At 39.9% G+C, this 71,652-nt stretch overlaps 4 protein-coding genes and 2 pseudogenes across 7 annotated transcripts; all 6 read right to left on the bottom strand.

The window, feature by feature from the left end:
• LOC115828328 (E3 ubiquitin-protein ligase TRIM39-like) overlaps positions 1-5,479 on the bottom strand; it is a 10,592-nt pseudogene extending 5,113 nt beyond the window's left edge.
• Positions 5,480-10,452: 4,973 nt separating this feature from the next.
• Positions 10,453-18,129, bottom strand: LOC115828326 (uncharacterized). The gene is made up of 11 exons (XM_030792288.1): positions 17,725-18,129; positions 17,116-17,211; positions 16,750-16,993; positions 16,437-16,571; positions 15,179-15,715; positions 12,728-13,143; positions 12,204-12,299; positions 11,858-12,088; positions 11,740-11,762; positions 11,541-11,659; positions 10,453-10,994 (listed from the first exon to the last, which is right to left on the bottom strand). Exons 1-11 carry the CDS (start codon positions 18,127-18,129, stop codon positions 10,453-10,455), a joined length of 2,844 nt encoding a protein of 947 aa, XP_030648148.1.
• A 7,952-nt stretch (positions 18,130-26,081) lies between these two features.
• Positions 26,082-29,300, bottom strand: LOC115828497 (zinc-binding protein A33-like). 3 transcript variants are annotated; one of them, XM_030792503.1, is made up of 6 exons: positions 28,896-29,300; positions 28,371-28,466; positions 28,033-28,263; positions 27,922-27,944; positions 27,723-27,841; positions 26,082-26,623 (listed from the first exon to the last, which is right to left on the bottom strand). In XM_030792503.1, the coding sequence occupies exons 1-6, from the start codon at positions 29,298-29,300 to the stop codon at positions 26,082-26,084; spliced, it is 1,416 nt and encodes a 471-aa protein (XP_030648363.1). The 3 variants fall into 3 exon arrangements, with proteins under 3 accessions (XP_030648363.1, XP_030648362.1, XP_030648361.1); XM_030792502.1 differs by lacking the exon at positions 27,922-27,944 and adding an exon at positions 27,896-27,921; XM_030792501.1 differs by lacking the exon at positions 27,922-27,944 and having other exon boundaries at positions 28,013-28,263.
• A 4,216-nt stretch (positions 29,301-33,516) lies between these two features.
• Positions 33,517-36,357, bottom strand: LOC115828500 (zinc-binding protein A33-like). The gene is made up of 6 exons (XM_030792504.1): positions 35,953-36,357; positions 35,465-35,560; positions 35,114-35,344; positions 34,983-35,005; positions 34,784-34,902; positions 33,517-34,058 (listed from the first exon to the last, which is right to left on the bottom strand). The coding sequence occupies exons 1-6, from the start codon at positions 36,355-36,357 to the stop codon at positions 33,517-33,519; spliced, it is 1,416 nt and encodes a 471-aa protein (XP_030648364.1).
• A 3,413-nt stretch (positions 36,358-39,770) lies between these two features.
• On the bottom strand, positions 39,771-56,469 carry LOC115828495 (zinc-binding protein A33-like; annotated as a pseudogene).
• A 4,258-nt stretch (positions 56,470-60,727) lies between these two features.
• Positions 60,728-63,427, bottom strand: LOC115828496 (zinc-binding protein A33-like). Of its 2 annotated transcripts, XM_030792500.1 has the most exons (6): positions 63,026-63,427; positions 62,448-62,543; positions 62,095-62,325; positions 61,965-61,987; positions 61,766-61,884; positions 60,728-61,269 (listed from the first exon to the last, which is right to left on the bottom strand). In XM_030792500.1, the coding sequence occupies exons 1-6, from the start codon at positions 63,425-63,427 to the stop codon at positions 60,728-60,730; spliced, it is 1,413 nt and encodes a 470-aa protein (XP_030648360.1). The 2 variants fall into 2 exon arrangements, with proteins under 2 accessions (XP_030648360.1, XP_030648359.1); XM_030792499.1 differs by lacking the exon at positions 61,965-61,987 and having other exon boundaries at positions 62,075-62,325.
• Positions 63,428-71,652: the final 8,225 nt, after the last annotated feature.

Here is a 71,652-nt window from a genome sequence, read left to right as displayed (position 1 = left end):
GGGTTTTCCCCAGTGATACAGAAATTTTAATACATTAATTTAGACTCTCACACAAGCTGTATCGTTTCACATCCAAGTCTTGTATATTTTGAAAATCTTATAGCAGCACAGTCATACACAAGGATTCAACACTGTGTGTCTGTATAATTGTCACGCTGGTGGTGTGGTGCAGGACCCAAGTGCAGAGACACGATGATTGAAGTGACAAAACGGAAGACTTTACTGACAAACTGAAGATTAAAATACAAACTGATAACAAAAACCGATAACAAAACGGTGCAGCATAACAGTGTGCTCTAAAACACAAACAACGATAGACAAAAGACAAGGCAAACACTAGGGCATAAATAGAAGGAGAACTAAACAGGGCAAAACAGGATTGGTTGAAATTAATAAGGTTAATAAACGAGGCAAACAGGAACAGGTGAGGGGCGGAGACAGACACAGAACACGAGCACAAAGACATACCAAACTAAAAGTCCAAAATGGAGGTGCAGGTTGGGACAATAATCCTGGGCGCCTGTTATAATATCGTAATTAATTAATGAGCTGTTTTTTAAGAAAACCTCTCAAAAACCTCCTGTCAAATTCAGTGTTTCAGTTAGCATACCAAAACACCCCATTCTTCTTTACATTGCATTCTCAGTTCATTTTGAGGATGTGATTGTGGAAAAACATTCAAGTTATAAGCTTTGCTGTTGTGTTTGATGTATCACAGAAAAACAAAGGCTTTTGTCACATTTATGAAGACCTGATGTTGCTGAATGAGTTCATCTTGTCTGTAACTCTAAACTGTGTAAGAGGATGGGGTTGAGATCAAAGAATAGCCTGCATGCTTGTTTCCCTATCTTTAGTGTTGTTGTAACATGAAAATTTATTTTAAAAAAATTAAATTTAAGATTTTATTTTGAAATATAATAGGATAGAATTTACATAACATCTTTTTGTGTGATTATATCCTACAGCTCATAGCTCCAGCCCGTGTGCTGAGACTTGTGTTGCTTCTAATTCTCACCTTGTTAGTTGTTTTCAGACCAGCACAATAACACACTGATCTTTTATTCTCAGAGATAAACGTAGAAGTGACAGCACAAACAGCCTGTATGATCATAACCTTTGTACTAATATATTAGCTGATAAAAACCACATACTATCAGAACAAGATCACCAGCACCACAGACACGAGTAAACTTTTTTTTTTCACACTTTCACCAGTCTCCTCAGTCCTTCTTCAGCACCATCATCCGATTCCCTAACTGCCCAGGACTTTGCCACCTTCTCTGAAGAGAATCCAACACACACACACACACACTCCCAGTCCACTCACACATGCAACATAGCACTATCTAGAGTCTACCTTCTCACTGACACAAATGTCTCCAAACTTCCTCTTACCAACAAACTGACCACCTGCCCCTTAGACCAGACCCTGTACGCTCACATCTCTTACAAGCCATGTTTCCCACACTTAGCCCTTCACTCATTCACATCATCAAGGACAGGACTGGACAGGATCACTTTTAAACAGGCTTGGGTAAGTCCACTGCTCAAGAAACCAACGCTCAATCCATCAAATATTAAGAACTTCAGACCAGGCTCTCTCCTCTCATTTCTGTCAAAAACTCTTCAACAGGTTATCTTAAACCAGATTAACTATTTTTCTGATGCACAATAATCTGAAGGGTTCCATGCATTCTGGCTTCAAGAGTGGTCATTCCACAGAGACTGCCCTGCTCATGGTTGTGGACAACCTGCAGGACACAAGGGCAGCCTCCAGGTTGTCAGTCCCCGTTTCTCCAGATCTGTCTGTCAGCTTTTGACACCACTAATAACCAGATCCACCTGTCTACTCTCTCTGACCTTGCCCTCATGGTGATGTCACTCAGGTGGTTTGAGTCCTACCTCTCAGGGAGATTCAAAGCCAGTCTGTCCATTCATCATACTATTTCCATTCAGCTCGGCTCATCCTCAGTACTACCATCAAAGTCATCTATACCTCTATACAACATCAGGGAAATCAGACCATATCTGTCAGAGTAGCAAGCCCAACTCCTTGTCCAAGCATTCAATTCTGGACAACTGCAACTCTCTCCTGGTAGATCCTGTGGGCACATGTCACACCCCTCTTCATTTCTCTCTTCATCAGCTCTCTGTATCTGCCCATATCAGGTTTAAGTCCCTGGCTTTCAGATCAACCAGTGGAACCCTGCCTACATATTACAGGTCACTGTTTAGGAACTTCATTCCATCCTGCCCACTACTGTCTGTGAAGGAATGTTCTTCTCTTTTTCCCAGGAGGGTTCTTCTGCCACTGGAGATCATCTCAAAATTTATCACTGACAGATAGTCTGCAGTCCGTTACATCACCAAACTCCATATAATTAGTATGCAATTCAAATGAGAGAGACACACTGATCCTTTTTTTCTCAAACGTAAACCCAGAAGTGACAGCATGAATAATCTGTATGATCACAACCTTTGAGCTTATGTGACTTTGATCACTGATTACATACAATGTGACACAAGATCAGCTAAGGACATATTTGAAATGAACAAGACACAGGTGCAGGTAATGACAAACAGGTGAATATTCTGAATTTCACTGTTGTTATGGCAGAAAGAGAAAACATCTCTTTGCAGAAAACTCTTAAAAACTTTTTTAAATTCATACTCAAAATATCCAGTCCGTACACTTACATGCAATGTGTATAAATTCACTTGTTTTTGTTTACACAGACTGATGTACAGCAATGTTCACAACTGTGGTGTTTTTAATATAGACAGAATGAAAATAATAGAGTTTTTTTTGTGGTTGATATATTTGAGAGGAAGGTGCTGCTTTGCTTACACTCATTGTCAGGGTCATTTAGATCAGATCCCAAAACTGGTTAAACTCCTCTGGTCATATGTCCTCCTCCAGCAGCTCTGTGACCCCCACTTTCCTCATTCCCATCAGAAAACAACACAGGTGTAGACACTGAGTTTCTCTTTATTTAAATACTGGGTTTCTCCATCTTATACAGAGTCACTGACCGACCTAGTAACAGGACAGTGGTGATTTGGACAAACTAAAATAAAGAATTTTATCAGTGTAAAACTTTGTTGAGGTAATAAAGTGTTGTTGAACAATGCAACATGTAAATGAAAAGAGAATCTTTAATTCTAAAAGAATCTTTAATATTATAATAGATTTACAGATCACACACAGCTCTGTGAAAATGTATATTAGTATACATTACATTGCATGCATTACATTTACAATAGTATATTCCATTGCAAATACAAATGGTCAAAAAAAACCCCTCCTGCTCTTTTCTTTTGCAGATTTTGACATTCTGCCCCCTGTAGGTGTAATGAGGTATGACACTCATATTTCACAGTCTTTCACTGGGCTCAGAGTACAGTATTTATAGGAGGATATCAGTTCATCAAGTTTTTACTCCACAATCAAAACACAGATTCTTAAAGAATCTGTGTTTGGTATCAGAGATAAACAGAGAGCTCACAGACAGCAGGATTACCTTTTCGTTTTGGCTTCAAAGTTCTGTGAAAAGAGAGAAAATGGCATGATCTCATAGATGTTTATGATATATGGCATGAACAGGAGGTATGTGCCCTTTTTTGATAGTTTTTATGTTTAATTATTGAGAGGAAAAAGAGAGAAAGTAAAGCAGTAACAGAGAGAGAGAGAGAGGGAGGCTCTAAATTTTGTGGTTCTTTACCTTCAGGAATGAGATGTCTCCAGCTTTTATCTCCTCCACTATGGCTCTGATTGTGTCTGAAAGGTGTGTTATCTCTCTGCTCATCTCCTCAATCTTCTCCTTCATCATCTGACTCTTCTGCTCCTCTTCCTCCCTCAGTGCATCTATCCTGGCTGCCTCTTCATCTCGTAAAAACTGATGAAGCTTCTCAAATTCCTCCTTAATCTGTCTCTCTGTATGTTTGGCCTGTATCTGAAATGAGAAACATAAATAAACACAATTATCATGGTATGCTGTACTCATGATGCTAAATAATATCTCACAATTATTGCTTTGTGTTAAATGACTGTATTGTTTTCATTGCTAATTACTGTCACCTTAATATACTCTGCTGTTTGATCATAGGTCAATTTGACTTTTTCAAAGATCTTCAGTTTCTCCCGTAGGGGTTTCAGTGCAGTCTTGAGTTCCTCCTAGAGGGAAGTGATGCATTATAAGAGAGAGTTGTTGGATATCAATGTTTTTAAAAGTGTTGAAAATAATAAACAGGCACAACGATGACTTGAGGTAGCTCTTTTGTCTTTATTGAACAAAAGGTAGAGTATACAGCAAAAGCAGAGAGGAGGTCATCAGAGGCACCCAGACAGAGTCTTGATGGTGGAAGACTAGACCACAAGGTCTCACACACACAGATATACTCATGCAGCCAAGGACTTTTGACCTTGACGCCCATAGATAATGAAAACTTGGGGCAGGTGTGTGAGAGAGGTGAGAGAAGATGAGCGCATGTCTGTAACATAAGATGAAAGAGTATGTCCACACAGCACTTAACAAGATATACTGTGATCATGTTTTACCACTATGCCACTCTGAAAGTCTGGAGATGTCCGGTGATGGTACAGAACATTCAGCTGGGCCCCACAGAGTCCCTGTGTTTTTCACTTACATACAGCACATTGTATGTGTGTGTGTGTCTCATACACTGACCCATCCTCTATAAACTACACAGTTTTAGACTTAACTGAACTGACCTGGTCTGTGTTGATCAGAGACACAGGATGACAGACACACAGAGACTGTATCTGACCTTTCACTGCTACATAAAACAGGTTTACCATAGACTGACCTAATGATTTTAAACTTATGATTATTAATTATTGAACGTCAAACAGCATCTTTAATATATCACATGCAGACACATAATTTATTAATGGAGTATAAACATCATGTCCTAATTTTGATGATTTCATTTTACCATACATACATCAGTATTGTACTTTGATATTTCCACTGCTTTTCATTGAATACTGAATACGTTTTATTTAACAGATATACAAAGGTAAAACAGGGCTTCATTGTTTAATTACCACAGTATTTTTCTTGCCCTGTTATCAAATGCAGCTTCGTCTGTTGGACGGAATTTGTGATGTGTGTGTTTTTCTGAAGCCTGACACACCAAACACACAGGCTGTTTATCATCCAGACAAAAGAGTTTGAGTTTCTCACTGTGCAGACTGCAGAACTCCTCAGACCCTGCTGAATTTCTCTGACTTCTCTCCTGTAAGAAAGACTCACACAGGTTCTTTAACACAAGGTTACGGGGAGGATCATGTTGAGAGTCTTCTACAGACTTGACACTCCTTGGATTCTTTGTTATTCTAGAAGATCTGCAGACAATTTTTACAAACACTGTGACTACATGACAAGACAACAGGATCCTTGAAGATGTCACAGCACACAGGACAGGAGAAATCTTCTTCTGAGAGTTTGGTAGCCATTTTATAAGCGTCTGTCCGCTTCAACAGCTAAAAAAGTTTCAATTATGCTTTCACTTTCAGATGTAAAAACATTTAAACCCACAAGAACTTTAGGAATTTCTGTCTTCTTTCTGACCTCCACTCAGAGGTACAGACTCTAAATCCTTTAATGTTTGTCAGCCCCCAAATAAGTAGACTTTAACCTGCGTTTGATTTACTTTTTACAGTGGGTGTCAGTGCATCAGAACTTGACTGACACTGTGAGTTTTATTTCCTTATTGGCAGGTGTGATGGGGAAAGGGGAAGGGGGTGGTGTTAGGTAAAGGATTCTGATTGGTCTCTGATTTCTTCTTTTATTAAAGATCATTGTCAAAGACAGGTCATTCTTCCCCTAGAGGGCCATATAATTTTTTCCCGCAGTCCAACACAAAATGCCCCCGATAAGCACATCGAGATTCTTAGATTTTTAAATGCAATTTTCATTGCATTTTCATTGCATTTCTGGGTCTAAATTAAAAAAGAAAAAGAAAAAGAACAAAAAGAAATCAAATATAATCATCTAAAAGCTATATCAGTGCTTGTTCACTGACACAGATTAACGAGGACCTCCTACATGTTTTGATTTGAATTTCTCCTGTTAGAGATCAATGACATCATTGTCACAACAACCTAAAGAGTGTTTGGAGGTCATCCTGCAACATTCATCTCAATGACACATTCAATTTTTATAGCAGCTCTCACAATTGACCTTGTCTCAAAACAGCCTGAGACCCCAACAGAGCAAGACTTTGGCTAAAATAGGAAGAAACCTCAAATGGTACCATGACTCAGAAGGCGGAGCCCATCCTCTTCTGACTGGCCCCTGGATAGTTAGAGTGGACTTATGTTATGACTTGAAAGGAGAATGCATATAAATCTATGAGAAATGACAGAAGAGTTTAGAGTGACTGAGATTCATCTGAGGTCATTGCAGAGTCAGTGTGGTTTATGATTATATGGAGTGAGAAAAAAGAACAGACTGTGAGAAATGACAGAAATGTCTAAAAATAATGATACACAGTTTAGGACACTATGGGGTTAGTGTGGGTGAGTGTTTCTCAGAGATAACTCAACAGAAAATCAGTCAAGAGAAGGATGAGAGTCATATATATTAAATATTGACAACTAGAGTTTACAGAATGCACAACAGACGCAGAGTTGTTAAAGTGGTAACAGTGGTTAAAACTGACTCTTTTTCACTTTATTGTTTGGCCACTAGATGGCGAAATTACACCAGCACAGTACCTCACAATGAACATTTCTCCTCAGTCCACTAAACCCAGGAACTCAGAATTATGTAACGGAGTGTGAGATGCACTCATTTAAATGACTAATTAATTATGATCCCAGCTAATCTATGTACCACAAGGAACAGTCAGCTGAACACTATTGAAGTCGAGTTTACAAGTGCAGACATCCATAGACGTAAAGTATAGACTTCTCTTGAAGTCTAACCCTCACTAATGCTTAAATGTTTTGACACATCTCTAATTTCACTTTGAGACCAGTCTCTTTAAGCCTGGTGAGCACAACCTCAAGACTTTCCAAACGCTCCTGGAGTGTAGGTGATTACACTGATATGCCATCAGGGTAAACCAACATGTTCTGTAGTATGAGGTCACTCGTGGTGATCTGTATAAAGCGTTGGGGCACTGAAGGACCACTACAAACTGCAAAAGGCATCTACAAATACTCGTACAAGCCGGGGGTAGTGAATACTGTGTCATGTCTGAACTTTTCCTCACCTGTAAACCTATAGTACCCATGAGCCAAATTAATGGTTGGAAAGAATTTGTCCCCTTCTAGAGCACCAAAGCTTTGGAAGTGGAAAAGCATCACGATGCGTCTTTGCACTCAACTATCAATAGTCCACACACAGCCTACGACTACCATCCATGTTTTTGACCAGTACAATGGGGGAGGCCTATGCACTGCTGTTTTCCTGATTAACAACATTCTTCAGGAGATTACTGATGTGTTACCTGACCTCCCTGCACTGTACTGGTGCTATAATGTGTCTGTACTGTACTGGTGCTATAATGTGTCTGTACTGTACTGGTGCTATAATGTGTCTGTACTGTACTGGTGCTCTGTGTCTGGGAATCCCAGGTCTTCATTCTCAAGACCAAACATATCAGAAACCTGGTCAATAAAGCACTTAACTCTGATTTCAGCTCAGGCATACCACCAGCGTATAACTGCAGAAATACTCTGGAGCTAAGTGAACTTTGGATGTACAGTGACCGGTTCAATACTACCAGAGATCAGCAGAAACTGGACTTCAAAAGGCTCATCAGTGTCTACACAGCCAACAGAAGAGTACAGAGAGTCTAATCTGGATTTGGGTTGTGCCCATAGATCTTCTTAAGAGAAATGAATAACCTGTGCTGGGAAGAGGTTACCTGAGGATGTCACTAGAGAGGGTACCACACAAATGGCTCTAAACACACTGGAGTGCCCGGCTTAGACACCCCTTAATCTTGCCATGATCACAGCTACTGAAGAGACAGTTCAGTAGCTCTCTTCCAACCATCCATGCAAAGGTCACTTTGCCCACCGGATCAGCATCAAGCACCCGTTGGAACACTTCTCTCGACTTTCAGTGTAGTTTTTCCACATAACAGGTTGTCAAAGTCAACATGTACTAACTGCCTGCACCTGCTGAAAATGTTCATACCAGTAAGACTAAGACCAGGTACTGAGTTAGAGCCATGAGGTTCTTTTACCACTAAAAAAATTGATACATTCAGACAGAGTCATGGCCCTACTTTTGACAGTGTGGTCTGGATCTGGGATGTCTAACCCAGCTGTGCAGCTAAGATCTTATGTCAGCTAGATACAGAGAGTATGTCCTCCTCTCCTTCAAAAGGGGTTCCCTAAAGACAACTCAAACACAAAGTATTAAGGATCGAAACCTTCTCTGATATTTAAATGTTTCATATGACACAGACATTCACACACATATGGGTTTTACTCATTGATAATGTGATTTCTTTCACCGAACCTGAACTTAACACAAACACAAACACAAACAAATGGGTAAAAAATAGACAAAGCTCCAAAAGACACAGGGAGAGTTTGAAAAAAACAATGTCCAGACCAATTGTCAAAAAAAAAATACTTGAAATATAAGGAAAAAAAAACAAAAACCAAAAGACGCTTAACAAACGAACGAACAAACAAACAAACAAACAAAACAAAAATGCTTCCACAACTTACTAGTCCAAACTCCAAGACAAAATGAAAATAAAAAGTACCAAATGCAAGACTTAAATATACAAAATAGACAAGACACAGGTGCAGCTAATGACAGACAGGTGCACCTTCTAAAGTCCTACGATACATCATGTCTCCCTCTAGTGGCCAATGGGGGAACCTGCTGAGACGATTACAGGAAGTGGCTGTTTTAATGAAAAATCAGTGAACATTTCAGCAAGAAAAGAAGATATCAGAGCAGGTGATACTTCAGTGTTTTGTCAGGAGAGAGCATCTCTGACAGAAAACTCAAAAGGACTTTTTTTTTTAATTCATACTCAAAATATCCAGTCAATAGACATACATACAACATCTGAAATTCACTTGTTTTATTTATTTGTTATTAAATTAATGAAGCAAAATGTTTATTTGTATTTCACAAATTGTTTATTTTTCGTCCAAGTCTGTTCATTTAACTTTAAACACTTTATTGTTGTCAGACTTTGTGTGCACATTAGAAGGTTTGTGTTATCTGTGTAATATTCATGTGAGTTAATAAAATGCTTTTGTTTGGAGTTCATTATTGATCATGTATGTAAATATATTGTTTTATTCTGTCCTTGAATAGTTATAACTGAAAGTCGTATGATATTATTTTGTCAGTGATTTCATGTTAGTCCTGCAAACCTGTCCTGTTTCGCTAAGTGGTGTGTCGACTTACCACTGGACGGTGTTTAAAACCCTGACTGAAATTACACACTGTTTAAAACAGGATAGTTAAAACTGGGCACTGCTTAAAACTGAACCCCTTTTTAGAACTGGATATAGTTTAAAACTGTAAACTAAGACTGTACATTGTTTACTATCACACCAAAAAAAAAGAAAAAAAAGGAAAAAGTGTAAAAAAAATGAAAAGAACCTGTTTTATTAAGATTTGTCATCTTGTAATAGAAAAAGATCTTACATCACACATATCACTGTTAACATATGCATCAACATTGATACATTTAATTATAAAAAAAACCCCCAAAAAATAATCAAAAAACAAAAAATAAAAAATCATCTTGTTGTTCACTTTTTGCAGAGAGTGACATTCTGCCCTCTGCTGTTAGAATGAGGTATGACACTCATACTTCACATCAGTCTTTCACTGGGCTCAGTTGGAGAATAGTTATAGGAGCACATTACGGTGAAGTTAATCTGATAAAACAACTGGAGATTATCTCACAGTCTACAACTGAAAACTGTCTCAGTGTCCCAGTGCTCCCAGTGAGTAAAATACTGGTGTGTGTGGTGTTTTTTATATTCTAATTTCAGAAATTTCAATCTGCTAAATATGTATAATTTAAAACAAAATTCCAAAACTTAAAAAAGGAATGTTATTCTTATTCTTAACCACTGCGATGTTCAATTCAGCCAGTTTTATCCAGTTCATTCAGAGACATCATAATCTACTTCATTACACTGCATATGTTCATATGTGGGTTTGAATGTAAGAGACACATTCAGCTCTATCACACATAAAACCTGATTCACCCACAAGATTTCAGTCTGTGTGACAGCTAAGATGTAACCTTTTTTCCAAAATGGAGAAATTTTCTTGACATCATGGAAAAACAAACATTACAGCCATGATCATAACTTTGATCAGTAATCAGTTCATCAAGCTTTTACTCCACAAACAAAACACAAATTCTTAGAAAATTAAAAACTAGTTGATAATGATGTATATCTGATTTCATGCATGGACAGTATCAGCTCTAACTGTGCTGTCCCACTCTGACACAACACTGCACTGGTAAGATCCTCAGAGGAGACAGTTTAAAGGCATCAAAGAAGAATGGAAACATTCTCTCAGTAAAAGTGTGTGTGAAAGTGTGTATGTGTATGTTAGTAAGAGGGTCAGAAAATGACACTTTTCCTCTGTCCCAGTCCAGCTGCACTCTGATCCTCCGGAGTTTCTTCTTAAATGTGAGGGTTATGAGTTTCTGTCCTGGGGAGCATGACTGATATCTCCCAGACCCATAACCCACACGCCAGATCCCATCATGCACTCCTCTTCCCTTCCTCTGGTTTGACTCTGTGGCCACACCTACATCCCACTCTGTAGTATTCTCAACATTAACATCCCAGCAGTGTGTCCCTGAGTTAAAACCCTCAGAACCCAGGACACATGGATATTTATCAAATCTCTCTGGATTATTAGGAAGCTGCTGTCTCTCATCACTCAGTCTCACACTGGTCAGATCCTCAGACAGGATGAGTTGTGGATGTGCAGTGTTGGGGTCCAGAATGACAGGAGCTGAAGAGAGAGAACAGAGAGAGTGGGAGAGATGAAACACATTTTTGTTTGAACTGTTTCATAGTTCCAGAAGCTCTAAATCATTACATCCCTTTAGAAAAACATAGTCTCACTGTAACAGAGAGAAGGTGTTTGTATGAAAATGAAGAGTGAACATAAAGAGAAAACATGTTGTCAGTGTAACTGAGGTCTTTCTGTTCTCTCAGTTAAAGAACACCTGGACTGAATATTTCACTCTTTCATCCCACAACATTAAAACACATGACAACTGAAACAATGTGGAGTAACAATATGAGTGCGTACGTGCGTGTGTGTGTGTGTGTGTGTTTGCATAATGATTTCATGCTGATGACATTTGTCTTCTGATATCAGGAGTAATTATTTGTGTAAATAAATGCATAACAATTTATAAAAAAATTAATAGATATGCAGATAAATAAATAAATAGGTTGAATAAATAAATAAACCAGTTATGAACGTAATTGACCGAATGTAAGTAAATAAATACAAATGTTTATTGTGTTTGCGGTTGGTGGCAACACTCACTGTATTGAACAATCTCCCGCATCTTCTCCCACACTCTGAACTTCAGGTTGCCCAGGTGCTTGGCCACATGTATCAGTGCTCCTGAAACTGTCTGTGGATCCCGCAGTGTGCACTGGGCTCTGGAATAACATTCAGGAGTCAGTGATGTTGTTGGTTTGGTATCAGAGATAAACAGAGAGCTAACAGACAGCAGGATTACCTTTTCTTTGTGGCCTCAAAGTTCTGTGAAAGAGATCAAATGGCATGATGTCCTGAATGTTTATGATAAATGGGAAGGTGAGATGGGTGTGGGGGGGCATTATATTACTTTCATTTACCTTCAGGAATGGAATGTCTTCAGATTTGATCTCCTCCTCTATGGCTCTGATTGTGTCTGAAAGACGTGATATCTCTCTATTCATCTTCTCAATCTTCTCCTTCATCATGTGACTCTTCAACCCCTCTTCCCTCCTCAGTGCAGCTATCCTGGCTGCCTCTTCATCTCGTAAAAACTGATGAAGCTTCTCAAACTCCTCATTAATCTGTCTCTCTGTGTGTTTGGCCTGGATCTGAAATATGAAAATACACAATTATTATAGTACATTACATTCATGATACTGAATATTTCAAAATTATTCTTTTGTGTTAAATGACTGTATTGTTTTCATTACTAATTCTTCTCACCTTAATGTGCTCTGCTGTTTGATCACAGGTCAGTTTGACTTTTTCAAAGATCTTCAATTTCTCCTGTAGGGGTTTCAGTGCAGTCTTGAGTCCCTCCTGGAGGGAAGTGATACATTATTAGAGAGAGTCTCTGTGTTTTTCACTTACAAAGAGGACTGTGTGTGTGTTTGTGTGTGTCTCATACAGAGACCTGTCATCTGTAAACTACACAGCCAAGACTTTACTGAACTGACCTGGTCTGTGTTGATCAGAGACACAGGATGACAGACACACAGAGACTGCATCTGACCTTTCACTGCTACATAACACAGATTTAACATAGATTGACCTAATAATCAGATGATTATTAATTATTGAATGTAAAACAGCATCCACTATATATCATATATACAAACATATTTTTAAAAATAAAATTACAAAATTATGTCCACTAGTTTTATTTGAATACAGAATGCATTTTATTTAACAAATAAACAAATGTTAAACAGAACTTAACTGTGTAATTACCACAGCATTTTTCTTACCCTGTTGTCAAGTGCAGCTTCAGCTATTGGACGGAATTTGTGGTTTGAGTGCTTTTTTGAAGCTTGACACACCAAACACATGGGCTGTTTATCATCGAAACAGAAGAGTTTGAGTTTCTCACTGTGCAGACTGCAGAACTCCTCAGACCCTGCTGAAGTTCTCTGACTTCTCTCCTGTAAGAAAGACTCACACAGGTTCTTTAACACAAGGTTACGGGGAGGGTCATCTCTGGATGATCTTCTCCTGCAGACTGGACACTCCTTGGATTCTTTACTATTCCAGAACTTCTGTAGACAAACTTTACAGAAACTGTGACTACACGACAGGAGAACAGGATCCTTGAAAATGTCACAGCACACAGGACAGGAGACATCCTCTTCTAACAGTGAAAGTTTAGTAGCCATTTTGTAGGTGTCTGGTTTCTTCGACAGCTAAAAAAGTTTCAACTGTACTTTCACTTTCAGATGAAAAAACATTGAAACTCACAGGACCTCCACTCTAATCTACAGACTGTAAATCCTTTAGCATGTGTCAGCTTCTAAATAATTAAACTTCAACATGAGTTTGGTTTTACTTCTTACAGTGGAGGTGTCAATGTATAAGAACTGGACTAAGACACTGAACTCTATTTCCTTATTGCCAGGTGTGACAGAAATGGAGTCTTAGATAAAGGATTCTGATTGGTCTCTGGTTTTGTTTTATCAAAGGTCAATGTCAAAGGCAGGTCATTCTTCCTCTAGAGGGTTACAGAACATGTAGTATTTTTCCCACTCCTGTTACAGCACCAGCAAATCACTGTCACAACAACGCAATGAATGTAGTTCATCAAACCACATTCATCTCAATAAGACTGAGATACATCAGCATCCACAGCACAGGTGGAGAACATGCATCCACAACTCACTAGACAAACCTCCAAAAGTCTTCACCAAATGCAAGACTTAAATATGCAAAATGAACAAGACACAGGTGTAGCTAATGACAGACAGGTGCATCTTCTGAAGTCCTGTGGTGTGCCATGTCACCCTCTGGAAGCCATAAGAGGAGTCTACTGAAATCCCCACAGGAAGTGACTATTTTACTGATGTCATGTCAGAGAGAGAAACCATCTCTCTGACAGAAAACTCCAAAGGACTTTTTTATTCAAACTCAGAATACCTGCATTCCAACACATATGTAAAAATTCACTTGTTTCAGACTGATCACAGATTAATGAACCACAATGTTTATTCACCTTCCGATCTTTTTTTCTCAAACGTAAACCCAGAAGTGACAGCATGAATAATCTGTTTGATCACAACCTTTGAGCTTATGTGACTTTGATCACTGTTTACATATAATGTGACACAAAATCAGCTAAGGACATATTTGAAATGAACAAGACACAGGTGCAGGTAATGACAAACAGGTGAATATTCTGAATTTCACTGTTGTTATGGCAGAAAGAGAAAACATCTCTTTGCAGAAAACTCTTAAAGACTTTTTTAAATTCATACTCAAAATATCCAGTCCGTACACTTACATGCAATGTGTATAAATTCGCTTGTTTTTGTTTACACAGACTGATGTACAGCAATGTTCACAACTGTGGTGTTTTTAATAGACAGAATGAAAATAAGAGGCTATTTTGTGGTTGATATATTTGAGAGGAAGGTGCTGTTTTCCTCATCCTCATTGACAGGATCATTTAGAGAAGGACCAGATCCCAAAACTGGTTAAACCCCTCTGCTCATGTGTCAACCTCCAGCTGCTCTGTGACCCCCACTTTCCTCATTCCCATCAGAAAACAACACAGGTGTAGACACTGAGTTTCTCTTTATTTAAATACTGGGTTTCTCCATCACATACAGAGTCACTGACTGACCTAGTAACAGGACAGATGTGTGTAGTTTGACACTGTTTTTCAAGGTCAGTGTGTTTGTGGAGCAAAATAAAGAATTTTATCAGTGTGAAACTTTGCTGAGGTAATAAAGTGTTGTTGAATAATGCAAAATGAAAATGAAAAGAGAATCTTTAATTCTAAAAGAATCTTTGATATTATAATAGATTTACAGATCACACACAGTGTGAAATGTATATTAGTACGCATTACATTGCATGCATTACATTTACAATAGTATATTCCATTACAAATAAAAATGGCCAAAAAAACACCCTCCTGCTCTTTTCTTTTGCAGATTTTGACATTCTGCCCTCTGTTGGTGCAATGTGGCATGACACTCATATTTCACAGACTTTCACTGGGCTCAGAATAAAGTATTTAAAGCAGGATATCAGTTCATCAAGTTTTTACTCCACACTCAAAACACAAATTCTTAAAAAATAAGAATTAATTGAGAACATTTTTTTATGTAATTTTGGCCGAGACGTCAGTAACATACATTATGATTAGTTGAAGATAATGATTTGTATGTGATCTGAGTTCATCCAGAGACAATATCAGCTGTAACTGTGCTGTTCCACTCTGACATGACACTGCACTGGTAAGATCCTCAGAGGAGAGAGATTACAGACATCATAGAAGAATGGAAACATTCTCTCAGTAAAAGTGTGTGTGAAAGTGTGTATGTGTGTGTTAGTAAGAGGGTCAGAAAATGACACTTTTCCTCTGTCCCAGTCCAACTGCACTCTGATCCTCTGGAGTTTCTTATTAAATGTGAGGGTTATGAATTTCTGTCCTGGGGAGCATGACTGATATCTCCCAGACCAATAACATACAGACCAGATTCCATTATGAACTCCTGTTCCCTTCCTCTGGTTCGACTCTGTGGCCACACCCACATCCCAGCATGTATTATTCTCCACATCAACATCCCAGTAGTGTGTCCCTGAGTTAAAACCCTCAGAGCCCAGGACAAATACATGTGTATCAAATCTCTCTGGATTATCAGGAAGCTGCTGTTTCTCATCACTGAATCTCACACTGGTCAGATCCTCAGACAGGATGAGTTGTGGATGTGCAGTGTTGGGGTCCAGAATGACAGGAGCTGAAGAGAGAGAACAGAGAGAGTGGGAGAGATGAAACACATTTTCATTTCATCATTTCAGAAATTCTAAATCATTACATCCCTTTAGAAAAAGCCAGTCTCACTGTAACAGAGAGAAGGTGTTTGTATGAAAATGAGGAGTGAACATAAAGAGAAAACATGTTGTCAGTGTAACTGAGGTCATTCTGTTCTATCAGTTAAAGAACAGCTGTACTGGACATTTCACTCTTTCATCTCACAAAACTAAAAACTGAAACAATGTAGAGTGTGCACGTGTGTGTGTGTGTGTGTGTGTGTGTGTGTGTGTGTGTGTGTGTGTATGTGTGTGTGTGTGTACGTGCGTGCGTATGTGCTTGTGCGTGTGTTTGTGTGTGTTTAGCTGATTATTGTGCATAATGATTTTATGCTGATGAGTTGTGTCTCCTGACATCAGGAGTAATTATTCGTGTAAATAAATCTATAAGTAAAGTTAAATATAAATCGGTAAATTAATTCAAAAGAAACAAATGAAAAGTTCTACTAATTTTTTTATCTATTCATAATGAATAAATAAACAAATAGATAGTTAGGTAGATAGACTGATGATGTTCATGGTTGGTCACAAGTTAACACAGAGCAGACTGTATCATTTTAAAATAAACTGTGTATTACATATGACCACATTACATAAACCAGTTCAAATTTTGTTGGTTTTGTTCTGTTGTCCAGACACAACACTCACTGTATTGAACAATCTCCTGCATCTTCTCCCACACTCTGAACTTCAGGTTGCCCAGGTGCTTGGCCTCATGGATCAGTGCTCCTGAAAGCATCTGTGGATCCTGCAGTGTGCACTGGGCTCTGGAATAACATTCAGGAGTCAGTGCTGTTGTTGGTTTGGTATCAGAGATAAACAGAGAGCTCACGGACAGCAGGATTACCTTTTCTTTGTGGCCTCAAAGTTCTGTGAAAGAGATCAAATGGCATGACCTCATAAATCTTTATGAAAAATGGGAGAGAGAGATGGGGAGTGGGGGGGGGGGGGGGCAGTATATTATCTTCATTTACCTTCAGGAATAAGATGTCTTCAGATTTGATCTCCTCCTCTATGGCTCTGATCGTGTCTGAAAAACGTGATATCTCTCTACTCATCTCCTCAATCTTTTCCTTCATCATGTGACTCTTCTGCTCCTCTTCCTCCCTCAGTACAGCTATCCTGGCTGCCTCTTCATCTCGTAAAAACTGATGAAGCTTCTCAAACTCCTCATTAATCTGTCTCTCTGTGTGTTTGGCCTGGATCTGAAATTAAAAATAAAAAAATACACAATTAGCAGAGTACTCTATATTTATGAAACTGAATATTTTACAACTATTGCTCTGACTTAAATGACTAGATGGTTTTCATTACTAATTCTTCTCACCTTAATGTGTTGTGCTGTTTGATCACAAGTCAATTTGACTTTTTCAAAGATCTTCAGTTTCTCCTGTAAGGTTTTCAGTGCAGTCTTGAGTTCCTCCTGGAGGGAAGTGATGCATCATTAGAGATAATCTCTATTTTCCACTTACATACTGCACAGTGTCTGTGTTTGTGTGTGTGTGTGTGTGTGTGTGTGTATGTGTGTGTCTGATACACTGATCCTCTATAAACTACACAGCCAAGACTTTACTGAACTGATCTCATCTGTGTTGATCAGAGACACAGGATGACAGACACTCAGAGACTGTATCTGACCTTTCACTGCTACATAAAAAAGGTTTAACATAGACTGACCTTATAATCTTCAAGTTATGATGATTAATTATTGAATTTCAGTCAACACCCACAATATATCATATGTAAAAGCATATATTTTTTAAATAAAATGACAACATTATGTCCTAATTTTGATAATTTCATTTTACCATACATACATTAATATTGTATGTAGATATTTCTACCAGTTTTAATCGAATGCTGAACACATTTCTTAAAGAAATATACAAAGCTTAAGCAGAACTTAACTGCTTAATTACCACAGTACTTTTCTTACCCTCTTATCCAGTGCAGCTTCATCTATTGGATGGAATTTGTGGTGTGTGTGTTTCTTTGAAGCCTGACACACCACACACACAGGCTGTTTATCATCCAGACAGAAGAGTTTGAGTTTCTCACTGTGCAGACTGCAGAACTCCTCAGACCCTGCTGAAGTTCTCTGACTTCTCTCCTGTAAGAAAGTCTCACACAGGTTCTTTAGAGCTAAGTTTAAAGGAGGTTGCCATTTTGAGGATCTTCTCCTGCAGACTGGACATTCATTAGAATCCTTTTGTTCCCAGAACTGCTGCAGACAAACTTTACAGAAACTGTGACTACACGACAGGAGAACAGGATCCTTGAAGATGTCACAGCACACAGGACAGGAGACATCCTCTTCTGATATTGAGAGTTTGGTAGCCATTTTGTTGGTGTCTGTCCTCTTTGGCAGCTAAAAATGTTTCAGCTGTACTTTCACTTTCAGATGAAAAAACATTGAAACTCACAGGAACTTCAAGATTATCTGTTTTCTTCCTGACCTCCACTCTGACGTACAGGCTGTAAATCCTTTGGTGTTTGTCAGCTTCCAAATCATTAAACTTTAACCTGAATTTGGTTTTACTTTTTACAGCGGAGGCGTTGGTGTGTAAGAACTGGACTGAGACACTGAACTCTATGTCCTTATTGCCAGGTGTGACAGAAATGGAGTCTTAGATAAAGGATTCTGATTGGTCTCTGATTTTTTTTTATCAAAGGTTAATGTCAAAGGCAGGTCATTCTCCCTCTAGAGGGCTACAGAACACATAGGGTTCTATTTTCATTATTTAAGCGCATGGTCTAAACTGCATGGCAGAAGTGCTTTTACGGTGTGTCCAAATCCATGTTTGCTAGTTTAACGGCGGATAATTTAAGCGCTAAGTAATTATATAATTCTATTAGGAGGTTTACTACTTGCTCTGAGTTAAATAACTCAGAGTTTTCACTAAACCTGCTTCCTGGAATACTCCCCAGATTTTTGTTGGTCTAAGTACAGAGGCTTTCAGTTGCATTCAAAATAGCCACGACCCAGCAATGCACCTGAGCACAACTCATTTTAAGACCAACTGCCCAGATGGATGTAAGTTCATTTGCTATTTAAACAACGTGGGCACTGGACAGGAAAATGACCGCTGTGTCGATCTGCAACTAGCAAAGACGCCAGGTGTAAGATAGAGCCCATAGTTTTTATTCCCATTGTCTAACAGAAAATGCCCCTGATTTAGTCCATCAAGACCTTTTTAGATTGTTCATTTAATCATCATGGTGTTCAGTTAGCAGCTGGGTCAAACATTAAAAACCCAAAAATCCAATATTTTTTTTATCCAGAGCCCTATCAATGCTTTACATGTTCACTGACACATATTAATTGGGAACAATATGTTTTGACTCAGATTTCTCCTCTTACAGGACATTCACATCCCTGTCACAACATGGTACCACTTTACAATAAGACTACCCTTATAAAGGACTCATAAATGGCTTGCAATTAGGTTATTAATTAGATTGTAAACACTTTATAAATAATTAATAAACACTTATAAACAAGATATAACACAGTTTTCATACATCAAGTTACTGCTGCATTTTTTATCTGTCTATTCTGTTAAATCTCAGATCTTGCTAGTTGCTTACCTTACTTTATGTTGTGCCTTTATCAGTCAGCATGTTAAACTGTCAGCTGCATCTCATTTCTATGACCATTTATTTATTAGTTCCTAACATTTATAACTGCTGAAAGGGAACCTTATTGCAACGTATGAATCACATCACCATTTACTAATGAGTTACTAACATTTATAACTGGAAAAAGGGAGCCTTATTGTGAAGTGTAAAATGCATGACCATCTATTGATGAATTACTAACATTTATAACTGGAGAAGGGAGCCTTATTGTGAAGTGTAAAATGCATGACCATCTATTGATGAATTACTAACATTTATAACTGGAGGAGGGAGCCTTATTCTTAAGAGTGAAACACATCACTAATTACTAATGAGTTACTGACATTTATAACTGGAGAAGGGAGCCTTATTCTTAAGGGTGAAACATCATTAATTACTAATGAGTTACTGAGTTCCCACTAGAGTGATTGCACTAGTTTTTATTTTACACCAGCACACACTAAGAAGTTACATACTTAAAAAGCTGAGATGGTAGGAGGGAACTACATCATTCATGCACACAATTACATTTATGGTACACCATTAACAATAAACTACCACAAGAATTAACAACACAACACAAAGACTACATGATGAACAATACACGTACACTTCTACTAGACACAACGGGAACCGTAAACTGAACAATAACAAACTGGGGATAAAGAACAGTCCATGGCCCCAAGGCATGCTGGGAAGCTCCGCCCATCTACCCCCAACACGCATCACAATATACCACTTTAATATGATAGCATATGTCATATCAAAACCTGTGATAATAATGAAGACGGCTGCTGATAGCATGCTGAAAATGTCAAGGTAAACAATACTGCCAAAGCCTTAGCATATGAATCTGGTCATTTGATATGAGAATTTAATATGCAGTAATTTGACATGCCAAATGAAACTTTTCGTCTATTAAGATATGCAAATGGTGGCTAAATGCCAGTAACTTATTAACACATCTCTGATGGTAACACATCCCTGAGAGGTATAAATGCTAGCTGATGGAGAGGACAAAGTAACCAAAGTAACCAATGAGATCGGAGTCTTAACAGTACAGATAAATGTGGGATCACTATTTGGCAAGCAACAGATGACTGCTGCATCTAACAGTTTATAATAGCTTATTAATGATTTGTGAAGTGTTCACAACCTAAATAATAACTAATTATAAACCATTCACAAACCCTTTATAAAGGGTAGTCTTATTGTAAAGTGAGTGTTTAGAGTTCATCAGACAACATTCATCTCAATAAGACTGAGATACATCTGAGGTCATTGCAGAGTCAGTGTGATTTAGTGAGCGTATGAGTGAATAACAGAACAGTCTGTGAGAAATGACAGAAATATCTAAAAAATAATGATACACAGTTTAGGACACTATGGGGTGAGTTTTTATCAGGGATAATTCAACAAAAAAAATCAGTCAAGAGAAGGATGAGACTCATATTTGTTAAATCTTGAAAACCACTCACATATTTGTTAAATCTGGGTTAACGTTTTACTCTATATAAAATCTAGGAAATCTTTTTCTAGACATTTCACACATTTTACATGCACCCCCCCAAACTGAAACTCCTTGCTGTCTCACCCTCACCGACACTACTTCAATGTTTTGACACATCTCTAATTTCACTTTGAGACCAGTCTCTTTAAGCCTGGTGAGCACAACCTCAGGACTTTCCAAACGCTCCTGGAGTGTAGGTGATTACACTGATATGCCATCAGGGTAAACCAACATGTTCTGTAGTATGAGGTCACTCGTGGTGATCTGTATAAAGCGCTGGAGCACTGAAGGACCACTACAAACTGCAAAAGGCATCTTCGTATGCACAAATACTTGTACATGCCGGAGGGGCTAGTGAATACTGTCTTGTGTTTCACCTTTTCAGCAACTGTGACCTGATGGTACACATTAGCCAGATAAATGGTTGGATAGAATCTGACCCCCTTTAGTCCACCAAAGCTTTGGAAGTGGAAAAGCATCACGCTTAGTCTTTGCATTAAACTGTACTGGTGCTCCATGTCTGTACTGTACCTGTGCTCTGTGTCTGTACTGTACTGGTGCTCCATGTCTGTACTGTACCTGTGCTCTGTGTCTGTACTGTACTGGTGTTCTGTGTCTGTACTGTACTGGTGCTCCATGTCTGTACTGTACTGGTGCTCCGTGTCTGCACTGTATTGGTGCTCCGTGTCTGTAATGTACTGGTGCTCTGTGTCTGCACTGTACTGGGGCTCCGTGTCTAGGGACAGAGTCATGGGAATCTCGTCCTCAGTGTGGATCTTATCAGGGAATCCCAGGATTTCTTCATCAAGACCAAACATATTAGAAAACCTGGTTGGTAAAGCACTCAACTGTCATGACTCTTGTCGCATTTCTAGTTATTCCAGTTTTTCCCTTGTGTTTCTAGTGTGGTCTTTTCTTCGTGTCTCCTGTGCTCCCCCTGTTGTCTCTGTGTGTGTGTGTTGTGTGTGGGCGTGGCGTCCTGTCTCATCAGTACGGCACACCTGCAACTCCTCAAACTCCTCGAACTCCTTGACGCTGCTGCTGCATTTATACACCGGCTTTTCGTCTGTTCTCTGCCAGTTCATTGTCTCAGTCAGCACCGGATCGTTTGCTCCCCCGCTACCTGCCTGCCTGTCTGCGTACCTGCCTGCGTACCTGCCTAGGTACCTGCCTGCGTGCCTGCCTGCCTATGCACCTGCCTGTGTACCTGCCTGCATACCTGCCTGCGTACCTGTCTGCCTGCCTATGTACCTGCCTGTGTACCTGCCTGCATACCTGCCTGCGTACCTGCCTGCCTGCCTGTGTACCTGCCTGCGTACCTGCCTGCGTACCTGCCTGCATACCTGCCTGCGTACTTGCCTGCGTACCTGCCTGCCTGCCTGTGTACCTGCCTGCGTACCTGCCTGCCTGCCTGTGTACCTGCCTGTGTACCTGCCTGCGTACCTGCCTGTGTACCTGCCTGCGTACCTGCCTGTGTACCTGCCTGCATACCTGCCTGTGTACCTGCCTGCGTTCCTGCCTGCCTGCCTGCGTACCTGCCTGCGTACCTGCCTGCATACCTGCCTGCGTACCTGCCTGCGTACCTGCCTGCGTACCTGCCTGTGTACCTGCCTGCCTGCCTGTGTACCTGCCTGTGTACCTGCCTGCGTACCTGCCTGCGTACCTGCCTGCCTGCGTACCTGCCTGATCTTCGACCACAATCCTCACCTCTAGCCACACTCTCCGCTCTGTGTTTGCCTGTTGTCTTCTGATCATCTCCCACTCACCGGCCTCACCTCCATCAGCCTCCGTCACCGAGTGTTTCTGCCTGCCTGCTCATCACCCCACTGCCCATAGCTCATACCACAATAAATACCCGTTTAACCTTCTTTTCCAGTCTGTGCCTGCATTTGGGTTCGCTCCTACGTTTGTAACATCAACTCTGATTTCAGCTCAGGCATACCACCTGTGATCAGCAGAAACTGGACTTCAAAAGGCTCATCAGTGTCTACACAGCCAACAGAAGAGTACGGAGAGTCTAATCTGGATTTGGGTTGTGCCCATAGATCTTCTTAAGAGAAATGAATAACCTGTGCTGGGAAGAGGTTACCTGAGGATGTCACTAGAGAGGGCACCACACAAATGGCTCTAAACACACTGGAGTGCCTGTCTTAGACGCCCCTTAATCTTGCCATGATCACAGCTACTGATGAGACAGAGATGTGAACAACCTCCCTTCCAGCCGTCCATGCAAAAGTCATCTTGTCCACCAGATCAGCATCCAGCACCCGTTGGAACACTTCTCTCGACTTTCAGCGTAGTTTCTCCACATAACAGGTTGTCAAAGTCAACATGCACCAGCTGCCTGCACCTGCTGAAAATGTTCATGCCAATGAGATGAGGCACTGCGAGAGAGCCATGCGGTTCTTTTACCACTAAAGAAATAGCACTTTCAGGCAGTCATGCCCATACTTTTGACATCCACTTCAGTGTCGCCTGGATATTGTATGTCTAACCCAGCTGTGCAGCTAAGATCTTATGTCAGCTAGATACAGAGAGTATGTCCTCCTCTCTTCCAAAAGGGGCTCCCTAAAGACAACACAAACACAAAGTATTAAGGATCGAAACCTTCTCTGATATTTTAATATTTCATATGACACAGACATTCACTCACATATGGGTTTTACTCATTGATAATGTGATTTCTTTCACCGAACCTGAACTTAACACAAACACAAACACAAACAAATGGGTAAAAAATAGACAAAGCTCCAAAAGACACAGGGAGAGTTTGAAAAAAACAATGTCCAGACCAATTGTCAAAAAAAGACTTGAAATACAAGAAGAAAAAACACACAACCAAAGACAAACGCTCAAAAAACAAACAAACAAACAAAAAAACGCAACCACAACTTGCCGGTCAAATTCCAAGACTGAATAATAAAAAAAAGTAACAAATGCAACATTTGAATATAGAAAATGTACAAGACACAGGTGCAGCTAATGGCAGACAAGTGCTTTTTCCTAAACCCTGTGATATATCATGTCTCCCTCTAGTGGCCAATGTGGGAACCTGCTGAAACAATTACAGGAAGTGGCTGTTTTAATGAAAAATCAGTGAACATTTCAGTAAGAAAAGAATATATCAGAACAGGTGAACGTTCATTGTTTTGTCAGAAAGAGAAATCATCTCTCTGACAGAAAACTCCAAAAGACTTTTTTTTTTTAATTCATTCTCAAAATATCCAGTCAATACACTTACATGCAAAATGTAAAAATTCACTGGTTTTATTTATTTGTTATTAAATTAATAATAATAATAATAATAATAATAATAATAATAATAATAATAATAATAATATTTATTTAGAGCCCAATATCACTATTTATAGTCTCAAAGGGCTTTACATGTCTATAACAAAGTCAAATCAAAATTATATCATGCATAAATTCGAGAAAATAGATAAGTCTATAGTTTTGTTTTAAAGGTATTGAGAGAGTTTGCTTCTCTAACTTCTTTAGGTAAACCATTCCAAAGGAAGGGAGAGCGGAAGGAAAAGGCTCGGTTTCCAGCGCAAGCCCATGTACAATGTTATACGTTTATAAGAGGACCTTAAAATCTGCCCTTGCATGAATTGGGAGCCAATGAAGGGAAGCCAGGACAGGGTTAATGTGATCAAACTTCTTCGTTCGGGTCAGAATCCTAGCAGCAGCATTCTGGACCAGCTGAAGACTATTGGTACTAGAGGCAGGCAGACCAGAGTACAGAACATTGCAGTAATCGAGGCGAGACGTGATGAATGTGTGAACAATGGTTTCTGCATCAGCCATACTTAGAAAGGGCCTAATTTTAGCAATGTTACGGAGGTGATAAAAGGTAGTTTTGGTTGTGTTCTTGATATGAACCAAAATGTTTATTCGTATTTCACAAGTTGTTTATTTTTCCTCCAAGTCTGTTCATTTAACTTTAAACACTTTATGGCTGTCAGAATATGTATACACATTAGAAGGTTTGTGTCATTTGTGCAATATTGATGTGAGTTAAGAAAAGCTTTTGTTTTGAGTTAATTATTCATCAGGTATGTAAATATATTATTTCATTCTGTCCTTGAATAGTCATAATTGAAAGTCGAATGATATTATTTCATCAGTAATTTCATGTTAGTCTTGAAAACCTGTTCTGTTTCTCTCAGCAGTGTGTCGACGTAACACTAGACAATGCTTACAGAAATTACAGTTTGAAACTCTATATTTAAAACTGGACACTGTTTAAAATTATACACTGTTTAAACGTGGATATTTAAAACTAGATGTTGTTTAAAACTGGGCAATTCATAAAACTGGATATTGTTTAAAACTGTAAAATAAAACTGGACATTGATTTAAAAAAAATCTTGTTCACTTTTTGCTGAGAATGATACTCTGCCATCTGCTGTTGGGATGAGGTATGACATTTATATTTCATATAAAGTCCCTCACTGGGCTCTGTTGGAGAGTAGGAGCACATTATGGTGAAGTAAATCTGATAAAGATCATCTCACAGTTTATGACTAAAAACAGTCTCAGTGTCCTAGTACTCCCAGTGAGTAAAATACTGGTGTGTGTGGTGTTTTTAATATTCTCATCTGTCAGTCATGTGTTCTCTCCTGTGCAGACTCTGATCTCTGTAGTTTATGGATGAGTGACACACACACAGAGATCAGTCCATTTCTCTACATTTTCACCCACTGCTTTGGTCTGAATCTTCTTTTAGTTGACACCCCCCCCCCCCCCTTGTTTTTAGGGGAAATCTCCTTTCATTCAAAATGCTTTTCAATCTGCTGAATATGAATCATTTTTATTTATTTTCCAAAACTGTAAAAAAGGAATGATAATCTTATTCTTAAGTACTGTGATGAACATTTCAGCCAATTTTATCCAGTTCATTCAGAGACACCATAAGCTACTTCACTACACTGCACATGTTCATATGTGGGTTTGAATGTTAGAGACACATGCAGCTCTATCACACATAAACACTGATTCATCCACAAGTTTGAGTCACAGCCAAGATGTAAGATTTTTTCCAAATTAGTTGAGAACATTTTTCTCTATAATTTTGGCTGAGACGCCAGCAATATACATTATGATTAGTTGAAGATAATGATGTGTGTGTACTCTGAGTATATCTACAGACAGTATCAGCTCTAACTGTGCTGTTCCACTCTGACACAACACTGCAGTGGTAAGATCCTCAGAGGAGAGAGTTTACAGACATTACAGAATAACGGAAATATTCTCTGAGAAAAAGTATGTGTGAAAGTGTGTATGTGTGTGTTAGTAAGAGGGTCAGAAAATGACACTTTTCCTTTGTCCCAGTCCAACTGCACTCTGATCCTCTGGAGTTTCTTATTGAATGTGAGGGGAGTTCCGAACTGTCCTTGGAAGTATGACCAATATCTCCCAGACGAATAACCCACACGCCAGATTCCACCATGGACTCCTGTTCCCTTTCTCTGGTTTGACTCTGTGGCCACACCCACATACCATAGTGCATTATTCTCCACATCAACATCCCAGTAGTGTGTCCCTGAGTTAAAACCCTCAGAGCCCAGGACAAATACACATGGACTGAATCTCTCTGGATTATCAGGAAGCTGCTGTTTCTCATCACTAAATCTCACACTGGTCAGATCCTCAGACAGGATGAGTTGTGGAAACGCAGTGTTGGGGTCCAGAATGACAGGGGCTGAAGAGAGAGAACAGAGACAGAGAGATGAAACATACTTTCATTTGAAGTGTTTCGAAGTTCCAGAAGCTCCAAATCATTACAAAAACTCAGTAGAAAAACTTAGTCTCATGGTAGCAGAAAGAAAGTGCGTGTATGAAAATGATGAGTGAACCTACAGAGAAAACATGTTGTCAGTGTAAATTAGGGATTTCCCTAGTTAGGAATCCTAAATTACGATGGCATAGAACATAAATTTAGAATGACAAAAAATGGCGGCAGCACTCTTGTTAAGTCTATATGGCAATGAAGATGAAGAACATGAGCACAGAAATGTAATGATTGAAAAGCTACTCAAACCATATGATGACGCTTATAATTTCCCAGACCATGTATTAATGGGTAAATATTGACTAACAAGACGATTAATTTTGAATTTGATCGATGTGCTACGTCTGGCTCTGGAGAGGCCTACACGGTGGCACTGGGCTCTGGTAGTGGTTGCACAGATTCCAGATGCACTTTGTTTTTCTCTCTCCACCTGTCTTCCCTTGATACTTTAGCAAAAAAAAAAAGCGCTTATCTTCTTCGCTTTGGTTGCGATGGTAGACCACTGCCCCACCTTTTTTTAAAACTACGTCTGCAGTCTTCAAAACTCTGCTAACTTATGTGACAGCGTCCGCCACCACTTCTACTTGTCAAGTGTCCCTAGATAATTGAGAAGAAAACTTCCAGAAAAGGTGGGGTTTCCTCTCCTCCACCGACACGATTAATGCCTCCAACTCCTTGTGGCTAAAATTGTACGCCGTCTTTTTCGTCTACAATAGCAATGAGAGCTTGATATTATGGCTAGTGCATTTCGAGCAGCCTAACGGTACATTCTAATCAAAGATACAGCCGGTCTCGTGTGCAGTCTAAGCATGGACACAGGCATGACAGGACAACTGCCAACTGAAGAATTGTAGCTAGGAGAGTATAGGACACAGCCACGAGTTTAGGAATTGCCTCTGCAATAGGAAGACAGGATTTTCCTATCTTTTAAACTTAGGTTAAGATAAGACAAGCAGTTCTGATGTTTTTCTGTAACTGAGGGCCCCTGTTCTCCAGGACAAACACTCACTGTATTGAACGATCTCCTGCATCTTCTCCCACACTCTGAATCTCAGGTTGCCCAGGTGCTTTGCCACATGGATCAGTGCTCCTGAAAGCATCTGTGGATCCTGCAGTGTGCACTGGGCTCTGGAATAACATTCAGGAGTCAGTGATGTTGTTGGTTTGGTATCAGAGATAAACAGAGAGCTCACAGACAGCAGGATTACCTTTTCTTTGTAGCCTCAAAGTTCTGTGAAAGAGATCAAATGGCATGATGTATTGAATGTTTATGATAAATGGGAGAGAGAGGTGGGGGACAGTATATTATCTTCATTTACCTTCAGGAATGGAATGTCTTCAGATTTGATCTCCTCCTCTATGGCTCTGATCGTGTCTGAAAGATGTGATATCTCTCTACTCATCTCCTCAATCTTCTCCTTCATCATGTGACTCTTCTGCTCCTCTTCCTCCCTAAGCACAGCTATCCTGGCTGCCTCTTCATCTCGTAAAAACTGGTGAAGCTTCTCAAACTCCTCTTTAATCTGTCTCTCTGTGTGTTTGGCCTGTGTCTGAAATGAGAAATATGAAAATACACTACTATCATACTACACTATATTTAGGATACTGAATATTTCACAATTATTCTTTTGTGTCAAAATGGTTAGACTATTCTCACCTTAATGTACTCTGCTGTTTGATCACAGGTCAATTTGACTTTTTCAAAGATCTTCAGTTTGTCCTGTAAGGGTTTCAGTGCAGTCTTGAGTTCCTCCTGGAGGGAAATGATGCATCATCACAGAGAGTCTCTGTGTTTTCTACTTGCATACTGCACTGTGTGTGCATGTATGTGTGTGTGTCTGATACACTGACCCATCCTCTATAAACTACACAGCCAAGATTTTACTGAACTGACCTGGCTTGTGATGATCAGAGACACAGGATGACAGACACACAGAGACTGCATCTGACCTTTCACTGCTACATAACACAGGTTTGAAACAGTCTGACCCAGTGGTATTAACTGACCCAATAGTGTTCAAAGAAAGAATTCTGCGTCAGTTTTAGGGATTTGAATGTACCATGGATATTTGAGTAGTGTAGCACAAAACTTGTTCTCCCAGTTTCAAATCACTTTTGAATACATTTTCCTTCAGAAAACGTAAAATTGTTATAATGTCTAATAACTGCAATTTTTTCTTACCCTGTTGTCAATTGCAACTTCATCAATTGTATAGAATTTGTGGTTTGAGTGTTTTTTTGAATCCCGACACACCAAACACACAGGCTGTTTATCATCCAGACAGAAGAGTTTGAGTTTCTCACTGTGCAGACTGCAGAACTCCTCAGACCCTGCTGAAGTTCTCTGACTTCTCTCCTGTAAGAAAGACTCACACAGATTCCTTAACACAAGGTTATGGAGAGGGACATCTCTGGATGATCTTCTCCTACAGATTGGACACTCCTTTGATCCTTTATTATTCCAGAACTTCTGCAGACAAACTTTACAGACACTGTGACTACAGGACAGGACAACGGGATCCCTGAAAATGTCACAGCACACAGGACAGTAGACATCCTCTTCTGACAGTGAGAGTTTGGTAGCCATTTTACAGGTGTCTTTCTTGATGGTGAAATCGTTTTTAACTGTACTTTCGCTTTCAGATGATAAAACATTGAAACTCACATGAACTTCAGAAATTTCTGTCCTCTTCCTGACATCCACTCTGAGGTACAAACTTTGTAAATTCTTTAGTGTTTGTCAGCTTCCAAATAATTAGACTTCTTGTTTTACTGATTAGAGTTTAGTTTTACTTTTTACAGTGGAGGTGTCCGTGTATAAGAACTTGACTGACTAGGTGAGTTTTACTTCCTTCTTGCAGGGTGTGATGGGGGTGGGATTACAGAGAAAGTTTTCTGATTGGTTCCTCATTTCTTTTATTAAAGATCAGTTTCAAAGGCAAGCCGTTCTCCTTTTCGGGACATATAGTTTTTCCATACTTTAACACAAATGCCCCTGATTTAGCTCATCAAGACATTTAGATTTTTAGCTTGTCACAGTGAGCAAATTCCCTGTTGGTCATACTACATGTATTCATACTGTGGGGCCTAGCTGAATACTTTGGATACCATCACCGGACATCTCCGGACTCTTAGGGAGGTGTATTGGTAAAACACGATCACAGGTATATATCTTGTTAAGGGAATGGAATGTGTTCGACATGCATTCGTTTTCTCTCACTCCTCTCACGCACATGCCCGACAGGTTAGAAGTTCTCATTATCTATGGGCGTCAAGGTCAAAAGTCCTTGGCTGCACGGGTATATCTCTGTGTGTGAGACCTTGTAGGCTAGTCTTCCACCATCAAGACTCTGTCTGGGTGCCTCTGATGACCTGCTCTCTGTTTTTGCTGTATACTCTACCTTTTGTTCAATAAAGACAAAAGAGCTACCTCAAGTCATCGTTGTGCCTGTTTACTATTTTCAACACTTTTAAAAAACATTGATGCCCAACGATACAGAATCATATCAATGCCATACATGCCAACCAGGGCCTCCTATTTGCTTTGACTGGAATTTCTTTTGTTAGAGAACAATGACATCACTATCTCAACCTAATGAGTGTTGGGAGGACATCCTAAAATCTTCATCTCAATAATTCATTAAATTCTGTATAGCAGTTTTTGTGCAATAGACCATGTCACAAAGCAGCCCTACAGGACACTGTGCAGAGCAAGACTTTGGCTAAAATAGGAAGAAATCTCTGGAGCGAAAATTCGGAAGAAAGTCTGGGGCGAATGAGATACATCTGAGGTAACTGCAGAGTCAGTGTGAATTAGTGAGTATATGAATGAGAAAATAGAACAGACTGTGAGTAATGGCAGAAATGTCTAAAAATAATGATACACAGTTTAGGACACTACAGGGTCAGTGTGGGTGAGTGTTTATCAGGAATAAGATCAACAGAAGTTCGGTGTAGGGAAAGGTGAGGCTCATACATTTACAGAATACTGACAACTAGAGTTTACGGCATGCACAACAAGCACAGAGTTTCAGGGATTAAAACTGACTTTTTGTTTCACTTTATTCATTGGCCAATAGATGGTGCAATAACACCAACACATTCTTTCTCAATGAACAGTTCTCCCCAGTCGACAAACCACAGTGAAGCTATCTAAACCCAAGAACTCAGAATAACGTAACTCTGTGTGAAATGTACTCATTTAATTGACTAATCATTTAAAATTCCAGTTAGTCTATGCACTGCAGAGAACAGCCAACTGAGAACTTTTGAAGACCAGTTTACAAGTGTGGACCGTAACCTCTGTATGTGAAATGAACAGAGCTCTTTTTGTCAACACACTGTCAATCTCCCTCTCCCTCCCCACATACACTGTATGAGAACAGTCATCAGAATCTCTCACCTCTTCACTCTGTCAACCACAGATGTCTCTCTGTTATGTGTACAGTGACGACAAACAAACCAAAAAGTCACTGAGAAGCTAAGTGAGAGAAGATTGCACCGCTGTCTCCCTTCAAACAATAACAATCCAGCTTCCAGGCATCTACGTTCGATCGTTTATATCCACAAATAAAAACAAGACTGTTTCAGATGTCAAACCTGAATACTAGCACAGCCAGGCAAAGCAAGGCAAGATCATGAGCATTCAAACAGTAAGTGCAGTGAACAAAAAATGCACAGACCCTACTCACCCCATCTCCATGCCGCCATACCGGTGAACAGGAGAATATATTCCCTTTCAAACACTACCCACACCTACACCCACGTGACATGTGTGAATCCAGAAGCTGTTGCACAACTCCAAACACAAGACAAACATTTCATAGAACATCGCATATAGCTCCTATGATATGTTTGAGAGTGATATCATTTTAGAAACATATATGACAATAACACTGTAGTCTGTTCAGGGCTTTGTGAGGACAGAGGTGTGTGTCTCAAACACAACACAACTTATTTCCATGTTGTTATGAATCACTGTTTATTCTAGTTCAGGGGTACAGAGCTGTTATTTTGCTGTTACACCCCTAACCCTCTGTCTCATACACCTACCCACTTACGATTTGGTGAAAATGTAAATGACCTTCTCTGAGATTCTCTTCTTATAGTTTATTTAGTGTCCTTGTGTAGTTATGTTTACATATTTATGTCTTTATGTATATTTATTAATAAAAGTCTATGATTAACTGAGATCATTATATTTCTTTATTTTATTCAGGTCTTGATTTTGAAATTCAGTAGAATAAATCATGTCAGTGAGACTAGGTGCTGTGTGAGAGCCGTGAGGTTCCTTTATCACTAAAAAACACATTCAAACAGTGTCATGCCCTTAGGTTTGACATCCACTTCAATGTTCCTCAGATATGATAAGTTTAACCCATTAGCAGCTGTGATCCTGAGCCACACAGACATGGAGAGCCTCTAATTCTCTCCTTCAAAAAGTTGTTTCCTGTAGAAACCTTCTGTTATGGTTTTGTGATAATGTCAAAGAAGAAAGAAAATCAGAGGCTTTTTTTGTGGTTGACATATTTGAGAGGAAGGTGCTGTTTTGCTTATCCTCACCGACAGGGTCATTTAGAAAAGGATCAGATCCCAAAACTGGTTAAACCCCTCTGTTCATGTGTCAACCTCCAGCTGCTCTGTGACCCCCACTTTCCTCATTCCCATCAGAAAACAACACAGGTGTAGACACTGAGTTTCTCTTTATTTAAATACTGGGTTTCTCCATCTTATACAGAGTCACTGACTGACCTAGTAACAGGACAGATGTGAGTGGGACAAACTAAAATAAAGAATTTTATCAGTGTAAAACTTAGTTGAAGCAATAAAGTGTTGTTGAACAATGCAAAATGAAAATGAAAAGGGACTATTTTTAAAAGATTTTTTAACATTATAATAGATCTGCATCACACACCGTGGTGTGAAATGTATATTAGTACACGTTACATTGCATACAGTACATATACACTTGTACATTCCATTGCAAATGAAAATGACAAAAAACCCTCCTGTTTTTCACTTTTTGCAGACTGAGACATTCTTCCCTCTGCTGGTCTAATGAGGTATGACACCCATATTTCAGTCTTTCACTGGGCTCGGAATATTTATGGGAGAATATCGTTGCGAAGTTAATCTGATAAACAAATGGAGATTATCACACAGTTAATGACTGAAAACAGTCTCAGTGTCCCAGTACTCCCAGTGAGTAAAATACTGGTGTGTGTGGTGTTTTTAATATTCTCATCTGTCAGTCATGTGTTCTCTCCTGTGAAGACTCTGATCTCTGTAGTTTATGGATGAGTGACAGACACACAGAGATCAGTCCATTTCTCTACATTTTCACCCACTGCTTTGTTCTACAGTTTTTTTTAAAAATGTGAAATACCCTTTCATTCAAGATTCAAGGTCATTTTCAATCTGCTGACCAAAAATATATACCTTTTTTTTTATTTTCAAAGACATAAAAAACAGATTGTCATTCTTATCCAAGCCGCTGTGATGTGCATTTCTGCCCAGAAGACCAGATGTAACATTGTTCCAATATGAAGAGATTTTTTGACATCATTACTTTGACAAAGTAATGTCCATGAACAACATGTATGATCATAACTTTGATCAGTGATCAGTTCATAAAGTTTTTACTCTACATTCAAAAGACAAATTCTTAGAAAATTAAAAATTACTTAAAAATTAGAACAACATCCTGTAACTTTGATCAGATCTGTATAATGTACATTATGATGAGTTGAACATAGTGGTGTGTGTGTGTGTGATCTGAGTTCATCTAGAGACATTTATCAGCTCTAACTGTGCTGTTCGCCTCTAACACAACACTGCACTGGTAAGATCCTCAGAGGAGAGAGATTACAGATGTTACCAAAAAGTGGAAACATTCTCTCAGTGAAAGTGCATGTGAAAGTGTGGATGTGTGTGTTAGTCAGAGGGTCAGAAAATGACACTTTTCCTCTGTCCCAGTCCAGCTGCACTCTGATCCTCTGGAGTTTCTCATCAAATGTGAGGAGATTGAAAGGCTGTTCTGAGGACCATGACCAGTAGTTCTGACTCACATACCACACACGCCAGATTCCACTCCAGACTGCATCGCCCTTTCTCTGGTCTGACTCTGTGGCCACACCCACGTACCATAATGCATTATTCTCCACATCAACATCCCAGCAGTGTGTCCCTGAGTTAAAACCCTTAGAGCCCAGGACAAATACACATGTATCAAATCTCTCTGGATTATCAGGAAGTTGCTGTCTCTCATCGCTGAATCTCACACTGGTCAGATCCTCAGACAGGATGAGTTGTGGATGTGCAGTGTTGGGGTCCAGAATGACAGGAGCTGAAGAGTGTGTGCAAGAGAGAGTGGGAGAGAGAGAGAGTGAGAGAGTGAGAGTGAGAGAGAGAGAGTGAGAGATAGATAGAGAGAGAGAGAGAGAGAGAGAGAGATAGAGAGAGAGAGTTTGAGATGAATTTATTGTGGATTTAGGGTTAAGTTCTGAGTTCGACTACTTTGGCACTTAAACCCAAAGTTGTCTCAGAGTCCCGTGACCTTTGACTTGGGGATTAATGTCAGAAAATTTGTCTCTATTAGTCCATTAAATAACCCATGAAGTGAGAGTATATAAGAGTAACTGTCATGATGTATATGATCGTAGGTGGTAGAATATGAACCAAGGCTGCACAGTGTTCATTCATTATTTGTCATGGGTTTGTGTCATGCAGAGCGTCTGTCTCTTCTCTGTCTCCTGTCTGGTTGGACGTCTCCATCATCCTGCTACCACACCAAAGTCTGATGAAAACTTTGACAAAGGTAAAAACTATTATTAATGTGTGGTTCAGTGACATCATCAGACCTCTCTCACATCATAAAACTACATACTGACAAGTCATCAGGATCAGGGCCTGGACTCATCTGACAACCTGTCATATTCTTGTCAACAAACTTTTGTATCCAGGTTTGTGGACAGCTGAGACTGTGGGAAAAAGAACATGAATCCATTATTTTTTCATAATGCACCACACAAGTATGTTTTTTCCCCCCTGTTATCCAGGACCAACACTCACTGTATTGAACGATCTCCTGCATCTTCTCCCACACTCTGAACTTCAGGTTGCCCAGGTGCTTTGCCTCATGGATCAGTGCTCCTGAAACTGTCTGTGGATCCTGCAGTGTGCACTGGGCTCTGGAATAACATTCAGGAGTCAGTGCTGTTGTTGGTTTGGTATCAGAGATAAACAGAGAGCTCACAGACAGCAGGATTACCTTTTCTTTGTGGCCTCAAAGTTCTGTGAAAAGAGATATAATGGCATGATGTACTGAATGTTTATGATTAATGGGAGAGAGAGGTGTGTGTGGGGGGGTGGGGAGTGGGACAGTATATTATTTTCATTTACCTTCAGGAATAAGATGTCTTCAGATTTGATCTCCTCCTCTATGGCTCTGATTGTGTCTGAAAGACATGATATCTCTCTACTCATCTCCTCAATCTTCTCCTTCATCATCTGACTCTTCTGCTCCTCTTCCTCCCTCAGTGCAGCTATCCTGGCTGCCTGTTCATCTCGTAAAAACTGATGAAGCTTCTCAAACTGTTTTTTGATCTGTCTCTCTGTGTGTTTGGCCTGAGTCTGAAATGAGAAACAGAAAAATACACGGTTATTATAATGCACTATATTTATGAAACTGAATATTTCACAATTATTCATGTGTTAAATGACTAGATGGTTCTCATTACTAATTCTTCTCACCTTAATGTGCTCTGCTGTTTGATCACAAGCCAGTTTGACTTTTTCAAAGATCTTCAGTTTCACCTGTAAGGGTTTCAGTGCAGTCTTAAGTTCCTCCTGGAGGGAAGTGATACATCATTAGAGAGAGTCTCCACTTCCACTGAGCTGACCTGGTCTGTGTTGATCAGAGACACAGAGACTGTATCTGACCTTTCACTGTTACATGACACAGATTTAACATAGATTGACCTAATAATCTTAAACAGATGATTAGTAATTATTGAATATAAAGCAGCATCCACTATATATCAGATATACAAACATATTTTTTTTAAATAAAATTACAAAATTATGTCCTAATTTTGATGATTTCATTTTACCGTACATACATTAGCACTGTACTTAGATATTTCGACTAGTTTAATTTGAATACTGAACACATTTTATTTAACAAATATATAAAGGTTAAACAGAACTTAACTGTGTAATTACCACAGCATTTTTCTTACCCTGTTATCAAGTGCAGCTTCAGCTATTGGACGGAATTTGTGATTTGTGTGTTTCTTTGAAGCCTGACATACCAAACACACGGGCTGTTTATCATCCAGACAGAAGAGTTTGAGTTTCTCACTGTGCAGACTGCAGAACTCCTCAGACCCTGCTGAAGTTCTCTGACTTCTCTCCTGTAAGAAAGGCTCACACAGGTTCTTTAACACAAGGTTACGGGGAGGGTCATCTCTGGATGATCTTCTCCTACAGATTGGACACTCCTTGGATCCTTCATTATTCCAGAACTTCTGCAGACAAACTTTACAGACACTGTGACTACATGACAGGACAACAGGATCCTTGAAGATGTCACAGCACACAGGGCAGGAGACATCCTCCTCTGACAGTGAGAGTTTGGTAGCCATTTTACAGGTGAAATCGTTTTTGATGGTGAAATCGTTTTCAACTGTACTTTCACTTTCCCATGAAAAACATTGAAACTCACATGAACTTCAGAAATTTCTGTCTTCTTCCTGACGTCCACTCTGATGTACACACTATAAATCCTTTAGTGTTTGTCAGCTTCCAAATAATTAGACTTCTTGTTTTACTGATTAGAGTTTAGTTTTACTTTTTACAGTGGAGGTGTCCGTGTATAAGAACTTGACTGACTAGGTGAGTTTTACTTCCTTATTGCAGGGTGTGACAGGGGGTGGGGTTACAGAGAAAGATTTCTGATTGGTCCCTGATTTGATACATTAAAGATTAGTTTCAAAGAGCAAGTAATTCTCCTTTTAGAGGGTTTCAGGACATATAGTTTTTCCATACTTTAACACAAATGCCCATGATTCTGTTGATTTAACTCAACAGAAAATCGGTCAAGGGAAGGGTGAGACTCATATTTATTAAATATTGACAACTAAAGTTTACAGAATGCTCAATAATCTCAAGAGTTACAGTTGTTAAAACTGACTTTTTGTTTCACTTTATTCATTGGCCTCTAGATGGCGGAATCACATCAGTACAGTCTCTCAGCAATCCGTTCTCCCTAGTTCGCAAACCACAGCAAATCTAACTAAACTCAAGAACTCAGAATTACAGAACTGTGTGTGAAATGCACTTATATAATTGACTAATTGAGATTCCAGCTAGGATATTTCCCACAGAGAGCAGGCAACTAGGCACTTTTGTTAGTAGTGTAGACATTTTATTTCAGTTAATCACCTCTATGAGAACACCACCATTTCCAGGTTTTATGGATGACATTATGACACAGGTTAATTTCACATCTGGTGTAAATCAGTAAAAAAACTCGTTGGTTTACTAAAGCCAGAGTGAGAATACCAGGGGGTCGGCTCAGGGGGGCATTCCAGAAAGCAGGTTTAGTGAAAGCTCTGAATTAGTTAACTTACTCAGAGCAAGTTGTAAACCCCCTTATAGAAGAACCTTACGGCTTTGTTTTGCTAGGAAAACGATGCCATAAGGCTCTTCTGTTAGGAGGTTTACTATTTTGAGTTAACTAACTCTGAGTTTCCACAAAACCTGTGTTCTGGAATTCCTCGCCCTGGGGAGGATTTGTTATTAGCTTCCTTTCACTTTAACATAACTCTGACAAAAGCTGTCAGGAGATTAATGGAGAGCTCAACTATCTGATCTTCCTGTATGTTACTACAAACTACCGATGAAGGTGGGCTTTAGGAAAAAAACAATCTGATTGGTTATTGTTAAGGATCAAGTCCCTGATCAGGGACCAAACTGAGGTCATAGCGGTGAGAGCACCAGAGGCTTACTACCAGACTGCTTGGAAGGCTGAGTGGTTCCAGCTGCAGAGACAACACTGGAGACAAGGTTTGGACAAAATTTAAAAAAAAAAACCTTACTCAAAATGTGGAAAAAGGATAGCAAAAGATCTGGTCAAAAATCAGACAAAATTCCAGAGCACACAAACGGAGTCAAAACATGCAGAGCTCAAGCCACTTGTCAAAACACACGTGAAAAACAAGAAAAGCAAAAAATCACTTAAAACAAAAGAAGCATCCACAACTCATTAAACAAACCTCCATGTGTGATGTGTGACTTTGGAATGAGCAAAATTCAGCCCTAAATGCAAGACTTAAATATACAGATTGAACAAGACAAAGGTGCAGCTAATGGCAGACAGGTGCATCTTCTGAAGTCATGCCATGGCTTCCTCTGGTGGCCAGAAGAGGAGCCTTCATTGTGATGTCAGAAACTCATTCACTCATTATCTAAGCCACGTATCATAATCAGGGTCGCAGGGGGTGCTTTCCCAGCGCTCATAGGGCAAAAGGCAGAGAAACACCCTGGACACCCATCACAGGGCAGACACACAGACAAACACATTCACACATACAGTCATACCTAGGGGCAATTTAGTATCTCCAATTCACCCTACCTGCATGTCTTTGGACTGTGGGAGGAAACTGGAGCTCCCGGAGGAAAGACACACAGACACACAGAAAGGACACACAGAATCGAACCCGAGACCTTCTTGCTGTGAGGCGACAGTGCTACTCACTGCGCTACTGTGCCGCCCAGAAACTGTCTCTATGATAGAAAATTCCAAAGGACTTTAGTAGTCATACTCAAAATATCTGTATTCCCATGTATACAATTACATGCTACATGCATAAATTCACTTGCTTCAGTTTGCTCACAGGTTAATGAGCCAAAATGTTTATTCACCTTTCACAAGTTGTTTATTTTGTCTCACAGTCCATCAGTGTCAAAAATAAAAGAGATTTTCTGTGTAGTCCATTCTGTCATCTTTATTAACCAACTAAGGTCCTGATTTAATGAATTGTTCTTCACCAGAATTTATTTAACTTGTGTTAAATAAATGAAACAGGAACATGAAGAGTGAGTGGTCGAAGTTACATATCAGTCATTGATCATGTTATTGATGTTTACAGGTAAACTCAGCACGGGTCAGTTTTGTTAATGCTGAGTTCACCTGTAAACAAGAAAATAAGAAAGAAAGAAAGAAAGCGAAAGACTTTTTTGTGGTTGATATATCTGAGAGAAAGGTGCTGTTTTCCTCATCCTCACTCACACTAAAACTGGTCTAACTCCTCTGTTCATGTGTCAACCTCCAGCTGCTCTGTGACCCCCACTTTCCTCATTCCCATCAGAAAACAACACAGGTATAGATACTGAGTTTCTCTTTATTTAAATACTGGCTTTCTCCATCTTATACAGAGTCATTGACTGACCTAGTAACAGGACAGGTGTTGTTTAGGACAGTTTGACGCTGTTGCTCAGGGTCAGTGAATTTGTGGAGCAAAATAAAGAATTTTATCAGTGTGAAACTTTGCTGAGGTAATAAAAAGTGTTGTTGAACAATGCAAAATGAAAATGAAAAGATAATATTTTAAAAGAATCTTTAATATTATAATAGATTTACAGACTTGGGCAAAAAATCCTACATCACACACAGTGGTGTGAAAATGTATATTAGTATACATTACATTGCATGCATTACATATACAATAGTATATTCCATTGCAATACAAATGGCCAAGAAAACCCCTCCTGCTCTTTTCTTTTGCAGATTTTGACATCTGCTCCCTGCTGGTGTAATGAGGTATGACACTCTTATTTCACAGACTTTCACTGGGCTCAGAGTACAGCATTTACAATAGGATATCAGTTCATCAAGTTTTTACTCCACAATCAAAACACAAATTCTTAGAAAATTAAAGACTAGTTGAGAAATTTTTCTCTGTAATTTTGTTTGAGATGCCAGTAACATACATTATGATTAGTTGAAGATAATGATGTACTGTGTATCTGATTTCATCCATGGACAGTTTCAGCTCTAACTGTGCTGTTCCACTCTGACACAACACTGCACTGGTAAGATCCTCAGAGGAGAGACATTACAGCCATTATAGAGGATTGGAAACATTCTCTCAGTAAAAGTGTGTGTGAAAGTGTATATGTGTGTGTTAGTAAGAGGGTCAGAAAATGACACTTTTCCTCTGTCCCAGTCCAGCTGCACTCTGATCCTCTGGAGTTTCTTATTGAATGTGAGTGGTGTCAATTTCTGTCCTGGGGATCATGACCAATATTTCCCAAGCCAATAACAAACAGACCAGATTCCATTATGAACTCCTGTTCCCTTCCTCTGGTTTGACTCTGTGGCCACACCCACATCCCAGTGTGTATTGTTTCCAACCTTAACATCCCAGCAGTGTGTCCCTGAGTTAAAACCGTCAGAACCCAGGACAAAAGCACATTTATCAAATCTCTCTGAATTATCAGGAAGCTGCTGTCTCTCATCACTGAATCTCACACTGGTCAGATCCTCAGACAGGATGAGTTGTGGTTCTGCAGTGTTGGGGTCCAGAATAACAGGGGCTGAAGAGAGAGAGCAGAGACAGTGGGAGAGATGGAGCACATTTTTATTTGGACTGTTTCATAATTCCAGAAGCTCTAAATCTTTAGAAAACCAATCCTACTGTAACAGAGAGAAGGTGTTTGTATTAAAATGAAGAGTGAACCTAAAGAGAAAACATGTTGTCAGTGTAACTGAGGTCATTCTGTTCTATCAGTTAAAGAACACCTAGACTGAACATTTCACTCTCTCATCTCACAATACTACAACACACGACAACTGAAACAATGTAGAGTGAGTGAGTATGTGTGTGGGTGTGTGTGTAGTTGATTCTTGTGCATAATAATTTTGTGCTAATGATGTGTGACTTCTGACATCAGGAGTAATTATTTGTGTAAATAAATATATAAGTAAAGTTAAATCAAAATAAGTAAACAATTTGAAAGGAAAAATGACAAATATTACTGATTTATTTAACAATATATAAAAGAAATTAATAGATATGTCGATGAATAAATAGATAGGTTAAATAAATAAATAAATGAGTTACGAATATAACTGACTACATGTAAGTAAATAAATACACATGTTTATTGTGTTTGCAGTTGGTGACAGGTTAACATGGAACAGACTGTATCAAATTTCAAATAAACAGTGTATATTATATATGACCACATTAACTGAACCCATCAAATTTGATTGTTTTTGTCCTGTTATACAGACACAACACTCACTGTATTGAACAATCTCCTGCATCTTCTCCCAGACTCTGAACTTCAGGTTGCCCAGGTGCTTGGCCACTTGGATCAGTGCTCCTGAAACTGTCTGTGGATCCTGCAGTGTGCACTGGGCTCTGGAATAACATTCAGGAGTCAGTGCTGTTGTTGGTTTGGTATCAGGGATAAACAGAGAGCTCACAGACAGCAGGCTTACCTTTTCTTTGTGGCCTCAAAGTTCTGTGAAAAGAGAGAAAATGGCATGATATACTGTCCCCTCCCACACCCCCATCTCTTTCTCCCATTTATCACAAACACTCAGTACATTATCCTCATTTACCTTCAGGAATGGAATGTCTTCAGATTTAATCTCCTCCTCGATGGCTCTGATTGTGTTTGAAAGACGTGATATCTCTCTATTCATTCCAAAAATCTTCTCCAACATCATATAACTCTTCAACTTCTCTTCCCTCCTCAGAGCAGCTATCCTGGCTGCCTCTTCATCTCGTAAAAACTGATGAAGCTTCTCAAACTGTTCTTTGATCTGTTTCTCTGTGTGTTTGGCTTGAATCTGAAATGAGAAATATAAAAATACATAATTATCATAGTACAATACATTTCTGATACTGAATATTTCACAGATATTGTTTTGTGTTAAATGACTGTATTGATTTCATTACTAATTACTCTCACTTTAATGTGCTTTGCTGTTTGACCGTAGGTCAATTTGACTTTTTCAAAGATCTTCAGTTTCTCCTGTAAGGGTTTCAGTGCAGTTTTGAGTTCCTCCTGGAGGGAAGTGATGCATCATTAGAGAGAATCTCTGTTTTCCACTTACATATGGTACAGTGTATGTGTCTGATACACTGATCCATCCTCTATAAACTACACAGTTTTAGACTTTACTGAACTGACCTGGTATGTGTTGATCAGAGACACAGGATGACAGACACACAGAGATTGTATCTGACCTTTCACTGCTACAGAAAAACAGGTTTGAAACAGTCTGATCCAATGGTCTTAACTAACCCAATAGTGTTCATTTTATGAGTATTAATTACTGTGTGTGTTTCTTAAACTCATGATCTGTCCTGTATCATAAGTGCAAACTTTGAAATTAGGAAAGAATTCTATATCAGTTTTGGGGATTTGAATGTTCCATGGATATTTGAGCAGTGTAGGACAAAACTTGTTCTCCCAGTTTCAAATTACTTTTGAATGCATTTTCTTTCAGAAAACCTGAAAATTAGTTATATTTTATAATGTTTTATAAGATTAATTTTTTCTTACCCTGTTGTCAACTGCTGCTTCATCAATTGTACAGAATTTGTGGTTTGTGTGTTTTTTTGAATCCCGACACACTAAACACACAGGCTGTTTATCATCCAGACAGAAGAGTTTGAGTTTCTCACTGTGCAGACTGCAGAACTCCTCAGACCCTGCTGAAGTTCTCTGACTTCTCTCCTGGGAGAAAGACTCACACAGGTTCTTTAACACAAGGTTATGGGGAGGGTCATCCCTGGATGATCTTCTCCTGCAGACTGGACACTCCTTGGATTCTTTACTATTCCAGAACTGCTGCAGACAAACTTTACAGAAACTGTGACTACAGGACAGGAGAACAGGTTCTTTGAAAATGTCATGGCACACTGGACAGGAGAGATCCTCTTCTGACAGTGATAGTCTGGAAGCCATTTTCTCACAGTCACTCTTGATCTCCTATAATGGCCACTGCAGTGCTGACTTCACTTTCACTGTTAAACCACATTCACAAGAATCTCTCTCTTCTGTCCATTCTCATACGTCAGCTTAGTCAGTCCTTTTGGAATGTAGACGGTCTGAGCACTAATTACACCGCACCTGTCTTTTTATAGTCCTCCACTTTTCCTACACATGTATAGAGGAAAGATTTGAACAGTGGTTTAAGATGACTACTGAAGAGGTGTAAAGACAGAGTTTAATTTCATTCTTTAGGATAAGGTGTGTCAGTGGACCAAAGTGAAGTGAAGCATGATTCTGGCTCTGTTTCATTGTAGGAATGAGGTTCATCAAGATGTTTCTGGATGATCTAAAAAGCCTGAACTTTATTTCCTTCTTTCAGTTTGGATCAGCCAGTGGGTGGAGTTTCTGTGAAGGTGGATTCTGATTGGGTGCTGATGTGTCTTCATTATGAAGTTTGTACAATGTATCAGACAAATTATGTTAAATGCAGAAATCGCAGGATGTGAGTGAGCTGTTTGAGTTACTGATGTTACATGGTCAGTTTTTTGTCAGTCAATCACTGAATTAAACATTTAAGTGATTTTTTTTTTACATTAGCCCAAAAGCAAACACCTCAAATCAGTGAAAGAATCAGAGTTAGGAGAAAGGTGGGGTGAGGGGAAGAGGCTGTGAGATATACTCCTGGATCCTGCAGTCTGGAAAGATCACTTTAAAAATGGAGTTTGGGTTTGTTAGATGAAGGAGATCAAATTTGTCAGAGGAAATGCTAAAACTGATGTCACATGGTTTAAAAAATCAAACACAGGACATAATAGTTTCCACATGTCAATGCAGTGGTGGAGTTCTCCTACATCAAACACTTTAGACACAACTTTTGTCAAATACAGGAACACTCACTGCTCAGATTACATTTTCTGTAAAACAGTCATTGGATCTAGTTGTTCTTTTCAGTATTTTATGCCCAGCCTGGGGGAAACTGAGCATAACAAAGCAACTCCCCTCTTTCTCCACTCCCAAGGATGAGCTGTGCCACAACAAATACACATCACATGCAAGTGATTCATTTACAAAAAGGTGGTAGCGTTAGCGTTAGGGTGAGCACGGCAAATGCTATAAACAAAACAGTCTATTATATTTACAACTAAATTACCTATTTCCCAAACAAAAGCAAAAGAAAATACAAATGTCTTACACCCTAACGCAAAAAAACAGGAGAAAAAGAATAATCAACAGAAAAGGCTTCATACTCGTAGTGCCTTCCAACTGGTCACTTCATTTAGACACCCCAGGGGTCTCAATAGATTCCAAAATGATATTTATTGCTGTTACAATGTACATGTGTTTGGGTATGAGTAATGGTAAATTATTGGTTGAAAATTAATTTCATTTAAACAATTAATAAATCCATCAATCCATAAATCAGTTGAAAAACCATATGCCTGCTGGCGTCTCCAAACCTTTCCGACCAGACTTCCAAAACTCAAACTCCTTTGTCTTCCCCATGCACCCTTCTAATGAACACATTTAACCCTTCGTGCTCCACTACAAGGGCACACGTTAATCCTTCTGCCAGCAGGCGTCATTAAAGAACCTAAATCAGAAATGGTTCCTACAACCACCCGAGCTATTCTAGTGTAAACTATTTACAATATATACAACAAATGTCAGTCTGAAAACACAGAAGTAGCGATTGCTCAAGAACAGGCACAGTCAGGTTTGGAGCCATGAAAAGCAGGGGGGCAAGCAGGCATCGGAACAGCGTCTTTTTAAAAATGGCGCCATCAGTCTCCAGACCAATCCCCAGCCGCCACCTCCAACTCAACATATTACTTGAAACAGAGACACACGGGAGAACACACACACACACACACACACCAGACAGGGTGAACAACACCACCCTCAGGCAGGGGGAGAAAATCAGCAGCACACAGAAAAACCCCCACAATAAAACACCCATGTCTCAGGGCCATATTCATCAGCCTTTGAAAGGTGGCAGGAGCATTTCTCAACCCAAAGGGGATGACAGTATACTGAAGGAAATTATTGGAATTGACAAAAGCTGAGATCTCAGATGCATGAGGTGAAAGGGGCATCTGCCAATATCCCTTCAGTAGGTCTTGCTTAGTGACATATTTTGCTGACCCTACTTGGTCTATACAATCATCCATACGTGGGAGAGGAAATGAGTCTGGCTTAGTAACGGCATTCAAAGAGTTAGGTCAGACTTGGGGGACCAGAAGCGAGTGTGAGCTCCACGGGCTGGAACTTGGCACAGCAAAGCCATTTTCTGAAAGATACTCAACCTCCCTCTGCATGGCAGCCCGCATATTGACATGAAACACACGGGACTTTTTCTTCCCATCTGGTGATCTAATTACATAGTCTGTGTCACTCAATTCTCGCTCAACCTCAGGAGGACCACAAAACCTTGCCTAGAGGCAGGATCCAACAACAGGTAATAAGACCAAAAGACGGTCACCTGGTTGAAAATTGTGACTGACAGTTTTCTTATCGTACTTTTGTTTCATGGGCATGCGTCACAATGAACGCCGGAAAAATGGGAGGCGCATCGAGCACAGTGGGGGCAACAACACACACATCAACAGTAGCATTTTCAGTTACCTTGGGAGTAGTAGGAAACACTTTTCCTCCAGCCAAATCATTCTCAAGAATGAGATCAACCCCTGCAACAGGCAGATGTTCTCGCACACTGACTCGCACTGGGCCAGACACAAAAGAAGAAGAGAGGTTAATTGTGTGAAGCAGCATATGTAAAACACTTTAATTCTCCACACCAACAGGTCAAAACCACACTACGACTGATTGGAAAAAGGTGAAACACAGCGTTGAGACACAGAATGCTCGCATCGGCATTTTGTAGAATAGTAATGGGAACCCTGTCCTCCTCGTTACCAGTCAGAGGAATAAAACCCTGTGTAATAAAAGGCGTAAAATCACCATTAATCTCTTGTGTTGGCAACACTTCTGTCAATAGTTGAATTAGTCCCACAGCAGAGGAACAAGGAGTAAACCTCCTACTAGAAGAGCCCTTTGTCTTCATTCTCCTAGCAAAACAAAGCCTTGGGGCTGTTCTGTTAGGAGGTTTACTACTTTCTCTGAGTTAACTAACTCAGTTTTCACTAAACCCGCTTTCTGGAAGACCCCCCGGGTACAAAAAATAGGCAAAGTTTCAAAACACACAGGGGAGAAATTAAAAAAACAAATCCAGGCCAATTATCAAAAACAGACTCGAAACACTAGAAAAAACAAATGAACAAACCCACTCAAGACACACAAAAAAAAACAAAACCACAAGCACAACTTACTGGTCAAAACAACAAGACTGAGAAAAACAGAGTAACAATTGCAAGACTTAAATACACAAAATGGACAAGACACAGGTGCAGCTGATGACAGACAGGCGCATGTTCTGAAGCCCTGTGATGTATCATGTCTCCCTCTAGAGGACCAATAGAGGAACCTACTAAAAACACCAGAGGAAGTGGCTATTTTAATGTAAAACTTAATATTTTTAATGTTCAATGAAAGAATAAAAATAAAAGATTAAAATTTAAAAAGGAGCTTTTTTAGTGAAAGGTCAGTCTATATTTCAACTAGAAAAGAATATATCAGATAAACAGGTGATACCTCATTGTTATGACAGACACAGAGAACATCTCTCTCAAAGTAAACCCCAAAGAACTTTTGTATTTATACTCTTAAAAATTGTTTATTTTGACGCCTATTCTATCAATTTACTCCTCACTCACAATACAAATTCTTCCAAAACAGGGCTCGAATTACGAGGCGGACTGGGGGGGTTTGACCCTCCTAATTAAGACTTGGAACCCCCCCACACTACCGATTGTCATTGTATGATTCACACTCTGTTTGAAAAGTAATAAACAGCTGAGAGGGATTTCATGTTATTTTGAGATTTCCATGATGTATGTGATGATGAGTTGAACATAATGATGAGTGAGTGATCTGAGTTTAATAAGAGACAGTATCAGCTCTAACTGTGCTGTTCCACTCTGAAACAACACCGCACTTGTAAGCTCCTCAGAGGAGAGAGACTTAACAGACACTGCAAAAGAATGGAAGCACTCTCTCAGTGAAAGTGTGTGTGAAAGTGTTTTTGTGCGTGTTAGTAAGAGGGTCAGAAAATGACACTTTTCCTCTGTCCCAGTCCAGCTGCACTCTGATCCTCTGGAGTTTCTCAATGTCTGTCCTGGGGATCGTGACCAATATTTGCCAGACCCATAACCCACACGCCAGATTCCATCATGGGCTCCTGTTCCCTTCCTCTGGTTTGACTCTGTGGCCACACCCACATACCATAGTGTGTCATTCCCCACATCAACATCCCAGCAGTGTGTCCCTGAGTTAAAACCCTCAGAGCCCAGGACACATGGATATTTATCAAATCTCTCTGGATTATCAGGAAGCTGCTGTCTCTCATATATGTATCTCACACTGGTCAGATCCTCAGACAGGATGAGTCATGGTTCTGCAGTGTTGGGGCCCAGAATGACAGGGGCTGAAGAGAGAGAACAGAGACAATGAGAGAAATGAAACACATTTTTATTAGGACTGTTTCATAATTCCAGAAACTCTAGTGCTATCGTGTCAGAGAGAAGGTGTTTGTATGAAAATGATTTGATTTGACTTTGTTATAGACATGTAAAGCCCTTAAGTCTATAAATAGTGATATTGGGCTCTAAGTAAACGTATATTAGTAGTAGTAGTAGTAGTAGTAGTAGTAATAGTAGTAGTATGAGTGAATATAAAGAGAAAACATGTTGTGAGGTCATTCTGTTCTATCAGTTAAAGAACACCTGGACTGAATATTTCACTCTCTCATCTCACAACACCACAACACATGACAACTGAAAGAATGTAGAGTGTGAATATGTGTGTGTGTGTGTGTGTGTGTGTGTGTGTAGTTAATTCTTGTGCATAATGATTTTGTGCTGATGAGGTGTGTCTTCTGACATCAGGAGTATTTATTTGTGTAAATAAATATATGAGTAAGGTTACATCTAAATAAGTAAATGAATTTGAAAGAAACAAATGAAAAACACATACATTAAATGAATAAATAAATTAGTTATGAATTTAAATGAATTAATTTAGGTAAATAAAATATAAATGTTAATGCCATTTATGTTTGGTGGCAGGTTAATACTAAGTACACTCGTATCAGATTTCAAATGAACAGTGTATTACATATGGCCACATTAACTGAACCAGTTAAAATTGTATTGTTTTTGTTCTGTTGTCCAGACACAAAACTCACTGTATTGAACAATCTCCTGCATCTTCTCCCAGACTCACAGACAGCAGGATTACCTTTTCTTTGTGGCCTCAAAGTTCTGTGAAAAGAGAGAAAATGGCATGATGTACTGAATGTTTATGATAAATGGGAGAGAGGGATGGGGGGTGGCGGGGGGGGGGGGGGGGGGGGGGGCAGTATATTATCTTCATTTACCTTCAGGAATAAGATGTCTTCAGCTTTGATCTCCTCCTCTATGGCTCTGATTGTGTCTGAAATTCATCTCTATTCATCTCCTCAATCTTCTCCTTCATCATCTTACTCTTCTGCTCCTCTTCCTCCCTCAGTTCAGCTAACCTGGCTGCCTCTTCATCTCGTAAAAACTGATGAAGCTTCTCAAACTCCTCCTTAATCTGTCTCTCTGTGTGTTTGGCCTGAGTCTGAAATGAGAAACATAAATAAACACAATTATCATGGTATGCTGTACTCATGATGCTAAATACTATCTCACAATTATTCTTTTGTGTTAAATGACTGTATTGTTTTCATTACTAATTACTGTCACCTTAATGTGCTCTGCTGTTTGATCACAGGTCAGTATGACTTTTTCAAAGATCTTCAGTTTCTCCTGTAAGGGTTTCAGTGCATTTCAGTGCACTTCCTCCTGGAGGGAAGTGATGCATCATTACAGAGAGTCTGTGTGTTTTCCACTTATATAGAGTACAGTACAGTGTGTGTGTCTGATACATTTGCCTGTCTTCTATAAACTACACAGTTTTAGACTTTACTGAACTGACCTGGTCTGTGTTGATCACAGACACAGAATGACAGACACACAGAGACTGCATCTGACCTGTTACTGTTACATAAAAACAGATTTGACATAGACTGATACAGAAGTCTTCCCGATTCATTCAGTCTATTTACAAATACCTTGAAAAACAACATTTTAAACTGAGAGGCAACAGTCACTCACTCATTCACTCATTATCTAAGCCGCTTATCCTAATTAGGGTCTTGGGGGGGGGGGGGGTATACATAGTATATTTTGTACAAAAATACTATGTATTTTGAACATACAGCAATCTGGAAATTAAGATAAGATTCCACAAAGGTTAAGGGTCACTGTGGTGTTTATTTACTGTGGTGTTTATGTTTTTTATTTTTTCATCTGAGGATTCCAGGGCCTTCTCTGAATGCCTTGAAGGCCCTGACGGTTCGCCACTGGCAAACGAGAAGAGCCGGGGGGAAAAATCCTACATCACACACAGCGCTGTGAAAACGTATATTAGTCCACACTACACTGCGTACATTACATATACATTAGTGTAGTCCATGACAAATAAAAATGGAAAAAGAAAAAAAAACTGTTCTTCACTTTTTGCAGACTGTGACCTTCTGCCCTCTCCTGGTTCAATGAGGTATGACACTCATATTTCACAGTCTTTCACTACTGGGCTCGGAGTATTTATAGGAGAATGTCATAATGAAGCTAATCTGACAAAGCAAATTAGAATTAGAATCTCTGTGATCACACACACACACACACACACACACACACACTGTGAGCAGTGAGTACTGAATTTAACCTCTGCATTTAACCCATCCTTTACACACCAGTGAGAACACACCAGGAACAGGGGCACTGGGCTGCACACCTGCACCCAGGGGGCAGTTTTTGGGGTTAAGTGCCTTGGACATGGGAGGGGAAAGCACTGTTCACACACTCCCCCCACCCACATTTTTCCTGCCGGTTCCGGAGATGGAACCGGTGACCCTCCGGTCTCAAGCCCGCTTCTCGAACCATTAGGCCACAGCTGCCTTGTAATTATTAAATGGAGAGTAAATGAGATTAAATTAAATTAAAGGGAGATTATCTCACAATGCATGACTGAAAACAGCCATAGTGTCCCAGTGCTGCTGTAGAACCCCTGAAATGGGTGAATATCAATGAACAATGGGTTTTTATGACAAACACACTGACACGCTGCTGTTTCCCTCACTCATCTGTCTGTGGCAGGGAAATGCGCAAACGCACATCCTGAGAACCCAAAAGCTAGATGCTCCCCCTTGTGGCGCCCTCCGAGAAACTGACAACTGGTACCACACGCACAGAAACCAGTCAGAACGAGTCAAATCTTCAACAACAGGTGAAAACAAACCACCAGCTCTATCACATACATTCTATCCGTCACATACATTCTATTCGTCACATACATTCTGTCACATACATTCTATCACATACATTCTGTCACATAAATTCTGTCACATACATTCTATCCGTCACATCCATTCTGTCACATACATTCTACTGCCTTCTATCACACATCTTGTCACACTCCCAGTGAGTAACATACATTCCATTCCATGCGTTCTCTCCTGTGCAGACTCTGATCTCTGTAGTTTATGGATGAGTGACACATACACAGAGATCAGTCCATTTCTCTACATTTTCACCCACTGCTTTGTTTACAGTTTTTTGTTTGTTCGTTTGTTTTGTTTTGCTTGGCTTTGCTTTTCTTTTTAGGTAACATACCCATTGATTTTAAGTCCTTTTCAATCTTCTAACCCTAAATGATTTGGGGGTGGGGGGGACTTGTGAAACTGAGAAACGTTATTCTTATCTAAGCCAATATGATGTTCATTTCAGTCAGTTTTATCCAGTTCAATCAGAGACAATACCAGTTTCATTAAAAGTACACGTGTGCAGTATCACATATAAGAGATACATTTCTTAAACTGTTTAAACATAATCCCTGATATACCCACAAGATTTAAATCTGACTGAAAGTTCAAATGTAAATTTTTTTTATAACATGATGAGATTTTTACAGATCGTGGAAAAACAGAAGTGAAAGGCAAGAGCAAGAGCAATGAAGAAAACAGTAATTAAAAAAGATAGACAGAGTTTTAAATTAAGTTATTATGTCATTTTGATTGGTTTTCATCATGTATGTTATGATTTCCAGAGCACAATAATGTGTATCTGATCTGATTTCAGATCCAGTGACAATATCAGCTCCAACTGTGCTGTTCCACTCTGACATAACACGGCACTGGTAAGATCCTCAGAGGAGAGAGTTTACTGTAATTATGGAACAATAGACAGAGAGGAGAGAAATTACAGACATTACAGAAGAATGGAAACATTCTCTCAGTAAAAGTGTGTGTGAAAGTGTGTATGTGTGTGTTAGTCAGAGGGTCAGAAAATGACACTTTTCCTCTGTCCCAGTCCAGCCGCACTCTGATCCTCTGGAGTTTCCTAATGAATGTAAGGGGCGTCAATGACTGTCCTGGCATACGAGAATGGTATGTCTTATTCCAATAACCCACATACCACATTCCACAATAGACTTTATTTCCCTTCCTCTGGTTTGAATCCCCCACAACACCCATTGCCCAGTATGTATTATTCTCCACATCAACATCCCAGCAGTGTGTCCCTGAGTTAAAACCCTCAGAGCCCAGGACAAATACACTTGAGTTGAATCTCTCTGGATTATCAGGAAGCTGCTGTCTCGCATTTCTGAATCTCACACTGGTCAGATCCTCAGACAGGATGAGTTGTGGAAACGCAGTGTTAGGGTCCAGAATGACAGGAGCTGAAGAGAGAGAACAGAGACAGAGGGAAAGATGGAACACATTTTCATTTGAACTGTTTCATAATTCCAGAAGCTCTAAATCATTACATCCTTTTAGAAAAAGCCAGTCCCACTGTAACAGAGAGAAGGTGTTTGTATGAAAATGAAGAGTGAACATAAAGAGAAAACATGTTGTCAGTTTAATTGAGGTCATTCTGCTTTATCAGTTAATGAACACCTAGACTGAATATTAATTCTTTTGTCTCACAACACTAAAACGCATAACAACTAAAACTATGTAATGTGTGTGTGTGTGTGTGTGTGTGTGTGTCAGTTAATGTCAAAACATTTATTGTCATATGCACAGTTACAGTTTTTTATGATTGCTTACACACTTGTTGCGGAATTTCGCTCATTGTGTTAAAATTCTACACACAAGCGAATGAGACATAACACTTGGAGACAAACATCTCACTTCTATGTCAAAATGAAACTGCAATCAAAACCTAACAAACCTTTTTCAAAATGGCATTTTTGTGACAAAATGATACACACATGCACCATTTTAATTACACTTTGAAAGCAGCAACAACACACTGATGTACTTTATGCAAAACACTTCTGTCTTTAGTATTTCATATACCTTTTTAAATTTCTCATACAGGCTCCTGTGAAAGATTGTTCCAGTACAGTACATCAACTCTCATTTCAATGAACACACAAAAATGAAAGGCTTCAAAAGAAAAATATATACAGCTTATTTTTTTTTTTTTTGCTATTTTTTTGCCATTTTGCCAAGAAAAATAGAATTGCAGTACAGTAATCAATAAAATATGTTACGCTAAACTGAAAAATATAATTACAGTTATATTGCAGTGCAATGGTAAACAAAAATTAGTAATGTAAGGAATTGTAAGGGATGAGGTGGATGGTTTATGGATCCTGCCCTCTGTTAGGGTCTGGCCACATCACCTCGTTCACATCACAAACAATGTCATCCCTGGCTGGGCAACAGGGAAAATATCGCCTTGCATGCCAAATCCAACCCTGGACTGACCCCACCTCAATGTCTCCACATGCCTCTTCCATTGCTTGCAGAAGGGGCAGACGGGCATGTGGTTGGTGGTCATACACTTTCCAATGCCAAGCCGAAAAGAATTCCTCAGTAGGACTTAGAAATGGGGAGTTAGTATACAACTGTGAAATTATTGTTGTTGGTGAACCAGTCTCAGACCAGAGCAGCCTGGTGGAAGCAAACATTATCCCAGATCACAACAAACCTGGGCTGCTCTGGTCTGTCTCGTACAAGTATGTAGTGCATCCAGAAATGTGATTATGTATTCTGTGTTGTAGCGACCTAGGGTGGCATGGTGATGGAGAACACCTTGCAGACTCCTTGCAGGAGCCCCCAACTGACACCCCATCCCCACCAAAAGCTTACCTGAGGTCTATTTGTAGTGCTAAGGCTCAGACTGATTGGTGTTCAATTACTGTAAAAGTGTTTTCATGTGTGTGTGTGGGTGTTGCCAATTTCAGCTATGATTTGCATTTCTGATAGAAGTGTTTTCCCAATGATTAAAAGAGGTTCATCCATGAAAAATGTGTCTAATGTAAGAAACAGTGTGTAGTGTTTTGCAAACAATGTGTTGCCGAATTGCAAACAAAGTGCAAAGCAGAAAATGTGTTTGTAGTTTTTGTGTCTTTGTTTAAGGCAGGGTTACAAAAGTTAAGGTTTTGGTGCTTTTGTCTAGGCATTCACTTCCAGTGTGTAAGCAATCGGCAAAAACTGTAAAACAAGCTTCCCCATACAATGAAATTCTTAATTGCCTTCCTGAACGCAATTTATCAAATGATCCCAAGATATAAGACAATACAGATAAAGGAAAATAATGAAAGTGTATAAAAGTATCCAAGGAAGAAGAGATAAGGAAAAATAATAAAATATATAAAAATATCTAAGGAACACTATGTAAAATATACAGAGAGGTATTTGGTGACGAACATCTGTGCAAGAGTCCAGTGCAAATGTCTGTGCAAAATGCCTGTGCTAAATTCTGTGTACAGACAGTGTGTAAATGTCTGTGAATGTGGTGTGGATTGTGTATGTTTGAGTGTGTGTGTGTGTGTGTGTGTAAGGGGGGGGGGGGGCAGGTCAGAGTGAAGCTTCCTGCATAGTGAGGTGGATTAGGGTGGGCGTAGGAGCAGTGGATTGGATCTGCTGATGAGTCTGATGGCCTGAGGATAAAAGCTGTCCCTCCACCTACAGGTCCTGCATTTGACACCTCTGTACCTCCTGCCAGAGGGCATAAGTGCGAAGAACCTGTGTTGGGGGTGGGTGGAGTCTCTGATGATGCTGTGGGCTCTTCTATGGACTCTCTGGTGGTAGATGTCCTGCAGAGATGGCATGGGCACCCTGACGATCTTCTCAGCAGCCTTAACCATTCTCTGCAGGTGTGTGCGGTCCATGGCGGTGCTGTTCCCATACCACACAGTGACGCAGCTGCTCAAGATGCTCTCTATTACGCAGCTGTAGAACCTGCTGAGAATCCCTGGTGACACGCCGAATTTCCTCAGTCTTCTTAAAAAGCACAGCTGCTGTTGTGCCGGGCGATGTTGTGTGTCCAGGTGAGGTCATCACTGATGTGGACGCCCAGGAATTTAAAACTGCTGACCTTCTCCACCACAGACTCACAGACTGGGGGTTTGTCTAGGGCGCCATACCAACAAGAACCGCTACTCTGTGTGCGTGTGTGTGTACGTTTGTGTGTCTGTGTGTGTGTGTGTTTGATACCCATGCATAATGACTCTGTTGATGGTCTGTGACTTCTGATAGGAAGTCACGAGTATTCATTAGTGCAAATGAATTAATAAGTAAAATTACATTGAACTAATTTGAAAGAAATTAATGGTGATAAATACAAAAGTGAGTTATGAATTTAAGTGAATAAATGTAAGTAAACAGATTGAGATATAAATGATGTTTATGGTTGGTGACAGGTTAACAGAAAAAGTACACTGTGTCAAATTTCAAACAAACAGTATATTATATATGACCACATTAACTGAACCAGTTCAAATTTGATTGTTTTTGTCCTGTTATACAGACACAGCACTTACTGTATTGAACAATCTCCTGCATCTTTTTCCACACTCTGAATCTCAGGTTGCCCAGGTGCTTGGCCACGTGAATCAGTGCTCCTGAAACTGTCTGTGGATCCCGCAGTGTGCACTGGGCTCTGGAATAACATTCAGGAGTCAGTGCTGTTGTTGGTTTGGTATCAGAGATAAACAGAGAGCTCACAGACAGCGGGATTACCTTTTCTTTGTAGCCTCAAAGTTCTGTGAAAAGAGAGAAAATGGCATGACCTCATAATCTTTATGAAAAATGGGAGAGCGAGATGAGAGGTGGGGGGGCATTACTTTCATTTACCTTCAGGAATGGAATGTCTTCAGATTTTATCTCCTCCTCTATGGCTCTGACTGTGTCTGAAAGAAGTGTTATCTCTCTATTCATCTTCTCAATCTTCTCCTTCATCATCTGACTCTTCTGCTCCTCTTCCTCCCTCAGTTCAGCTATCCTGGTTGCCTCTTCATCTTGTAAAAACTGGTGAAGCTTCTCAAACTCCTCTTTAATCTGTCTCTCTGTGTGTTTGGCCTGTGTCTGAAATTATGTATATGAATACATAATTACCACAGTAGGCTATATTTATGGAACTGAGTATTTCAAAATTATTCTTTTGTGTTAAATGAGTAGATAGTCCTTATTACTAATTCTTCTCACCTTAATATGCACTGCTGTTTGATCACAGGTCAGTTTGACTTTTTCAAAGATCTTCAGTTTCTCCTGTAAGGTTTTCAGTGCAGTCTTGAGTTCCTCCTGGAGAGAAGTAACACAAAATTACAGAGAGGCTCTGTGTTTTCCACTTACATACTGCACAGTGTGTGTGTCTGATACACTGACCCATACCCTATAAACTACACAGCCAAGACTTTACTGAACTGACCTGGTCTGTGTTTATCAGAGACACAGAGACTGTATCTGACTTTTCACTGCTACAGAAAACTGGTTTGACATAGACTGACCTAATAATCTTGAATTTATGACGATTAATTACTGAATGAATCAAATAACATGTACAATATGTCACATACAGAAACATTTGTAAATGAAATTACAACATTATGTCCTAATTTTGCTGATTTCATCTGACCATACATGCATTTGAATGCTGAAAACATTCTATTTAACACATATACAAAAGGTAAAACAGAACTTAATTGTTTTATTACCACAGTATTTTTCTTACCCTGTTGTCAAGTGCAGCTTCAGCTATTGGACGTAATTTGTGGTTTGTGTGTTTTTTTGAAGCCTGACACACCAAACACACAGGCTGTTTATCATCCAGACAGAAGAGTTTGAGTTTCTCACTGTGCAGACTGCAGAACTCCTCAGACCCTGCTGAAGTTCTCTGACTTCTCTCCTGGGAGAAAGACTCACACAGGTTCTTTAACACAAGGTTACAGGGAGGGTCATGTTGTGACTGTCTCCTACAGATTGGACACTCCTTGGATTCTTTACCATTCCAGAACTGTTGCAGACAAACTTTACAGATACTGTGGCTACATGACAGGACAACAGGATCCCTGAAGATGTCACAGCACACGGGACAGGAGACATCCTCTTCTGACAGTGAGAGATTGGTAGCCATTTTACAGGGGTCTTCCTCGATGGTGAAATTGTTTTCAACTGTACTTTCGCTTTCAGATGAAAAACATTGAAACTCACATGAACTTCAGGAATTTCTATCTTCTTCCTGACCTCCACGTTGAGGTACAGACTGTAAACCCTTGTTTGTTTAGAGTTTGTCACCCTCCAAATAGTTAGACTTTAACCTGAGTTTGGCTTTTACTTTTTTTAGATGTCAGTGCATTAGAACTTGACTGATACTGTGAGTTTTACTTCCTTATTGACAGATGTGACAAGGAGGGGGTGGTTTTAGGTGAAGGATTCTGATTGGTCTCTGATTTCCTCTTTTATTAAAGAACAGTGTCAAAGACAGGTCATTCTCCCTCTAGAGGGCCAAAGGACATATAGTTTTTTCCCCCACAGTTTAACACCAAATGCCCCTGATTTAGCACATCAAAATCCTTAGATTTTTTTAAAAATTTAATTTACATAGAGATCAAATTACTAGCTGGGTCTAAATTAAAAAAAAAAAAAAAAAAGAACAAAAAGAAATCAAATATAATCATCTAATGCTGCACCCGTAGATCTTCTTAAGAGAAATTAATACCCTGTGCTGGGAAGAGGTTACCTGAGGGCACCACACACAAATGGCTCTAAACACATGCCACTGGAGTGCCTGTCTCACATACTCCTTCATCTTGCCATGATCACAGCTACCGAAGAGACAGGGATGGGAACCATCTTGCAAAAGTCATCTTGTCCACCCCATCAGCATCGTACACCCATTGGAACACTTCTTTCTGCTTTGAGTGTAGTTTTTCACATAACAGGTTGTCAAAGTCAGCATGCACCAACTGTCTGCACCTGCTGAAAATGTTCATACCAATGAGATGAGGCACCGTGAGAGAGCCATGAGGTTCCTTTACCACTAAAAAAATAACATTTTCAGGCAGAGTCATGCCCATAGTTTTGACATCCACCTCATTGTAGTCTGCTGTTCAAGAAGTCTGCTGTGCCAGGTCTCATTGTAATCTGAGCCAAGAGTCTGACCTCACATTGGCTGGCTCACAGCAATGGAGGTTTCCATAATACTCAAAGCCTCTTCCATGAGGATGATGTAACTCTGCCCCATGCTTGTCATAACAGATGTCATAAGCCAAAATGACATTTCATTTCAGTTCATCAAGTCCACGAAAACACCATCATTTCCCTCTTTTATGACTGAGGTTATGAAACAGGTTAATAATACAGCTTGTGTCAGTCAGTAAATTAACTCACTGCTTCACCAAGGCAAGAGTGACAGGACCAGAGTGTCACATCAGGTTCCGTCACAACATTTGACTAAAAGTTCTCTGTCACTAGTTTTCTATACAGTTGAATTCTGTGACACAGGAAGGATTAAAGAACACTGTCTACCACTGCAAACATTATATACAGTAACATTATGACTAATACCTTGTGAAAAATGTGACAGTTTAGAAGTCTTTTTCTGCCAAGTCCTTTTGGTAAACAGCTGCTGAAGCACTACATTTTGCATCAGTCTGTAGAGATCTGTGTCTCAAATAAAACACGACAATTTACAATTTGGCATTTAGCAGAGGCTTTTATACCAAAGCGACTCACAGTTAGTGCATCAATCAGGTTTAACTGCCACATAAGCAAAAGATCACGGTAAGAATGTAAATCAATTATTTTCAGTACCATGCTCCTGTATATCCTGCTACGATAAACAGAAAACTATTAACAAAACCTGTGACATGGAGACAAGGTTAGTACATAGGATTTTTTTTTTTTTTTACATTTTATACCGTAACATAAAAGGGAGGTTACGCACTGGGGGACAGATGGATTCTGAAAAGTTGGGTTTTCAGGCTCCTGTGGAAGATGGCGAGAGATTCTGCAGTTCTGATTGGGTAAGGAAGGTCATTCCAACACCGCGGAACGAGGGCAGAGAAAAGACGTGGCTGAGTGGAGCGGCTGCCAGGTTCCCAGAGTGAGGGGATTTGCTAGTTGTCCAGCGGTGTTTGAGCAGAGAGATCTAGCCGGAGAGTAAGGAGTGATCAGAGACTGAAGGTCAGGTGGGGCAGAGCCTCTTGTGGCCTGGTAAACCAGCACCAGTGTCTTAACCTGGATGCTGGCTGCTACCGGAAGACAGTGAAGTGTAGTGAGCAGCGAAGTGACATGAGAGTGTTTTGGGAGGGTGAATACCAGGCGTGCAGCAGCATTCTGAACCAGCTGAAGTGACCTGATAAGCCAGCCACTAAGGCGTTGCAGTAATGAATTGTTCTTCATCAGAATTTGTTTAAGTTGTGTAAAAAACAGGAAAGTGAAGAGTGAGTGGTCAAAGTTACATATCGGTCATTGATCATGTTATCGATGTTTACAGGTAAACTCAGCACGGGTCAGTTTTGTCAATGCTGAATTCACCTGTAAACAAGAAAATAAGAAAGAAAGAAAGAAAGAAAGAAAGAAAGAATCTGAGAGGCTTTTTGTGGTTTATATACTGGTGAGAAAGGTGCTGTTTTTCTCATCCTCACTGACAGGGTCATTAAGAAAGTTCACATCCGGAGACAGCCACACACAACAGGACAAGAATACCTTCAATTTTACAGTCTATGTTTTTGATTTGCTGGGGGTCTTATCTCTTCTCATTTTGTGTGCAAAGCTCTTACTTAAAGATCACACAAGTGAGGACAAGTGAGGATCCTGGAAAATGGATCTTTGGAAAATGAAGCATTTCCAGGTTGCACGCTGCATTAAGACTGTCAGTCATCCCAAACAAAATGTATATATCACTCATAATGATCCAGAGTTGCATCACTAGAATACATCACCACCCTCTGGATAGAGCTCAGTGTGGCAGCACTAGTTTTCACAGATGGACACAGCACTTAGGTGGAGTTACAGCTTAGACCACATGATTCTGTGCTGTATGAGTCATACAGAATAGCTCATATGAACACACATACACCTCAACACTTTTAATTGCAAACAGATTTTGCACCAAAATAAAAATTGTTTTTGCACCAATCACCTCTCTTAATCTCTGGAGTCTCTCTAAAAAGGGTTAAAGTTTGAAACGTTTTCTGATATTTAAATGTTTCATGTGATACAGACATTCAGCCACATACGGGCTTTGATCATTGATAATGTGATTTCCGTCATTAGGGAGCTTGGGTTTACAGCCCAAACCCCAATGAGTATCTTGTCAAACACTGGTCAAAGATCTGGTTCAGGAAATCTATCACAGTTCCAAAACTCACAGGCAGAGATAAAAAGGGGAGAAAACACACCTGAAATACAACAAAACAGCAGAGATAGAAAAAAAGCCCCACTTAAAACACAAAAAAGACAAACACAACTTAAAAGCCAGAACTCCAAGACTGAGCAAAAGAGAGCAACAAATGCAAGACTTAAATATTTGAAATCAAGACACAGGTGCAGGTAGTGACAAACAGGGGAATATTCTGAATTTCATTGTTGTGCAAGAAAGAGAAAGCATCCCTTTGCAGAAGACTCTTAAAGACTTTTAAATTCATACTCAAAATATCCAGTACATACACTTACATGCAACCTGTATAAATTCCCTTGTTTTTGTTTACACAGACTGATGTACAGCAATGTTCACAACTGTGGTGTTTTTAATATAGACAGAATGAAAATAAAATGCATTTTATGGCTGATATATTTGAGAGGAAGGTGCTGCTTTTCCTCATCTTCATTAACAGGATCATTTAGAGAAGGATCAGATCCCAAAACTGGTTAAACCCCTCTGCTCATGTGTCAACCTCCAGCTGCTCTGTGACCCCCACTTTCCTCATTCCCATCAGAAAACAACACAGGTGTAGATACTGGGTTTCTCTTTATTTAAATACTGGGTTTCTCCATCTTATACAGAGTCACTGACCGACCTAGTAACAGGACAGATGTGAGTGCGACAGTTTGATACAGTTGTTCAGGGTCAGTGAGTTTTTGGAGCCAAATAAAGAATTTTATCAATAAGAAGCATTGTTGAGGAAATAAAGTGTTGAACAATGCAAAATGAAAATGAAAAGAGATTATTTTAAAAGAATTTGTAGTATTATAGTAGATTTACAGACCTGGGGGAAAAATCCTATATCACACTCAGTGGTGTGAAAATGTATATTAGTACACATTTCATTGCATACGTTACTTATAGGCCTACATTAATATATTGCATTGCAAATACAAATGACGAAAAAAAGGATAAAAAACCCCTCCTGCTCTTCACTTTTTGTAGACTGTGACATTCTTCCCTCTGCTGGTGTAATGAGGTATGACACTGATTTCACAGTCTTTCAAATTCTTAGAAAATTAAAAATTAGTTGAGAAATGTTTTTCTCTAATTTTGGCTGAGGTGTCAGTAATATACATTACGATTTGTTGAAAATAATGGTGTGTATGTGATCTGAGCTCATTCAGAGACAGTATCAGCTCTAACTGTGCTGTTCCACTCTGACACAACACTGCACTGGTAAGATCCTCAGAGCAGAGAGTTTAAAACCATTATAGAGGAATGGAAACATTCTCTCGGTAAAAGTATGTGTGAAAGTGTGTATGTGTGTGTTAGTAAGAGGGTCAGAAAATGACACTTTTCCTCTGTCCCAGTCCAGCTGCACTCTGATCCTCTGGAGTTTATCATTAAATGTGAGGGGAGTCTGGTTCTGTCCTGGGGAGCATGACCAATATTTGCCAGACCAATAACCCACATACCAGATTCCACCATGGAGTCCTGGTCCCTTCCTCTGGTTTGACTCTGTGGCCACACCCACATACCATAGTGTGTCATTCCCCACATCAACATCCCAGCAGTGTGTCCCTGAGTTAAAACCCTCAGAGCCCAGGACACATGGATATTTATCAAATCTCTCTGGATTATCAGGAAGCTGCTGTCTCTCATATATGTATCTCACACTGGTCAGATCCTCAGACAGGATGAATTGTGGATGTGCAGTGTTGGGGTCAAGAATGACAGGAGCTGAAGAGAGAGAACAGAGTCAGTTGGAAGATGAAATACATTTTCATTTGAATTGTTTCATAATTCCAGAAGCTCTAAGTCATTACATCCCTTTAGAAAAAGCCAGTCTCACTGTAACAGACAGAATGTGTCTGTGAGTGAGTGAGTGTGTGTGTCTCTGTGTGTGTGTGAGTATGTGTAGCTGATTAATGTGCATAATGATTTTGTGCTGATTATGCGTGTCTTCTGACATCAGAAGTGATTACTTATGGACTTATTTACACAGATAAAGTTAGATCTAAATAAGTGAATGAATTTGAAAGAAACAGATGAAAACCACACAAATGCATTTATTTAAAACAAACGAGTGAGGAATTTAAATAAATAGTTTGTGGTACATTAACACAAAATAGATTGGTGTCAAATTTTAAATAAACAGTATATTACATATGACCACATTAACTGAATCAAGTAAACGCTGGTTGTTTCTGTCCTGTTGTCCAGACACAACACTCACTGTATTGAACGATCTCCTTCATCTTCTCCCAGACTCTGAACTTCAGGTTGCCCAGGTGCTTTGTCACGTGAATCAATGCTCCTGAAAGCATCTGTGGATCCTGCAGTGTGCACTGGGCTCTGGAATAACATTCAGGAGTCAGTGCTGTTGTTGGTTTGGTATCAGAGATAAACAGAGAGCTCACAGACAGCAGGATTACCTTTTCTTTGTGGCCTCAAAGTTCTGTGAAAGAGAGAAAATGGCATGATGTACTGAATGTTTATGATAAATGGGAGAGAGAGGTGTGTGTGGGGGGGTGGGGAGTGGGACAGTATATTATCTTCATTTACCTTCAGGAATAAGATGTCTTCAGATTTGATCTCCTCCTCTATGGCTCTGATTGTGTCTGAAAGACGTGAAATCTCTCTATTCATCTCCTTTATGTCCTCCTTCATCATCTGACTCTTCTGCTCCTCTTCCTCCCTCAGTTCAGCTATCCTGGCTGCCTCTTCATCTCGTAAAAACTGATGAAGCTTCTCAAACTCCTCTTTAATCTGTCTCTCTGTGTGTTTGGCCTGAGTCTGAAATTAAAAATATAAAAATACACAATTATCATAGTACATTACATTCATGATACTGAATATTTCAAAATTATTCTTTTGTGTTAAATGACTGTATTGTTTTCATTACTAATTCTTCTCACCTTAATGTGCTCTGCTGTTTGATCACAGGTCAGTTTGACTTTTTTAAAGATCTTCAGTTTCTCCTGTAGGGGTTTCAGTGCAGTCTTGAGTTCCTCCTGGAGGGAAGTGATACATCATTTGAGAGAGTCTGTGTGTTTTCCACATACACACACCACAGTTTGTGTGTGTGTCTGATACACAGACATGTCCTCTATAGATTACAAAGCCTAGACTTTACTGAACTGACCTGGTCTGTGTTGATCAGTGATACAGAATGACAGACACACAGAGACTGTATCTGACCTTTCACTGCTACAGAAAACAGGTTTGAAACAGTCTGACCCAATGGCCTTAACTAACCCAATAGTGTTCATTTTATGAGTATTAATTACTGTTTCAAATCACACTTCATCATAAGTGCAAACTTTCAGATTGGGAAAGAATTTTATATCAGTTTTGGGGATTTGAATGTACCACGGACATTTGAGTAGTGCAGCACAAAACTTATTGTCCCAGTTTGAAATGACTTTTGAATGCATTTTCTTTCGGGAAACGTAGAAAATTTTAATAATGTTTTACTAAGTAAATTTTTTCTTACCCTGTTGTCAACTGCAGCTTCATCAATTGTATAGAATTTGTGGTTTGAGTGTTTTTTTGAATCTCGACACACCAAACACACAGGCTGTTTATCATCCAGACAAAAGAGTTTGAGTTTCTCACTGTGCAGACTGCAGAACTCCTCAGACCCTGCTAAAGTTCTCTGACTTCTCTCCTGTAAGAAAGACTCACACAGGTTCTTTAACACAAGGTTACGGGGAGGGTCATGTTGTGACTGTCTCCTACAGATTGGACACTCCTTGGATTCTTTATTATTCCAGAACTGTTGCAGACAAACTTTACAGATACTGTGGCTACATGACAGGACAACAGGATCCCTGAAGATGTCACAGCACACAGGACAGGAGAGATCCTCTTCTGACAGTGAGAGTTTGGAAGCCATTTTACAGGGGTCTTCCTTGATGGTGATATTGTTTTCAACTGTACTTTCGCTCTCAGATGAAAGAACATTAAAACTTACATGAAACTCAGGATTTTCTGTCTTCTTTCTGACCACCACTCTGATGTACAGACTTTGTAAATCCTTAGTGTTTGTCGGCTTCCAAATAATTAGACTTTTTGTTTTATTAATTACATTTTAGTTTTACTTCTTACTGTGGTGGTGTCAGTGCATAGTTACTTCACTGACTAGGTGAGTTTTACTTCTTTATTGCAGGGTGTGACAGGGGGTGGGGTTACAGAGAAAGGATTCTGATTGGTCCCTGATTTCTTTTATCAAAGATCAGTTTCAAAGGGCAAGTCATTCTCCTTTTAGAGGGTTTCAGAACATGTAGTTTTTCCATACTTTAACTCAAATGCCCATGATTTAGCACATCGAGACCCTTACAGGACCTCCTACTTGTTTTTACTTGAATTTCTCCTGTTAGAGAGCAATGACATCACTATCACAACCTAATGAGTGTTGGGAGGACATCCTAAAACCTTCATCTCAATTATGCATTACATTCTGTGTAGCAGTTTTGTGCAATAGACCTTGTCCAAAGCAGCCCTACAGGACACTGTGAAGACTTTGGCTAAAATAGGAAGAAATGTCAAGTGGAACCGTGACTCAGTAGGAGGAGCCCATCCTCCTCTGACACACACAGGGATCGTTAGAGTATTGTCATGTTATGAAGTAAATTGAGAGATTATATAAAATCAATGATTGATGACAGAAAAGTCTGGAGAGAATGCGATTCATCTGAGGTTACTGCAGAGTCAGTGTGAAATAGTGAGTATATGAGTGAGAAAACAGAACAGTCTGTGAGAAATGACAGAAATGTGAAAGAATAATGATACACAGTTTAGGACACTACAGGGTTAGTGTGGGTGAGTGTTTATCAGGGATAATTAAACAGAAAATCCATCAAGGGAAAGATGAGACTCATATTAATTAAATATTGACAAATAGAGTTTACAGAATACACAACAAGCACAGAGTTACAGGGGTTAAAACTGACTTTTTGTTGCATTTTACTCATTGGCCAATAGATGGTGCAATCACACCAACATATTCTCTCTCAATGAACAGTCCTCTCCAGTCCACAAACCACAGCAAATCTAACTAAACCCAAGAACTCAGAATAACATAACTGTGTGTGAAAGATATTCATTTAATAGACTAAATATTAAGATTCCAGCTACTCTATGTACCACAGAGAACAGCCAGCTGAGGACTTTTGAAGACCAGTTTACAAGTGCAGACATCTATACATGAAATAAACACTGCTCTTTTCATCAACACACTGCCAATATCCCCCTCCCCACATACACTGTATGAGAACAGTCATCAGAATCTCTCACCTCTTCACTCTGTCAACCACAGATGTCTCTCTGTTATGTGTTTGAGAGTGATGTCACTTTACAAACATATATGACTATGACACTGTGGTCTGTTCAGGGCTTTGTGAGGACAGGGGTGTGTGTCTCAAACATAATGCTGCTCATTTCCATGTTGTCATGAGTCACTGTATATTCTAGTTCAGGGGTACAGGGCTGTCATGTTGCTGTTTCCACCCCTAACCCTCTGTCCCATACACCTACCCACTTATGATTTGGTGAAAATGTAAATGACCTTCACTTAGACTCTCCTTTTATACTTTATTTAGTGTCCTTATGTAGTTATGTTTACGTATTTATGTCTTTATGTATATTTATTGACAAAAGTCTTTGATTTACTGAGATCATTTGATTTCTTTATTTTATTCGGGTCTTTATTTTGAAATTCAGTAGAATAAATCATTTCAATGAGACTAGGCGCTGTGTGAGAGCCATGAGGTTCCTTTATCACTAAAAAACACATTCAAACAGTGTCATGCCCTTAGGTTTGACATCCACTTCAATGTTCCTTAGATATGATAAGTTTAACCCATTAGCAGCTGTGATCCTAAGCCACAAAGATGTGGAGAGTTTGTAATTCTCTCCTTCAAAAAGTTGCTTCCTGTAGAAACTTTCTGTTATGGTTCTGCGGTAATGTCTAGGAAGAAAGAAAATGAGAGGCTTTTTTATAGTTGATATATTTGTGAGAAAGGTGCTGTTTTGCTTATCCTCATTGACAGGGTCATTAAGAAAAGGATCAGATCCCAAAACTGGTTAAACTCCTCTGCTCATGTGTCAACCTCCAGCTGCTCTGTGACCCCCACTTTCCTAATTCCCATCAGAAAACAACACAGGTGTAGATACTGAGTTTCTCTTTATTTAAATACTGGATTTCTCCATCTTACAGGGAGTCACTGACTGACCTAGTAACAGGACAGCAGTGAGTAGGACAGTGTGACACCATTGTGCAGGGTCAGTGAGTTTGTGGAGCCAAATAAAGAATTTTATCAGTATGAAGCATTGCTGAGGTAATACAGTGTTGCTGAACAATGCAAAATGAAAATGAAAAGAGATTATTTTAAAAGAATTTCTAATGTTACAATAGATTTACAGACCTGGGGGAAAAATTCTAAATCACACACGGTGCTGTGAAGATGTATATTAGTACATATTACCTTATTACTTATACATTAGTATATTCTATCACAAATAAAAATGACAAAAAAACAAACAAACAAATAAAAACCTCTCCTGCACCTTCACTTTTTGCAGACTGTGACATTCTTCCCTCTTGTGGTGTAATGAGGTATGACACTCATATTTCCCAGTATTTTGCTGGGCTCAGAGTACAGTATTTATAGTAGGATATCAGGATATCAGTCAAGTAGAAACTGATAGGGTGATCGATACCGTGAGAGTCTTCCTGTAATAAAACCGCACCAGTGCCAGTAGCGCTGTCGTCCATCTCCAATTTGAATGTCCGCGTAAAGTCGGGAGCGTCAAGCACTGGCGTATTACACAGGAGAGACTTCACTGAATCAAATGCACATTGACACTCTGTCGTCCACACCAACTCCTTATCTGCTCGGAGCAGATCAGTGAGCGGGGATACAACGCTGGAAAAATTTCGCCAGAAAGCTCTTGAATAGCCAGTCATGCCTATAAACCTGCGTGTGGCAGGGTGAAGCCGAACAGGGGTTCGGGTTGCCCAAAACGCACCAAAACAAACAAAAAAAATGGCTCCTCCGCAACTAGCACGTAAGTGCAAGGTTTTTTATTTACAGTGCAAACAAAAATGGTCCCAATCCAAAGTGAAGAAAAGTGAAAAAAAAATGTCCAAAGTGGCAAATATGTACAGTGAAAAAATATGTATATATATATATTTACAAGAAAAACAAACAAACAAACAAACAAACAAAAATATACAGATAAACAAATAAACAAACAAATCACAACTTTCAATTCTCAAAACAATTCACTTCAATACACCGCAGCTACACTCTGTTCTCCTGACTCCCTCAACCTACAATGATGAAAAACCCCCTTTTGTACTGTAAGCTCCTCCCCTCGGAACATACCAGCTACCTTCTGTTAATTTAAAATAAGATAGAAACTAATTATCCACCCCAGTGCATATACACAATCACAAACCCAAATTTACACTCTACAGTAATGTTTTATCTTTTACTAGTTCTGGCTAGTAACAGCCGATCGTTACATTTTAACGTAAAAACCCCTTTTTCCTGGAGTTGCCCCTTCCCCGTGTGCATCACGCAGGCGCCACTCCAGCTAAACCAAATAAATGAACTCACATTCCTACGGTTCTGTTTGGTCCTCCCCTGCACCGGTAGTCCCATGCTACTGTAACCAAACAGATAACCAAACAGACGGACAAACAGAGAAAACAGAGGAAGACACGACAATCCAACAAACATTACAACGCAATATGAACATTCAAACAAAGCGATATGTATAATAAAGACGGGACAAACATTTAACTGGGTAATTGTGTGTGAGTGTAACCTGATAGGGACGGTAACGGTAAAACAAACAGTAAAGACGCTAACAAACATTTAAGTGTAATTGGGGGTGTTTGTGGGGTGTTTTAAACTGCAAGATTGTGAACGTGAATTGGAAATGTTTGTGTGTATGAAACCGGGTAACCTGCTGCGTGCTTCGAGTGTGCACCCTCGAAGCTAACGCAATATGTTATTGGAATATGTGCATTATAGATATGTATGAATGACGTACACGTAACAGGACACAAACACGAACGAACACTGTACAATTACGGAAAAGTGGTTAGTTTGGGGGGAAAAGGTGCCACTCGCGGCCTGAGACAGAGCCCTCTGTCACACTGCGTAACTCTCGCCAGGTTTTGGGCACGGGAAAATTCACAATCAGAGACCTTAGCTTCCACGGGTCGCACCTGACCTTGGCCAACCTCTTTACCGAGATAGGTTACAGTGGCCTTACCGAATTCGCAGTTTGCGAGATTAAAAGTAAGGGAAGCCTATAGTAGATGCCCAAATACAATGGATAAAATCTGTATGTGCTCAGCCCAGGCAGACGCATACACCACTATATCATCTAAACAGGCTTCGCAGTTCGGCACACCTGCCAGCACCAGGTTCATCAGCCTTTGAAATGTAGCAGGTGCATTTCTAAGACCGAAGGGTAAAACCGTGTACTGTAAAAAACTATCGGGAGTCACAAAAGCAGATATCTCAGAAGCCTGAGGGGTTAATGGCACCTGCCAATAACCCTTCAATAAGTTTGTAACAAGTTTTGTAACAAAGCGCACACAACCAACCTTGTCAATACAATGCTCCATACGAGGCAATGGAAAAGACTCAGGTTTGGTTACTGCGCTCACTCTCCGGTAATCAGTGCAAAATCTCATGCTTCCATCAGGTTTAGGCTGTTTAATTGGAGTGTGTTCACCAACATTGATGTCATGGAGCAGCACAGTAGTTTGAATTGGAATGTCACCAAATATGGACAAATGGTTTTGGACTAACTGGATTATGTCGACACAAGCCGAGACCGACAGGTGCCACAGGTGCGACTCCAGGTTTCCTAAGATTTCGGAGTTCTGCAGCCAACCACCACACACAGGAGCAGAACGCATCACCAACCTGTCTGCCTCCAGACAATAAGAGGACACTGGGGAGACAGAAGCCAGCCCTTTAACATCGGGATTCACGGGTACGGGTACACTGTTTTAACCTACACTTCACTCAACATAAGGTTTTAACATGTTGATGTGACACACTCGAGTTTTACGTTTTCGGTTCGGTGTCTCAATCACGTAATCGGTCTCGCTGAGCTTTGACCTGATTACGTAAGGACCAGAGAAACAAGCCTTCAATGCAGCACCGGGGACAGGAAGTAAAACAAGCACTTGTGCCCCAGGAATAAAATCTCTTATTACGGACTTTCGGTCGTAATGTAGTTTCATTTTCGACTGAGACACCCCCAGAGACTCTTTTGCAGCAGCGCAAGCTCGGTAGAGGTGCTCACGAAAAGTACTAACGTAATCTAAAACATTTTGTTCACATCAAGTTTCAGACACTAAAGTTTCCTTTAAAAGTTTCAGTGGCCCCAAACCGCGTGACCGAATATTAATTCAGCAGGACCTAACCCAAGGGATTCTTGTACTGTCTCACGCACAGCAAACAACACTAACGGAAGCCCCTCATCCCACTCATTTCCAGAATCAAGGCAGTATGTGCGCAACATGGACTTGAGAGACTGATGGAAACGCTCTAGTGCACCTTGAGACTCCGGGTGGTAAGCACATGATGTCTGGTGCCTAATGAACAATTGCTGCAATACCTGAGCAAACAACTTTGAAGTGAAATTCGTACCTTTGTCTGTTTGAATCACTTTCGGTAGACCAAAGGTAGAGCAAAATTTCACCAAAGCTTTCACTATTGCCTTCATGTTAATGGCACGCAGCGGAACCGCCTCTGGGAATTGTGTGGCAGCACACATCATAGTTAAAATGTACTGATTTCCAGATTTTGTTTTCGGTAAGGGGCCCACACAGTCAAGAATGATGCATTCGAATGGCGCGCCTAGAACAGGGATAGGATGAAGCGGAGCTGAAGGAACTGGTTGGTTGGGTTTTCCCACAAGTTGACACACATGGCAGGACCGGCAGTATACTGCAATCGATGACTTTAATCCAGGCCAAAAGAAATAACGTGAAATACGATAAAAAGTTTTTCTGATTCCTAAATGGCCAGACAATGCATTATTGTGTGCCAGTGTCAGTATTTGTGTACGATAACCCGTAGGAACCATGAGTTGGTAAAATGAATTCCAACCACGATCATCCTGCATGGACGGCGGCCACTTGCGCATTAACACACTCCCATCATAAAAATACGGCACTTTTTTTTTTGGCAACTCATTTTCCAAAATAGCCACGGTGAAACAGCGAGCTAGGGAAGGATCTGCTTTTTGAGCAGCAATGAGTTGCTCTTTCCCGATCCCTAGCAACGCTGCTCCGTCAGCGTCAGTTACGGAGACCAGCAGCTCCGTAGGGGGAGTAGAAGGGACCCAGTAGAATCTGGCACCTTGCCCACCGAAGGCACATTAGACACATTCATAAAAGTATCAGCAAGGTCCACGTCCTGACCAAATTTACGTGTTTGAGCACGCGTCACCACGCAAGCAGGGAAAACACTAGGGAATGAATTATCTATGTCATCAGAGGGCATATCAGCCTTTTCAGTTACCTCAGGGAAAGGAAATACTTTGCCTCCAGCTAAATCATTACCGAGAATGACAGAAACACCATTCACTGGCAGCTGGGTACACACGCCAATCCTTACTGAGCCTGACACTAGCTCAGAGTTAAGGTAGATGGTATGGATGGGAACTTTGACGCAACCCAGTTCAATTCCTCGCACCAACACATGGGACCCAGAAAACGATTCCTCTGAAAACAGTAGCACACTGCCAAGAATAAAAGATTGCACCGCACCAGTGTCTCTTAAAATAGTGACAGGTTGACGGTGAGTTTGATCACTGGTGAGAGATACAAAACCACTTCACAGAAATGGTTCATAACCAGAATCACAACCTGCCGCAACTGAATCAGCAGGAGACGGAGACAACATTTGCAAAAGCCCAACACTCTTTGGGTTATTAGTGCGCTTTTTGTTCCACGCTTTACAGTCTGCAATTAAATGACCCGGTTTGCGACAATAAAAGCATTAACGAGTTTCACCCGCACGAGGAGAAACTGGGCGAGGAAGTTTAGGACTCCCTTCAGATCGACCAGAGACCATGACACCACCTGACTCGACCCTGGGCAACACTTCTTTTCCCTTTGATGAGGGGAAAAATAGTCTTTTGTGTTAAAACAAACTCACCGGCCAGTACTGCTGCATTAGCTAATGACATCACCTTTTGTTCATTTAAATAAACCACAGTATTATCAGACAAACATCTTTTAAAATCCTCTAAGAGAACCAATTCCCGGAGCTGATTGGAATCAGTGACCCTGCTAGCAGCACACCATTTATCAAAAAGAACCCCTTTCTCACGTGCAAATTCAACAAATGTTTGGTTGGCAGTTTTTGAGTCTATTCTAAACTTTTGTCTATATGCTTTGGGAACCAGTTCATACGCATGCAAGACAAAATTTTTCACGATATCATAATTTAAACTTTGCTCAGTAGACAAAGATGTATACACCTCCTGTGCTTTTCCCACCAGTTTGCATTGCAGCAACAAGGACCACACTTCCTTAGGCCAGTGAAGGGCAGCTGCGATGTGCTCAAAGGCAGCAAAATAAGAATCTACCTCCGATTCACAAAACGGAGGCACCAAGTTAATGTGCCTACTGACGTCAAAGTCAGGAGATGGTGTAGCTGATACGGAGGGTGCGGTGGGAGATGGGGGAATTTGAGAGGCATCTGCAGCCAACCCCAGAGGAGGAACAGAGGTAGCAGGGGAGCTGGTCACTGGCCTCGCCGTATGGGGCCGAGGAACAGGACGCGTTGGCTCAACACCCATGCCGTGTTGTAGTTCCAGTTTGCGTAATTTTATATCTACAATTTACTATTTACAATATGGTATTTAGCAGACGCTTTTAGCCAAAGCGACTTACAATAAGTGCATCAGTCAGATCCTATTACCTCATAAACATAGATCACAATAAGGCTGTACACTAATTTACCCTTCGTATTATGCTCCTGGAATTCTTTGACAGTGAATGACAAACACAAACACAAGACAAGGTTAGTATTTTATATGTACATATATATATATATATATATATATATATATATATAT

This window comes from Chanos chanos, chromosome 15 (genome assembly GCF_902362185.1).
Source record: "Chanos chanos chromosome 15, fChaCha1.1, whole genome shotgun sequence".
Taxonomy (NCBI): Eukaryota; Metazoa; Chordata; class Actinopteri; order Gonorynchiformes; family Chanidae; genus Chanos; species Chanos chanos.
Note: the sequence above shows the minus strand (reverse complement) of the source record. Positions and strands in the feature narration are given on the sequence as shown.

What these genes read in the sequence shown, in the direction of transcription:
- LOC115828497 (XM_030792502.1), bottom strand. Translation starts at nt 29,300, where the DNA reads ATGGCTACCAAACTCTCACTGTCAGAAGAGGATGTCTACTGTCCTGTG. An exon ending in AAGTTGCAATTGACAACAGG is followed by an intron (nt 28,467 to 28,895) that starts GTAAGAAAAAAT and finishes ATTTCCCTCCAG; the next exon opens with GAGGAACTCAAGACTGCACT. An exon ending in GCAGGAGATCGTTCAATACA is followed by an intron (nt 26,624 to 27,722) that starts GTGAGTGTTTGT and finishes CTCTCTCTTCAG; the next exon opens with CCCCTGTCATTCTGGACCCC.
- LOC115828496 (XM_030792500.1), bottom strand. Translation starts at nt 63,427, where the DNA reads ATGGCTTCCAAACTCTCACTGTCAGAAGAGGATCTCTCCTGTCCTGTG. An exon ending in AAGCTGCAGTTGACAACAGG is followed by an intron (nt 62,544 to 63,025) that starts GTAAGAAAAAAT and finishes ACTTCCCTCCAG; the next exon opens with GAGGAACTCAAGACTGCACT. An exon ending in GAAGGAGATCGTTCAATACA is followed by an intron (nt 61,270 to 61,765) that starts GTGAGTGTTGTG and finishes CTCTCTCTTCAG; the next exon opens with CTCCTGTCATTCTTGACCCC.
- LOC115828326 (XM_030792288.1), bottom strand. Translation starts at nt 18,129, where the DNA reads ATGGCTACCAAACTCTCAATATCAGAAGAGGATGTCTCCTGTCCTGTG. An exon ending in TGTCAGAGTGGAACAGCACA is followed by an intron (nt 13,144 to 15,178) that starts GTTACAGCTGAT and finishes CGAAGAAACCAG; the next exon opens with ACACCTACAAAATGGCTACT. An exon ending in AAGCTGCACTTGACAACAGG is followed by an intron (nt 12,300 to 12,727) that starts GTAAGAAAAATG and finishes ACTTCCCTCCAG; the next exon opens with GAGGGACTCAAGACTGCACT.
- LOC115828500 (XM_030792504.1), bottom strand. Translation starts at nt 36,357, where the DNA reads ATGGCTACCAAACTCTCACTGTCAGAGGAGGATGTCTCCTGCCCTGTG. An exon ending in AAACAGCAGAGCACATTAAG is followed by an intron (nt 35,345 to 35,464) that starts GTGAGAAGAATT and finishes TTCTCATTTCAG; the next exon opens with ACTCAGGCCAAACACACAGA. An exon ending in AAGACATCTTATTCCTGAAG is followed by an intron (nt 35,006 to 35,113) that starts GTAAATGAAAAT and finishes CTCTTTTCACAG; the next exon opens with AACTTTGAGGCCACAAAGAA.